The sequence below is a fragment of the Cupressus sempervirens genome, chromosome 4, assembly GCF_028749045.1.
Source record: "Cupressus sempervirens isolate cs-2001-9-10 chromosome 4, ASM2874904v1, whole genome shotgun sequence".
Classification (NCBI taxonomy): Eukaryota; Viridiplantae; Streptophyta; class Pinopsida; order Cupressales; family Cupressaceae; genus Cupressus; species Cupressus sempervirens.
The window spans coordinates 88,762,680-88,834,768 of NC_143121.1; the positions used below are offsets into that span (position 1 = coordinate 88,762,680).

The window sequence follows — 72,089 nt, forward strand, 5'->3', positions numbered from 1 at the left end:
CATTCCTTAGAGTGTGTAACCATTGGATTTACTTGTGGTGGAGTAGGTTTTGATATTTGAAAGCTGAGTTTAACTTGTGGTTATTCATCTAGGTCATTGTGTACTGACAAACCAACAGTTACACTTGATTTTTTTCTACCAAGTCATCATTTTGAACTTTTATACTTGTTACTATAGTTTATTGTTTATCTTTTTCTTCTTCTAATTTAACTAATGCATCAATTATTTGTAGCTCATCTTGGTCGACCTCTTTTTCATTAATTTCACCAAAAACTAACTATTTTGAATGTACAAAATCTGTTATCCACTTGTTGAAAAGTGTGTCATCTAGCCAATTAAAACTCAATATTTCATGTTGCTTCTTTAAAACATGTTCTCCTAATTTATTTATTTCAACAAATATTCAATTCTTGGGGCCACTCCTCTTTATTCTTCAATTTATCTATTTTCTTGACCACATGAGGGAATAGTTCAAAATCGTCATCTAGATACTTGGAAAAAAAAATTATGATCCTTTTTTGTAGAGTGACTCTTTTGTCATCAAAATCAGAGAGGTCACTAGTTATGTCAAATGTTTTCTCTATTTTCTTGTAAGAAAAACTTATAACTGAGAAGCATAAAAGAGTGAGATCCTCATTTCTATTATTCCATTTATTCACAATTATCTTCAAAGAGGCCTTACTAGTTTTTAACTCATTCCAATTATTCATAAAATGTAGGCCAACCAATCTTGTTTACCAAATACATAATTGTTTTTTTTATTTTGTCCTCATATTGATATCCAATTCTATATGTAGTGCCCATAGTTTTCTCTTCTCCTCTTCAAAATCCTTGGTTGTATAAAATTGATGTATCTATAGAGTATCTGGTAGCTCTATGAGGGGTATTGACTTGAAAGGCTCAATTGGAGGATGAGGAGGATAAGTGATCTTGGGTTGGCTAGATTCTCTCACTATTCTTTTCCCAAATTGCTTGTCCATTTGAGCCATCTAAGCCTCCAATTGATGTATTCTATTTCCTCTTCCCTCATATGCCTTTAGAATCTCTTCAAATCTAGCATTGAGCTCTAAGAATTTATTCTAGTCCTTTGCAACAACAATAGCTCTAAAATCCTCCATTTCTTTAGTCATTTGGGACACCTTTTCATTACCTACCTCCTCTACCCTATAGACCATGAGGTTACCTATATTTTCAACATCTAAGGCTTCTTGCATCCTAATTTTATCCTTTTTTTGAATAGACCATATCACCAATTCGTGATGATCATTACTATATTTCAATCCCTTATGGGCCTGCAAGACCTCTTCTTTAGTTTTGAACTAAGTATCTTTCACTTTTCTCATAGTGTCAAAAACCATGGCATTTGCAATATCCCATTTGGGCAATATCACAATTCTTGAATCCTTTAACAACTATCATCCCCCTTTAGGGTTTATGTGTGCAAACTCCTCTATTAAACTAAATTTAGCTTCTGCTTCAATTTTAAAGTCATTTTTGCCAAGTTGCTCTGCTTTGATCATCTTACACTTGGCCTCAAATTTGTCAATATTTCTTCTCCACAAAAATTGAGAAAATGATCTTGAATTGACAAAACTATTATCATCAACAAATTTCTTAAAGGCTTGTGCTATTACATGATCTATTTCCTTACCTCTGTAATCTCCCACAATGAGATCTAGTGTTGGCATAGGAGGTTCCTTAGGAACTGCTTCTTCTATATCTATTGTTGTAACTACAATATCCCTCTCCCCTCCCATTTGTCTCAACTACTCTCTCATGGATACTTCATCATTTATTTAGAGTGGGATCTAGGTAGGGGAGTATTCGTCAACCTTAGAAGATGATCCCTACTCCAATTTCTATTTCTTAGGTACAAGTGCAGCAGGTGGGCTTTCAGAGCATGGTGTTTTGTATTGAGGAACAAGTTGTAGACTCTTGGCAACTATATACCTGACTTTTTTCTACAATGTGTACTTGCCAATCTCTTCTCTACCTCAATGACCTTATCAGGGTATGCTCGAGTTAGAATTTCCTTCTTCTTATTCATAGTTTGCATAAACCTAGCAAATTTATCCATCAATATATCTATTTTCATACCCCAATATTTACTATCAGCAAGGGGATAATAGTCTGGCTCAAAAGCATTTATAAAATCCAAGACCTTGCTATATACTTTCCATTTCTCTTTCCTAAGTTCCCACTCTTGTAATGAGAACTTATTCCAAACTATATCCTCTTGAACATACACCATTTATTTATGAGCTTTGGCTTTAGTTCTTTCTCTAAATAAGTCATAAAATCCCTCTAGGTCCATAAAGCGAGCATGGGATTGAGCCATTTGATATTTATTTAAAAAATTCTCCAATTACCTCCATCCCTTTTTGACAAAAAATTTTGTGTGTATAATAGTAACCTAGGGAATGAAAGTACCTTTGGATTTTCCCAACAATTCTCTTTCTTCTACTAATCCTATCTACCAAAGGAGCTCAATAATTCCTACTTTTAAAGGCACTTGATAGGGTAGCACATGTGGTTTTCCAAGAAAACCATAAACTTTGAATTCAATAGACAACACATATGGGATGATGTCTTCCCAATTGTGACATACCATCAACCATTTGGCATGATCTTTCAGTCTAATTAGTTCTAGTAGAGGTTGAGATATCCTAGGGCTATCCCCCACTAACAACATTCTAAACTTGAAGGAAAAATACCTATCAAATCTAATGAAGCTTGCATCAGTTACCTCCCATGTCATATCTGCACTTCATAGTAGGACAAGGAGTTTTTCTCCATATTTTTCTAATTCCAATTTCATTTCTTTAGAGAAAAAGGTAACTCCCTTATACAAGCATATGTACATTAACATGGAATACAACAAAAAGGCTTACCAACTTTATCCTTCTCAATACCCATTAACCCAGTATGTATCTCTTCTACCAAGAGGGTAGCAAAGTCAAAAATAGAAGTCATACCATACTAAAGGGTTTGAGAAATAATGAAAACAATAGAACCAAGGATGTGGTCTTGTTTTTCCATGCCAAAGATCTTGCAGAGAGATAAATACAATGCATGTGGTCTAGGGTTGAAATATTTTTTCAACAATAGTTTTGGAGTATTTGGTGTAACCAAGGGTAATGCTCCTATCCTAACAAAATGTTCTTGTAGTGGTCCTCCCCTTCAATATACCCTCTATGTATCATACCTAGCTTATAGGTCTTCTGTATCTATCTTCTCATGAATTGCATGGTTAGGGTTTAATTTGAAAACATCTCTGACGAATTCTAGTGAAACCCTAAAAAGATTGTCACTGGCATGATTCTTCACTATCCTGGTTATTGGGTCATATTTATTTGACATTATTGCAAGAAAATAATCATCAAATAAAAATCCTGGGATAATTAATTTTTCAACGTCGAATTCCCATACATTATTCAAAGGGGTATCAAGTCTTCTTTTTGCAAACCATTTATGAAAAAGATGTAAACCCCCGATAGATACTTCAACATCTCTCAACTAGTTTGCTTTGTCATAAAAACCCTCATTGACCAATAACCTAGGGTTCTTTGGTATGAATTATTTTCCCTTAGCAAGCTCATTCATGGATTGTGGCATTTTCTCTAAAAAATCATCATGCACAACCCTTTCTAAGTAATCTATTTTCTTGAGAAATCCCTTTGTGGAGGCATGTTTAATAATTAGATTACTATGAATATACTTACACAATTTCTCAGAAATCCAAAATACTCACCTGATTTTCCTATTTTTCTCCTTGAAAATTGTTAATAGCAACTCCAAACCTTCGGAAAAGTGTTCCTCTAGCTCTAAAAATCTTTGCTTTGTGAGAATTCTACAACTTTAGTGTTCAATAATGGAAAATTAGCACCCTTATTGCAAAATTGATCTCGTATGGAGCATCATTAATAAAAATTAATACCCCAATACTTATATTTTATGTCAAGTCACAAAATTTGGAATGCAACCATTAATTTTTTAAAATTGGATGATTTAGCTTAAAAACCAAATGAGACATTACCCTTTAGTGAAACTAGCCACATGTCAACAAGGTGCTTCCCTGCATTTGCTATAGTTTGAGCAATTTCAAATTGTGGGAAAGCATTGATCATCAATCTTTGCAAGATCAAAAAATCATGAAAATTATTTGGAATTACTACATTTTCCTTTTATACTTCAAGACCACTTACACAATCACCATCTAACTCATTAAATACGTAGGCTTCTCAACAAATTAGCATAATACTTTTGGCATGTGTCCCACCTCGGCATTACCTAAAATTTTTTTGAATGACTGACCTGACCTAACCACTTGTCATTACGGTGCTTCCCTACTTTCTTTAAACATTGACCAACTTCATAATGTGGGGAAGTGCTCTCCATCGATCTCCAAATGATCGACGGTTCCATTAGATTTACTTTGTTTGAAACCTAGTCAACAATAGTAGCCAATGAAAATGAGTTAAGTTGTAATGTGTTCATACATTTTCCAACTATTTTGATACTTTTCCATCCTGGTGACACATTTTAAAAATGACCATCATCAAATAAATGTGTCATTTAGGTACTTTCTTGCATTTCATAAAGTTTGCACATCTTCAAATTGTAGGAAAGCATTGATCATTGATCTTTAGATGATCTACGATGCAACATTACATTGTTTAAAATAACCCCAATCACCCAGTTTATCCAATGAAATGGCTTAAGCTTTCTAGCATATCCTGACAATAGTCTAACAACCCTAAACTGATTTGACAAGTCCAACTTTTCTAGCTCATTAAGGAATTGACTTCATCAGGGGCTACATGTCATAAAGGGGCTTCCCTGCATTTCATAAAACTTGAATGTTTTCATATTGTGAGAAAGAACTCATCATTGATTTTTCTTTGATCAATGGTTTCTAGTAGTAGACCATATCACAATTAAAACACTTTCAAAGAACCTAGTGAGTTAACATGAGGTAAAAAAAAATGGTTAAAACAAAGTTTAAGGGCAAGATTTTTTGGAAAGCATTTTAGAAGTAAACACAGAGAAGAATAAAAATAATTTCTAAAGTGAAAAGCTTCCTGCGTATTTTTCAAAATAAACCAATACTCTCCTATTTTTTGAAAACTAGGGCATAACAATAAGGGTTTCATGAAACTTAAGGTTTTCATCTAGGACTTTTATCATATGCTACTTCTAAAATCATGAATCCACTGGATTTTCATGTGAAATGAAACAAATTTATTAAAAGTGAAAGATCAGGCCAACACTTTCCTCACAACCCCACAAGCTATGAAATAAAACAAGGAAAAGCCTTGAAAGGTGGGGATAAGCATTGAATGTAAAATAAAACATTAGTAATGTTTAAAGAAAAATTGCACTTAGCATTTTAGGAAAGTATGTTACATTTCTTTTGTCTTGTTGCAAATGTTTCAAGTTGGCCAAAGTTTCATAACATGTTAGAGAAATTGGGAGTAGAAGTTAAGTATACACTATGTATGTACAATAATGTGTATCATGGACACTTTATGTTATCAAATAATACTATATATTGAATCATTAGTACACATGGTAAGAACAAGGGCTAGAGATAAGGACTAAGGTACAAGGTTGTGCTAACATGGGGCTAACGGTCAAGTGAAAATGGGCATAGAGGCAAAACAAAAGTGGTATAGGAAGACATGCTTTCCTCCATATGGATATAAGAACATGACCATAATTGTGCATACATATAATGGGAGATTGCATTTATATCTTGTTGTGTGAGAATGAGATACCACCAAGTAGAATGAGATACCACCAAGTATAAATTCATGTGAAATCATGTGTAGGAAGCCATAATGTAATGAAATATCTATGGTGAGGAAATAGTGAGCCTAAATATAAAATTTATGAATATGAAGGGTTGTGTGTGTGTGTGTGTGTGTGTGTGTGTGTGTGTGTGTGTGTGTGTGTGTGTGTGTACATACATATATACATATATACATATATATATATGTATATGTATATGTATATATATGTATATATGTATATGTATACATATACATATACATATATGTATACATATATATGTACATATATGTATATATATATGTACATATATATATATATATATATATATGTACATATATATATATATGTACATATATATATATATGTACATATATATATATATATGTACATATATATGTACATATATATATATATGTACATATATATATATATATGTACATATATATATATATATGTACATATATATATATATGTACATATATATATATATATGTATATATATATATATATGTATACATATATATGTACATATATACATATATATACTTATATATGTATATGTATATATGTATATGTATACATATATATATACATATATACATATACATACATATATACATATATATATATACATATATATGTATATCTACATATATATGTACATATATGTAGATATACATATATATGTAGATATACATATATATGTATATATATATATACATATATATATATATATATAGATATATATATATGTATATGTATATATATATACATATACATATATGTATATGTATATATATATATGTATATACATATACATATATGTATACATATATGTATACATATATGTATATATATATATATATATATAGTTAAGGTAGGATTATCTTGATTAATGTATGTTAATTTGGGCATATTTTGGTAGGAACTAAGAAATTGGCCTTCATATATATCATAAAAAAATTAAATGTCCTTTGTAATCATACAACAATGAACTATCTAATAATGGCCCCACAACTAAATTAAAATTAACATTTGTATTGCTGGCTCCACCATTATTTAACTTTTATTTAAGTGAGCCATTGCCAAATTAATAATTTTTTGCTATATATGTGTGTGTGTGTGTGTGTGTGTGTGTGTGTGTGTACATATATACATATATAGATACATGTACACACACACACACATATATGTATATGTATATGTATGTATAAACATGTATGTATGTATGTATATATATATATATGTCAAGTTGATAAATGTTAATTATAAATAATTGTGTAATAGATAAATTATTTTTACAAAACTAACTTGTCTACTATATGTATATATACATGTATATATATGTATATATACATGTATATATATGTATATGTGTGTGTGTCAAGTTGACAAATTTTAATTATAAATAGTTTTCTAATATATAATTTATTATTACAAAACTTGTGTCGTTGACAATATATATATTTTTTAAGCCCACAAATTTTCATTCCAAGTTGTGTCAAGTAACTATTTACAAGTCATGCTCCTCTATTTGATAAATCATGATTTTAAATATATATGTGTAGTTGACAGTATCTAATTACAAGTACTTGTCCACTTGAATATTTTTTATTACAATATTTTGTCATTATATACAATTATAAATATTTTTCTAGTGGATGATTTAAAATTGCAAATGCCCTCTCATTCATATTTTAAATTATTTTAAAGTATTTTTCATTAGATTTTTGGATGATGACAATTTAGATATTTGTTTAAAGGTTGCATGTTATAATGGTGGTCACTCAAGTTTTTTACTATTAATCATGTAGATAATATCAAAATATAAATATATTCAAATAACACTTTAAATTATGGCATTAGGTTTCTCAATGCCTCATTAAAGAAAACACATTGTAATGGTCATCCTTGGTGAGAGGGTCACATGAACAAATGGAGGGTTTGATGTGATGGATATTTTCCTTTTAATTTACTCAAATGTTATAGAAATTGGGTGTGGAAGATAGAAATGTTTAAATGGTTGTTATTTTTTGGATTGTTGGTCGATCTTGTTTTGTAGATCTCTTTTAAGTTTAATAAGTTCTTATCCATTTTTTTAAATTCCTTTCTAGTCCCTCTATGAAGATATCATTGATTTAATATTGATAGAAAAATATTTAATATAACAATTTACAAGAACTGTATGCTCTATGAAATAACATTTTATCAACTATTTTTCAAATAATTCTTTAAAAAGGATATCTTATTAGAGTACAAGTTTTAAACAAGTGTCATGTACAGATGTTTTTCCTTAGATTTTCCTTAGATTACATTATGATATAAATAATCTTTAAGTTAAAATTTTAAAAACTAATTAAAAAATAATTATATTATAAATGTTAATCAAATATATATAATATAGATTAAAATTAGAATTTTTGATATAATACAATTAGAATTAATAAATATAAATTAATTCTAATATAAGAAATTCTTATTTTGAAGATTATCTATTTTTTTAATTTAACCTATTTTAATGGGGGTAACCTGACCCAAAGATTTAACATTTTATAATAACTTTTGGAATCATTTGGTTTTTATTTTATTTCCTTTTAAAATAAAAGGATTTTTATAATTTTATCTATTATTTTTATTTCTTTTAATCTATAAATTTTTTTATAATTTTTAACTTTGTAGTTTAGATGTTCTATAAGAGTTTTAAAATTAAATAGAATGTATGTCACTAGAATAAATATATTTATATTAAAGGTCTTTAGTTCAAGTATTTTTCATTACTACAAAAATATTATTATTCTTGTAAGACCAAATCAATCCAACTAATTGCAATATTTGAATGAGAAAAAAATAATTACATGAAAAATTATTAACAATTTTTTATAATATAATAATAATATTGGATAGATTTCAATTAAATACATAGAGAGGATAACTGATAATTATAAATTTAAAAAGATTTTTCTAACGAAAAAAATTGAATAAGATCAAAAGATACAAAAAGTACAAACCTTGAGTATACTAGTAATCTGATTTTTTTCTTACTCTATTAAAGATTTAGTCATTGGGACATGCATAATTTTTTATATTTATGAATTTTGATCAACTCATTTATGCATCATTTATACTAATCATTTAATATTGATCAATTTTAGAGTAGCAGACTTGTCATCACATAGATTTTGAAATAACATGCTTCAATCCTCTATATATCAATTTCTAGAAGGTTAGAATGATATTTAATGGTAATAACAACTTAACACTTTATTTCATTTTATGTTTGGTATATTACAATGTGATTTTATTAAAATATATTTATTGATTTTGTAAATATTTTAAAATTACATGTGTAAGAAGTCAAAGGTAAGTTTAATAATAATAAGAGTTTACTAAATTTTCCATAGCTATAAAATGGTAGAGTGATAGGAAGGTCCTTCACCTTGAGCCAACTAGGCTCCCAAATAGATCTCTTCCTAGACCTTCTAGAGTTACTTTTACTCAACCCTTATCCCTTGGAGAACCCACCTTTCTATTCCACATTTGACTTGAGCCTCTCTACCAATATAAACTCAACTTCTTCCATTGAACTCACTAGGGTAATCTCAATACTAGACACTCATGTAACCTACATGATATTGCAAGATTCTAGGGCTCTCAAACTTACTAGTTCAACCATTTTGGTTGTCATCTTACTTCAACTTGTAACACTTTTCCTATTGATTCCACAATTCACAAGTTTAAGGGTTAGTAGCCCTATTATGTTTAATTAAGTCATGAATATAGGTTTTTTTCTTAATAAATCAAAAACTTCACAAAGATATTGAAGATTAAATCCAATTCAAGATACCTTTTTCATAGGGCTTTACAATTTTTAGGTTTTGGGAGCCTAGAATTGTCAGTACAACCCTATTCCAAAAATGTGCTCAAATACAAAGGAATTTTTTGATTACACTACTTTCAACGCGATTACTTATTCAAATGGATTTACCCAAACCCACCATGACTCATATGCATTATTTAGGTTTCATTAAGCTCCTCCAACCTCTTGGATTACTTCTACCTATCCACATCTACAAGATCAAATGTTCTATACCCTCTTTTCTCCTAGTCGAGTAACCATAGTACCTACTAAGGCACAAGTTCAAAAATAGAAAAAAATGTGTTTTGGGAATGAAGAAAAGGGACATATAGTACATTCACTCTTTAATTAAGCATCCAAAGCTCATTGAAAACCTAATATAGAATTTCAAGAAAGAGACATTTTCTTACAAAATCCTAGAAATAGCACTAAATGGGCCAGGGGGTTTGTAATTTATTTAGCTTTAAAAAATTAAAATAATACTCAAACCAAAGAAAATAGAGATAGATAATAAATTATTTTAACTATTTACAATGAAAAGATGAAAATTCAATCAATTAATATGCTGGTAAAAATGAAATCGCTTAGACTGTTTAAGATTTCAAAGTGCACAGTTTTATTTGGGCATTCAATTTTGTCATCCACATTATCCAACTTCCATACAATAACCTAGGAGGCCTTAAATATGTTCCTACAATATGTTTCAAAAACCATTTAGGACCCATAAATGAATTTGTATGAGATTCTCATTTTGCACAAATATTGTTGTGCAACATTGCAAAAGTTACAATATTGTCATTGACAACTTTTCACCCATTGAGAAAACTTTAATTTGTCAATCTCCTAGGACTTGAAAATGGTTCATACTAACTTTATAGTCAAAATGAAACACCTATATAATCATGTATACCCTTCCCAAGTACTATGGGTCCATTTGGCACATTATGTGCAATTTGGCCAATCTTACACCTATTGGACACATTTGGAAACTATTGCAATCTTATCCCCAAAATCATCATGTTTCAAAATTAGATCATCACACCTAATTAGACACACCTATTAGACCTATATAGATTCCTTATTTTCCTCATGAACTGGTTGGGGTCATTACAAGAAAAAGATACATTATGCTTTTAACCAAATCTTAGGTGTTACTACACTATTCCCCCCTCCCCCTATAAAACAAAAGTGAAGTACTAGGTGGTAAACATTTTTTATTTTCTCTTCCAGCTGTGTATTGACCTACATGTGGTTTTTTGGTCATAACTTTCTCATCTAGACTACATTTTTGGCAACAAGATATCGCTGCAAAGATAGTTTCGAGCCTATCATGATGAAATAGTTTATTTACAATTTTGGTTCTTTTTTTATTTCTATTTATGCACTCAAATTAAAAGGTTCTATTTTTCACTCTAAGAGACATATCTTGAGACATTTTATTTTCCCAATTCTGCTCTAGGCACATCCCATTCAATTAGTTTTTTTTTTTTTTTCATTCTACTGGATATCTTGGTTGTTTCAGGTTTGGAGATTGATTTTGTTTCTTCACATGATTTTCGCAGGTTGTACTATCTCTTGTATCAGCCTTAAGTCTCTTTCAATCTCTGTTGACATCCTTTTGTATTATTTTTGCAAACACATTGATAAAAAGTGTCACTCTATTGTATTTTGGGATCTTGCATATCTTTGTGTTTTTCTGTACTTGCACTAAATTATTAAGTGCCTTGGGGGGTTTCATGTTGTTCATATTTTCTATCTTCCTTTGTCACTTTGATTGTTCCTTTGATGACATTAGCCTCAAGATGTGTTAATGACATGTACCATTATATGTGTTTGTATATCTTTTGCACTCTTGATGTTCCTAGTTCTTATTTTTGTAGGAGATATTGTATTTAGTTTCAATGTTTATGTCTTACCTCTCCACATTATAGGGGTGTTATGTTGGTTGTATTACTTTCTTGGTTTGGTAGAGTGAGCTATGTATTCAATATTTTATCCCATGTACTAGACAATTGTAGTGGCTTGATACCTATGCATTTTGGCAAGATGGATCATTTACCATATAGACATTATTTCATTCCTATTTTTGGAGTCTAAGAAGATACCTTCCATCTTTGATTGATTGGCTCTTTAGACTTAGACTTCTCTACATGATCATGTTCTATAGAGTGGGGGTTCTTTAGATCAGCAATTTGGTAGTGTTTGCAACTTTATGGTTCAATGGTGTTCTTCACAATCATCCTTTTGTTTCTATCTTCTAGAATATTTTATTTCCATCTCTTTTTGGATTAGGGTTTCTCCCATGTGGTTTTCTCTATTTCTCCTCTTTTCTCCTAGTCGAGTAACCATAGTACTCACTAAGGCACAACTTTAAAAATAGAAAGATTTGTGTTTTTGGAATGAAAAAAAGGGACATATAGTACATTAACTCTTTAATTAATCATCCAAAGCTCATTGAAAACCTAATATAGAATTTAAAGAAAGAGACATTTTCTTACAAAATACTAGAAATTGCATTGAATGGGCTAGGGGGTTTGTAATTTATTTAGCTTTAAAAAATTCAAATAATAATCAAACCAAAGCAAATAGAGATAGATAATAAAGTATTTTAACTATTTACAATGGAAAGATGAAAATTCAATCCATTAATATGCTGATAAAAATGAAGTCACTCAAACTGTTTAAGATTTCAAAGTGCACAATTTTATTTGGGCATTAAATTTTTTCATCCACATTATCCAACCTCCATACAATAACCTAGGAGGCCTTAAATATGCTCCTACAATATGGTTCACCAACTATTTGGGAGCAATAAATGAATTTTTATGAGATTCTCATTTTGCAAAGATGTTTTTGATAAGATAAACATGATTTGAAGGGACCCTGAAACCCTTTACAATTCAAGAATTTTCAATGAAGCCCAAACCAAAAAAAACTATAGACCTAAGGAAGAATAGGTCACCAAATAGAACATAGTGACCAGAGTGGCATCGCAAATTACATAGTACTCATCAGCCACACAAGTAGGTTTTGAAGGGTGCCTGAAACCCTATATGATTCAACAACGGTGAAACATGTCACCAAACAAAAGGTGACCAAAATGGCAACACATAAAAAAATAAAACATTTTCCACAAAAATAGGTTTTTACCAGGCTCTTGAAACCCCATAGTGAAGCACACTACCTAGAACAAAAGGCCAAAAGAGCTAGAGAAGAACTGGCCAAAAGCCAGGAGAGTCAGACTTTCCCTTTTGAATCCTTCTTGTTAGACCTCAATGCCATATCAAAAGAGGGAATGGATGGCTTTACCTTTTTTCTTTTTACTATAGTCCATCGATCCTCCACCAAACTAGTAGCCTTCTCCACTAAAAATCAGCACCATCATAGCCAGAACTTGAAACCCCAGAAGCCAAGGAAAAGGTCATAGAAGAGGATGTGATAGCAGATACCCGAGATGAAACAATGGCACCCAACAAAGGTACCATAGGAGGAAATGCCTTGGAAACACCTGAAGATAGACCAACAACCACAACAGAAGGAGCCAAAGGTGGATCCATCAACAAGAAGTCAGGAGTGGGTGAACCAACAGAGATAGGAGTAGAGTCCAAACCAGAAACCAAGATAGTGATATCTAGAGACAAACCTGTTGACACCACTAAAGAAGCCAGAGGAGGGGATAGAATAGAGATAGAAGTAGAATCCACCTCAGAAACAGGGATAGCAGTAGGAAAATCCACATCAAGAATAGGTACAAAATCTAGAGATGGACTTGAAGTCACCATGGAAGGGTTCAATGGAAGAACCTTCTTCAAGATGCTTGGAGAAGATAGATTCTGAAAAGAGACATTCTCAACAACCTTATCATACATATAGTGGTCATCCAAGACCCCCTTCCACCAAGAAGGGGACATTTTCAGTCTAGATTTTCCTAAAGAGCACCTAGCAGCCAGGTGGCCTGACAAGTGGCAATTCTTGTAGCAAAAGGGGATACCCTCATAGTCTAGATGAATATTCCAAGAACCGAGAGGAGAATCCACCAAAATCATATCTAAGAGTCCTTTAAAAATGTTGATCTCAACTAGCATGCAAGGAAATGTCATTCGATAAATGTTAGAAGCAGTTGAATCAGATTTGACAAAGTCTCCAAGAACATTCCCCACCTCTTCCAGGAAAGGTTCCACCCAAAGATGAAGGGGGAGATACAGTAGCCTTACCCACAGAGGGATCTTATTAAAAGTTTCCATCAACAAGTTGAAATCCTTATGCCAAATTTTTGCCATCAAGGGAAACTTCCCAACCTTAGAGAAATTATTGCTGAGAATGGCATTTCTTTCATATGCAATATCAAATATCACAACAAAAAAACCCCTTGCCAAAGGATAAATCTGGGCACTCTTCAATATGAATGGCTTCCAAACATGGGAAATCCATGCATGCAGATGCGAAAGAGAAGGCCAAAACCCCTTAAAGCTAAAGATAGTAGTAGAGTCCAAGAGATCATCTAAATTAATAGAAATCTCATCAACTATAGAAGAATTTAAATGAAGCCTTTTCAGATTACATACCACAACTGGCACAGTGTCACAAAACCCCAAACAAATGGTATCACAAAACCCTAGCCACATAGAATGACCACCAATACCTACCTCAAATGTAGCCACATCAGCATAGGAGATGGCCAAACCACCCACAGTACTTGGTGAACAAAAACTCCTACCAAGATCAAGAGAAACCCTAGCCCAATCAACAAAAGTTGAAGCAACTACCATAGAGTCAAACACAAGAGAAGAAGTCGAAGTGGCCATCAAAAAGAGGGACAAGAGAAGTCAAATCCAGACATAGGAGATAGAATAGGACTCAGGCCCAAAGCTAAAGCTAGGCACAAAAGCTAAGTCCAAAGCTGAAGCTAGCCATAGGAAGCTAGTCAGGAAGCTAGATAGAAGCCAAATCCATATGTAGGGGATAGAATAGGACTCAGGCCCAAGCTGAAGCCAAGCATAGAAGCCAAGTCCAGAGCTGAAGCTAGGCACAAGGAGCTACGTGGGAAGCCAAATTCAAAACAATCGTTACTCAATAATTTTTTATTAAACCCTTGGTTGTATATACTACAGCCAAGAAGCCCCACTATTTCACCAAGGGTCAATGGAAAAACATTCTTAATTAAGATCCACAGTAGAGAATGGCCCCATGGGGACTTGAACCTTGGTTATAGGCTCTACAAGAAAGAAGCCCCACCATTTCACCAAAGGGACAAGACCCTTAAAATTTATTAACCCTTGGTTGTAAGCACTACAAGCAAGAAGCCCTACATTTCACCAAGGGTCAATGGAAAAACATTCTCAATTAAGATCCATAGTAGAGAATGGTCCTGTGGGAACTTGAAACTTGGTTGTAGGCTCTACAGGAAAGAAACCCCACCATTTCACCAAAGGGACAAGCCTCATTTTGCATAGATGTTGTTATGCAACATTGCAAAAGTTACAAAGTTGTCATTGCCAACTTTTTACCCATTAAGAAAACTTTAATTTGTTAGTCTCCTAGGTCTTGAAAATGGTTCATAATGACTTTCTAGTCAAAATGAAACACATATATAATCATCTATACCCTTCCCGAGCACTATGGTTCAATTTGGCACATTATATGCAATTTGGCCAATCTTGGCACCTATTGGAAACATTTTGAAACTATTGGAATCCTATGCCCAAAATCATCATGTTTCAAAATTAGATCATCACAACTAATTAGACATACCTATTAGACCTATATAGAGTCCTTATTTGCCTCATGACTTGACTAGGGTCATTACAAGACAAAAAATACATTATGGTTTTAACCAAACCTTAAGTGCTCCTACACTATTCCCCCTCCTCCCCCCCAACTCTCTTCCCCTATACAAGAAAAGTGAAGGAATAGTCAATAAACATTTTTTATTTTTCTCTTCCACCATTGTTTTGACCTACATGTGGTTTTTTGGTCATAACTTTCTCATCTAGACTCCATTTTTTGCAAACAAGATATTGCTAGAAAGATGGTTTCAAGCCCGTCATGATGTAATAGTTTATTTGAAATTTTGATTCTATTTTTATTTCTACTTCATTCAAAGTCAAAGGTTCTATTTTGCACTTTGAGAGACATATCTTGACACATTCTATTTTCTAATTCTGCTCCAGGCACATCCCATTCAATTTTTTTTTTTTCATTTTGGTGGATATCTTGGTTGTTTCAATTTTGGAGGTTGATTTTGTTTCTTTAGATGATTTTCATGGGTTTTAGTACCTCTTGTATCAGCCTTAAGTCACTTTTGATCTTTGTTGACAACCTTTTATATTATTTTTGCAAACAGATTGATATAAAGTGTCACTCTATTGCATTTTGGGATCTTCCACATCTTTATGTTTTGTTATACTCACACTAATTTATTAAGTGCCTTGGGGGGTTTCATCTTGTCCATATTTTCTATCTTCCTTTGTCACTTTTACTATTCCTTCGATGATGTTAGCCTCAAGACGTGTTGATGACATGTACCATTATATGTGTTTGTATGTCTTTTGCACTTTCGATGTTCTTGGTTCTTATTTCTATAGGAGATATTGTATTCAGTTTCAGTGTTCATGTCTTACCTCTCCACATTATAGGGGCATTATGTTGGTTCTATTATTTTCTTGGTTTGACAAAGTGAGCTATGTATTCAATATTTTATCCTATGTACTAGATGATTGCAGTGGCTTGATACCTATGCATTTCGGTGAGATGGATCATTTACCATATAGACATTATTTCATTCCTATTTTTCGAGGCCATGAAGATACCTTCCATCTTTGATTTTTAAGAACCCTTCCCCAGTACCCTATTTAAAATCCTAATAACACGAATATGAGTAGATATAGGAAGAGTTGGAAGATGAAATGTCATGTTTCTATGTCTTATGTATAGAATGTGAATATTATACTATAATCATACACCTTATGATAGAATAATGGTAAGTAGGTTTCAGGATTTGAGTATGCCATGACTAGCATTTCCCTTACCAATATGAACCTAAGATCTTATTAGTACTGATATACATTTTAGTCTCTATTGTGTTAAGTATCATATTTAGATTACATTAGATTGATAAGCTAAGACCTATGGAATAAAGGCTCAAGATGTCATAACCTAGAAACTATGTTGATGGTTTCATGATATAGTATGGGCTATTAGGAAAATTGAATTTTGGAAAGATAAATCAACATGCACTCTTGTGAACATTTATAATAATCACAGATGAAAATTGTTATCAAAATTAGATAAGGGTCTACATGGTAGAACTTAGTATGATGTAATGCAATAATCCAATTATTGTGGAAGTAGTATTAGGTGGATATGTTGATATTCATAAGGATAGATTTTACGGCCCAATAAATTGTAATGGATTTATTCTATGATAGATTTTGAAATTTGTATGACTAAGCAAGCATCCTATTTACCTGACAAAATTAATACACTTTATAATGTACTATCTCATAATGATAACGAGATTCTACTAGCAAATATATTTAACTAAATCAAAGGATATTAGTTGTGATGCTTACATTTTGATGATTTTGACCAAAATATGTGTTTGGAACCAATTTTCATGTTGAATGGCTTAACAGTATAGATTCAACATTTCATCATTTTAATAGGAAATGGATTATGATGTGGTTCAAAATATTAGTTGATCATTTGATTAGATATTAATGTCAATATGTAGATTCTAATATTTTAATGTTTTAAATGCTTTATATGAAAATGATTAGAAAATGAAAATTGATTATGATGTTAAGGTAAATTATTTAATATAAAATTGTCACGCACTTATATACATGCATTTTATATGGTTTTTTTTATCATTGGGCTACTGATGTTTGAGTTAGTGTGCATGCAATTGAACCATGGAATTACTTGGGGGGACAAGGTCCAAACTTATGTGAACAAGGTTTAGCCAAGGCAAATCTTGGAAGATTCAAAAAGCCTCATTGTGATGAGTTTTATTTTGTAAATGTATGCTTGTGTGTATGGTGAATTTAAATTCATGAGTAAGTAGGGACATACCATTGTGATGTGTAATTTATTTTAATGTGTCACTTGACACTTCTAGTTGTTTATGTGTTGATGACATGTCACCTAGGGTTCTAGTCATGGTTATACTTAACCTTAAACTAATTACCTTTCATATGATTAAGTAAATCCACTTGGAGAAAGGATAGGATGCGTCACCATCAAGGAAAATTCGAATTCAAACTTGACAAAAATTTTAGAGGGTCAATAGGTTGGCCCAAAGTGTCATTTTGATGAAAATAAGCTACCCATATGTTAGCATAACATGTTAGGGGCCTAAATTTGACCATTGTATTGCTTAGCTAGCCTAGGGGACCCCTTAACCAATGCATTCTTCCACCAATTCGAAAATTGAGTTGTCCCATTAGTTTAATCCCTTCTTTTCTCTTAGTCAAAAGTAAAAAATTTGGTAAGGACAAAGTTGTAAGAGATAGTGGCTTGATGTTTTGCCAAAAGGAGGTAGTGGGAGAATTTTTTTAGTGGTCTTGGATAAACTAGTGGGGTGTTCACCCACTCTCTAAGTTTAGAGATAATTAGGGTTTTGGAGGGAGGCTAAGGGAGCTCTTCATCAACTATCATTGCCTTTTGCTTGGACCAAGGTTGGTGCTCAAACTATGACCACTTTTTTATAGCATTGCATAATGAATCTGCAAGCATGGAGTGTTGTTATGGGATCGTGTATTGTTATTGTAAATCTTTGTATTTTATTGTGATGCTATGATTGTGCATTGCACTTCATGTATTTTCTTTATTTTATTTCTTGATCTCCTTGTTTTGTTTTGAATGTTGAATTTTAATGGCTTTGAAGGCTTCACTCACCCTTGGGAGGGAAGAGAAGCATTGGGTGAAGGGGTTAGTTAGGCTCAACATTGTAGTAGAGAAAATAATACCTCATGATGAGGAGTCGTTCTTTCTTTCATGGAGTATGGGATCCATTGAAGCCATATGCCTTTGATGTTTTGGGAGGCATAATGGATTTGTGTAAGAAAAATGAGATTTTATGATAGCCTTGAGAGGAAAAAATGCAATTACAACATGATATTTTTATTATGGATATGGCATTCTCCTCTTTGAAGTCCAACTTCATCCAATGTATTCATAATTCCAATGGTGAATAAATGCGCAAGCCATGGAAGAGTTTGTTATGTGTTGTGTTGTGTGATTGTATGCATTAGCAAATATTGTGTGTGTGTATCCTATTTGGGCTTTGTTTCCCCTACTCCGTGGGTGGCTTCTTAAAAGCCTAGGATGGGAGCCAGTAAGCCTCCATGGTTCCTTATTTTGTGTTCTTGCTGCAAGTTTGTTCTTTTGGACCCATAAGAAAAAGGAAGCTTGGATTGCTCATGGGTAGATGTTGTTGATCTTAGATTGGTTTTGATAAGTGATTGTCAACACACTTAAGTTATTTACTTAGTTCATGCCAAACTAATAGTACATGCCGAGCACAACATGTAAATATTAAACCATGCCAAGTCATAGTTGCACTCAAGTGCCGAGTAGATAGACCATGCTGAGTGATTCAAAAGCTAAGTAAATGTGAATGCCAAGCAGTGTAGGTCCCAAGTCACAACAAAGAAATTAGTGCATGCCAAGCATCAAAGACATCAGATGCCGAGTGACACAATTTTCACATATTTATTTGTGATGGCACAAACAACTATGTAAACTATTTTTGAGCTAACTTAAAGGTAAATTATGATATTTTGGAGATAAGAATGAATCTCTAGTTGGATTCCCTATGCAATTACATGTAGCCAATTAGAAAAAAGGGAAGGATTAAGCAACAAAATAGATGAATCTTAGCTATAGACTCATACCTAACCCTAAGCCACAAAAGTCTTCTTAAGGAGGATGAAAACCCTAAAGTATCTATTGATTAAGGAGAGTTGAAGGAGCTAAGAGGATAGTTTAGCATGCAAACACAAAGCATTCAAGGTGACTTGGAAGTTATGAAGAGAGAGTGAATTGTAGAATTAGTTAGAGCAGAATAGAGGATAGAGAAGAGTATACAACATTGAGACATCCAATCAAGAAGGACCAAGAAGACATTGTGTAGAGGTGATATGTTATCAAGCAAGCAAGTGCCAACTGCAAATCTATGCGGAGACATTCTAATAGATGAGTTTAGTCAAATCTCTTAACATAATAGTCTTAACAAGATGTATGAAATCCTTTAACAAGGTGCTTACTTAGTTATAAGTTAAAGTCCTCTAACAAGACACACTTCTAACAGAGTGTTGAAATCCTCTAACAAGGTGAGACCTAATAGTCTTTGTAAGTCTTTAACATGGTAGACCTTTCATAGGATAGATCATTTTTCATGGTCAAAACATTGTAACCCTCATTGGATACACTTTATTGCTATAGTAGTAAAGATATGTGGGTGTCACCCTCACCCTAGTTTTATCATCTCACTTGGAGGGTTTCTAGGTAATCATATATAGTGTTATGTGTGTGAATGTTTACATGTTCATATGACATAGATGTAAATGCTTTACATGTTATTTTAGTTTACTCATTGAATGCGTGAGATGGATGTGTGGTGAAAATTTTATGGGTCCAATTTTAAACTACTAATTCACCCCCGAGAAGTTTACCTTTCCTATTGTATTTCCAACAATTGGTATCAGAGCCTAGTTCTCTAAAAGAAAGCTTTGCAACTTTGAGGAAAGATCTTGAAATGGAAGTCTACAAGTTGGAAAAGACTATTGAGAACCAAGAGGTTGAAATACATCTCATACTACATCAACTAAATGCAGCAAGAGAGGAACTAAAGAAATCCTTGAAGAGAAGGAAAAAAAATTGTGATTGTAGAGAATGACACACAATACAAAGAGATAGATACGACTAAGCTATTTGTAGATGGAGACTCCAATAAATTTGATGTAGCACTTGTAGATCTAATGGAAAGGAATAGAGTCCAAGCTAAGGAAATCAAAAATCTCAAATTAGAGAAAGAATCACAAGCCATAATACTATGTGAAGTGGTTTAACAAAAGAAGAAAGCCATGGAGGACAAAGCCATGATTGAAGAAGACAAAAGAATTCTGGTCAACAGATTGGAAGAGAAGTCAATAGAGTTAACCAAGATTTCCAACATACAATTGGATACTCTAAGTCAAATGATAAATGCCAACTATGAACTGAATGTTAAGGACATTGAGATAACTACATTAAAGTTGTAAAATGAACAATTGAAAAATGATCTAAAGAGAGAAAATAAATTTGTTGAAAGTTTCAACTAGCCAAATGAATCTATTAATAACTTTGAGAAATTATTGAGATCCCCTAGATCTAATAATGATACATATGGACTAGGATATACAAGCACTAAAGAAGGAGAATCATCCAAAAATGCTAAAGAAAGGATCAACAAAGGTAAGAACTCTAAACCTACTTGTCATCATTGTGATAAGAAATGACATATTGCTAATGTGTGTAGGGGCAAGACTGCAAATCAGAATGTCAAGCCTAAGAACATGGTTCATACCAAAGTGCAACAACCAATGTCATCAAGAACATGAATGTAGAACTAGGATCATGCATACACAAATATTTGAAGGATATCACTACAACTATCAAAAGTATGGACATAAAGCTTTTAAATGCATATCCAAACCCATGTGGTCATCAAACAAGGAAACAAAGGTAAGAAACAATGACAACTCTTATAATTGGGATTACAATACAATATATAGTTGTCATTATTGTCAAGAATATGGACATGTTCCTGAGAATTGTATTAGGACACACTTCAAAGGCAATTACCAAAGGTGGTTGAGCCAAACTACATGTTTCAGCTATTTGAAGATTGGTCACATCAGTAGGTATTGCCCAACAAAGTCAAAGGCACCAAGTTGTGAATTTGATAAAAGAAAAGGCAAGGTAGATGTTGAACACTTTAGAGATTAGATGAATAAGATAGTTGATTGTAGTACATCAAATGGAGAAGGGATCACTTAACCTAATGGTTCAGGTGATCACACTTCATCAAACTAGAAAATCAAGAGGTATGAGGGATTAATATTTAAAAGCTATATGATACATTAGTTCCAAAAGGAGATAGTACTAAGAAATTACATTAGTATGAATAAAGATGCAAAATGATGATAGGAATTCAAGATAAAACTTTATGTTTTTCATGATTGTTGGTTTAAATTAGTATTCACCATTTACACTTACTTAAGTTTACTTAGGTTAATGCATTTTATTAGCCACCTAGGAGTATGTGCACTCTTGTGAGTTGTCATGTTGACAACAGAGGAGTCTGCACCTCTTTTACGCACATGGTGTCTACAACACAGGAGTTAGCACACTAATTAAGCACATGGTGTCTACAACATTTTCATTCTTATCCACTCATCTAGAATGATGGATAAGGCATGTGCTTAGTTGTCATGATGCTTATCTTATCTCTTGGTTCTTTCTAGAGACATTCTAGGTGTTTCCTCAGAGGCTTTTATATATAGGCACTCCTAGTGTGTACATTCATCATATACTGAATAGAGCAATGTATTAGGACATACTATTAATTGATCATATCCATTTTTGGTCTACAATTGTGCTTGTGTTTGAATTCTTAGTTCTTGGGTGAATTTTTCCCTAAGGAAAATTCTTACATGGCGTCAGAGCTCTTGGAAATTTTCTCATCACATATTCATTTGAGACCATTGTTGCTTTAGCACCTCAGCCCAAATCTAGAGTATTGCAAAAATTGGGAGTGTCTAGAGCTAGATCTGACCTTGCCAATGCATTCAAAATGTTGATTCAATGAAAATTGGCTATAAAGTTGCCTACCCTAGGTCAAAGTTGATTGTGAGGCACAATTTTTTTACAAACTGGCACTCGAAGGACCAATTTGTAGAATTGGCATGATCATTTCAGATCTATACATTTAATTTTTAGATCTGCATTTTTTTTTTTCATCTACATCTCTGCTGTTTTTTTCAGATCTGCATTATTTTTCAAAAAAAAAATTGGCCATCGAGCCATAGGAGAGATCTTTTGCAGGTGAAGATTGAAGCTTGGTAGTGCAAATCAAATATTTGCATCACATTTAGAAGGTCCAAAAACCCCCAAATTAGATTTTTTTTTATCAAATTGGACATTTGAGGCAAAATCTAGAACCATTTGATTTTTGGAGGCACGACAGCAATTTAGAAAAAATAACAGCAGCAACGATTTTCAAACAGTGATATCTCCCTCATACAGACTCCTTTTTGGGAGCAATTTTTTTTTGTTTTGGGGTAGAATTTCATGATCTACACATTGGTGTAAGTGGTTTGAGATCTCTATTCCTAAATTTTTATGCAACTTACAAATCCTAATTTTTGCCACTTAAAATGCTTAGTATGAGCTCATCTGGACTCCAAATCAGGTTCCATTTTTTTTGAAAGTGCATTTTTTTGTCTACTTTCTAGATTTGCAATCATATTATAGGTTCTGTAAACATAAATACTACTTTCAAAAATAGGCTCTAAATTGGCAAGTGGCTACCAAGTGCCTAAATCATACATTAGGGGGGGTTCTTTGATTCATTATTCTTTGATTCTTTGGGGGTTCATTGATTGATCTCATGGAGGAGTATTGTTTCACATGTCAGCATGGCATTCGACCCAAGTTGACAAAAAGAAACTATCACAAATGGAGTGATACACTCCTTGATCATCTTAGAAGAGAGCATAAGAAAGTATTTCCTTATTTATGTTCCAACAGCTTGATCACTGATGAATCAAAGGAACCTGTTGGTAGACTAATTTGTATCATTCTTACTAGTCTCTCTTCTTTTGATTATCGTAAGTTAGTTACCAAGTTATGGCCTCCACATGATTATTGGATGTATCTTTGGGAGAATTATGGAGATCCATCCATTCCTCCATTCTCAAAAGATCTTTTACCTCTAGTTATAGTTGACTCCTCTTTAGATGAGATCACACCTCTAGTTCCTATTGCTCCTACTGATCCTGTTCCAGCCATAGATGCTTTGGATTCAATGCAGCAGGACCCTCTATGTCTTCCTACTCTACCTTCATGCGACAACTTCTTTTCTGCCCTAGCAGGCCTATTCATGGAGTCTCACATTGAAGATGTGTGAGACACCATTGATGATATTCGTCTTCTCTTTGAGGTGAATACTTCATCCTTTGTTGCAGTGACAAATTCATGTACTTCAGCACAATAGGGTACACTTTGTCTTCCAGGTGATGACTTCTTATCAAACATTTCAGCTCTATTTGTGGAGTCACACACAACAGATTTAGAAGACTTCTTTGATGATCTTTCACTTCTCTTTGCTAAGGACAATCCTTGTACAGTTGTTGCAAGAGCCCACTTTGACCCTTATATCCATTCTCTACATGATCAATCTTTTTGGGCTGATATGATTATGGATACTTATGTACATCATTTTCAAGAGGTCTCTTTATCAATTGAGAAGACTGTTGGTTCCTTGAAATAGTTTCTACATTACTCTTTGTTCGATCTGCACTTCTTCTTAGTAGTTTTGGAGGAAGCCACCATCAGTATCAACATAGGGACACTTGAATAGGTTTCAAAGATACTTTTCATCATAGAGATTCCTTCTCTATATAGGGGATGCATCTCCTTTGTACCCTTGCATTTGTTTCTTCCAAAGGGGAGGAACATCATTTAGCTGCCATGGATTAGCTTGTACATTGGAGCATTTCTCACTAATTGGCACACTACCTTTCAGAGGGGGGGGCAGACTACCTTGTCTCCTTCTTCTTCTTTTTGTGGGGGACTTTTTCCTCTTGGGGGGTTTTGTCCTTCTCCATTTTTCTCTTGTATATACTTGTTGTATGTTGTAATGGGGGGTTCTTGATTACTCCATCCATCAATGCATCCCTTTTCATCTCTCTTTTTGGGGGAGGGTTTTTCCCATGAGGTTTTCCCTCTTTCTCTACTTTATGTGAGATTGCATTTTCATCATGTACATGGGTACCTAACTTGGCCTAGTAGCTGGGACCCATTCTACATTTCAGCTTAGTTTTTGTGAGCTTAAGTGCATTCCCCTAAGTTGCACTTAAGCGGGGGTGTTGGTGTAAATTACTATTCACTATTTACACTTATTTAAGTTTACTTAGGTTAATGCATATTTTTTATTATTTGTTTATTAGCCACCTAGGAGTATGTGCACTCTTGTGAGTTGTCATGTTGACAACATAGGAGTCTGCACCTCTTTTATGCACATGGTGTCTACAACATAAGAGTTAGTGCACTAATTAAGCACATGGTGTTTACAACATTTTCATTCTTATCCACTCATCTAGAATGATGGATAAGGCATGTGCTTAGTTGTCATGATGCTTATCTTATCTCCTGGTTCTTTCTAGAGACATTCTAGGTGCTTCCTCAAAGGCTTTTATATATAGGCACTCCTAGTGTGTACATTCATCATATACTAAACAAAGCAATGTATTAGGACATACTCTAATTAATTGATCATATCCATTTTTGGTCTACAATTGTGCTTGTGTTTGAGTTCTTAGTTCTTGGGTGAATTTTGCCCGAAGGCAAATTCTTACATGATATCAAAGCTATACCAAATTCTTACAATGATGTTATCGAGCATGAAATATTTCCTATATATGCTAAGTAGAATGCTAGAAGATGTTGAGCTAGCAATCTGGCTAGTTGATGTCAAACTTGTAGTGGTTTTCGAGTGGTGGAAATGCTAATGGATGTCGAGTGAGCCTAAAATTGGTTGATACTGAGCTTGCAGCTATGTAAGCACTCAACATTAAATGCAAGGGTTTTTTAAGTGTATTTGATCAATTTTAGCTAATATTTCATCATTTCAAATTTGAGAAAAGAGTGAACAAAGTAGAAGGTGATCTAGAAATTCCTCCAAGCATTTGCAAGAGATTCGAACAATGACCTCACACTAGTTTATCCAATTTCCAAAGGTATTTGTCAAGAGCTAACCTATGTAGTTTTAATTTTCATAAACCCTAGTTTCACACAATGGCATCAAGTTCAAAGAATGTTGAAGGGAAGGAAGTTTAAATGTTTAGTTAGTGAGTAATGAAGTTAACAACCCATTTTCAAAGCCATCCCTAACATTTCTTGTAAGCAAGACCCTTCTGGTGCATTATCAATCATTCTACTAAATGTAATAATGTTTCAAGATGTGAGAAAATGCTATAACTATGCAAGATTGGTAGCATTGGTGACATGGAGATTATGAAGGCATATAACAAGTTGTGTGATAATGGTGTTTTGAAATAAGAATTCAAAATCATTGAAAGAAAGGGATTAACACGAGCCCTAGATTTTCCAAATGTATTTAAGATAGATTGGATATGAATAGTGCTAAGCCAAATTCGTGATGGTTCCTTATGGATAGAAAGCAAACCTATCAAAATTACCAAGAGAATAATTCATAGAGTTACTAGCTACCCAACCCTAGATTGGCCTAAGACACTAAGAAGTGATTCTAAGGAAGTGATTAAGAGGAATATTGGAGCTGTCTGGAATAAAAGAGGTATGACACTAAACACAATCACTAATCCTCTTATTAACTTTGTTGGAAGGGTCATATCACATAAGTTCTATCAATCTAATAGATTGAATAGTGTACTCTGTATAGTTGTGGATGTTGGATACAAAATTGTTAAGAAAGATCATACATATGATCTAACAGAGCTACAATTGCAACAACTGATAGAGAACCTTAGAGCAATCAGGAAAATAAAAAGTGCATAATGCAAATTTGGCACCATATTGATTTGTATATTCTTTTATGTATGAAACACATTCCCCTCATTTGGTACTATGGGATGGAAGACAAATAGATCAATTACAATATAGATTGGTGAGTACATTGAGCAACTAGGAGAAAAAATTGAATTCTTAATGACTAGTTACTTTGAAGATTTCAAAAGGCCAATGAAGGAGAGACTGAGGATACTAGTATCTTTGGTTGAAAAACATTATAATGATGTATGTTTTCTTGTGGATGCTGATTATACATTTGTACAAGCTGCCACACCAAGGGAAAGATGGTTGAGACCCTTAGGCTATGAAATCAATGTGGATTCAAAGTTTAATTGCAAGTCAATTAAATAGGTCTAGGGTTACTAGTTTGACTCTATGTAACAATGGATAAGGCAATTGTCATAAATTTATGATGCAAATTGATATAGTCATGTGGTTGCACAATACACATAAATAAAAATCAATTTTCCATTTCTATAATAAAGAACTAAATTGTTGGTCATTTCCTTATTGTGACAACTTACTGTGATTTTATAGCAAGCTTCTATAAATCAACAAGTTGATTACATGTCAAAAAGTTTTCTGACCATTTTTTTGCTATAAGGGATAAATCTAAGAAGAAGAATATTATTGAATAAACATTGAAGAAGAAAATCATAGAAGAAGCCAATAAATCCCTAGGTGCATGTATCTTGGCCTTGCAGAGCCTAAAGGGTAGAAAGTCCATGTGCACTTTGTTGAAGTTGGTCCAAATCTGAGATAATTTCTTTTGAATATGGGAACTAGCTAATTCTTAGGTGTTTAACTTTTCTCTACATCCTAGTGTTGGTTGTTGGAACCTATAGTTTATTTTTTGAAACATCAACAGATCTAATTGAATTTGATATGCAATCAAGTATAAGTGTAATAGCCTTGACTCAAAGAAACAAAAGGAAGCCATGGAAGTAAAAAATTTGTGAATGGGAATATATATGATATGTCATGATGAAGAGTGAAAGTTATATGATTTGGATAATGAATCTCATCCTTAAAAGCCAAACTCCATTACCACCTTGAAGGAAGAAGCTTGACGCAAGAAGGAAATGTTTGGTCTTGATGAATACTTGAAAATGGTTGTTTGAAGTCTCATAAATATGTGTACACTTTCTCGTGGTAGCTTTTAGGATTATGTTTAGCCTTATGGATGAAAAAGAGAATCCCAAGCCACCTTACGTGCTAGTTTAAGGATTGAAAATAAAGTACACTAGACTAGGAGTAAGATTAAACAATCTAGAGACACAAGGCACTTTGGGCCTTGAAACTTAAAATCCAAGTAGGGAAGAGTTTGAATTGATTCATCCTATTTTGCAAGAGGTCAACCTAAGTCAACCTATTCCTAAGGAGGTCCAAGAATAGAGGTCCTTGAGGTCTCAAAGGAAGTCTAGAAAGATTTGGAAAATACTAAAACCCCCTAAAGAAATGTGCAAAAGGTGATTAAATAGTACTAAGAGGACCATTCCAAAAAAAAGACATATAAATGTGTGAAAGGTTTGGAGAGAGAAAGAGAGAGAGAGAGAGCAAACAAATAATAAGAAGAGCTAATAGGTCACAAAATAAAGTGCTTCCATTTTAAAATGGTATATTTAGTCCCCACTTTAGTGAGAGTGAGAAAAGTTGTGCTCATGGTAAAGGAAGAAGAAGAAGAGACAAGAAGAGAATGTTACAAAGAGATAAAACATCACCAACTTCAAGGACATAAGGCCTCAAAACTGATGATCCTATCTCCATTACCATGCATAAGAGGATGAAAATAAAGAAAAATAAAGAAAAATGAAAAAATAAAAGATTCAAACGGGTTTAGTACTAAAACCCAATCAAGAAGTGAAAGAGACTCTAGCTGAAGAAATGTCTCACCCACTAATATCATATTTGGAAGGCTATTACAAAGTATAAGAGATTATATAGGAAAGGCAAGAGCATTACAAAGGGTCATTTCCCTAATGATTCTATTCTATTGATGTGTGTGTGTGTGTGTGTGTGTGTGTGTGTGTGTGAGAGAGAGAGAGAGAGAGAGAGAGAGAGAGAGAGAGAGAGAGAGAGAGAGAGAGAGAGAGAGTATCATTATTGTACCCATTAAGGTTTATGTGTCTTATTATCAATCAATCTTGTGTACCCATCAATAGCTTTTATGTGCATGCATATATTGTGTCCACAAATGGATCAATTCATTGGTATCATTGCAAGAGTGTAAATATGTTTTTGTTCCTTGTGGATGAACAAGTGCCTTTTATCTATAGAGAAATATGTGTGTGTGTTTCCTTAGGATGGATAAGTATCACTATCCATTAGTGAGTGACATATTAAAGTAAACTGTAAATGTGTTTCCCTAGAATGGATAAATTTCATTAATACCTATTAAGGAGTAACATGTATGTAAATATGAAAGTGCATAAAAAGTGTACTATAGTATAAGGAGGGAATATGTATGTCGCTCTCCTTATGATGTGGCTAAAATAAATATGTTATAACCATTCTTTACTAGTTTATTTTTGTAGTTTTAAGTTCATATCTACAAACCCATATGATTAGCACTACAAATACAATATAAACAAGAGTTTTGTTAGAGCTAGAGTCCCTGCCTTTTGGTTAGAAAACAGAGGAGTGTATTGGAACATAAAATAGAGACATGCACTACTCAAAAGACAAAACATAGAAGAGATTTAAATTTTACTAAATTGTATACAAATAAATTGAACAGTAATCATCAAAGTTTTGGTTCTATTAATTTTCAAAAACATATATTATTGGCAATATGCAAAATTTGAGTTGTTAAGGATTGTAGAAGTTTTAATTGTTATCAAAGCATAGAGGAAAGATAGAAATTTTAAAACTACTTAGATATGATGGTCGAGAGCATAAATGTTTTAATGTAGTAGTGTGATGAATGAAGATGGGGACAAGAAGAATCTTATTAAAAAATAGTTGAAAATGCAAACTTTTTTTTTAATAAAAGAAAATCGTTTAAATGAAGGTAGAATATATCTGTCTTAGTGTACTAAAATTCATCCCTTTCCTTGTTAGTTAGATGGTAAGAACTATGAAGATGCTCTGACTATCCCATTCGAAGCCATGTTCATTTGAGGGACATAATAAAATTAAAATAAATAAGTCAAATATCAAAATCATTTGCAGTAAGCTTACAAAACTTTGCCTCTTCCTTCATAGATTTCCTTAACTACTAATTCACACAAGGCTCCTTGACAAAACATAATTAACCCATGCCTCTTTAACACAAATTTAAGTTTGGACATTTTTGAAAATCTAGTACTATGTGATTAAGTATTCATTACTTAAAAATCTAGTTTGTATATCAAATGCAAAAAAATCTCGAAAGGAGAGAAGATTTATTCATTATATTTTTTTAAGTCCTATTAAGTGTTCATTATTTAAATGAGTTATTCCAAAAGCCCTTAATCTTCAATTTTACTTTGATAATCTCAAATGGGGATATACGTTTATGGTATTAAACACTCTTAGGAATGTTATTTCTAGTTTTCTCAAGCATCAAAAGAAATGATGTCATATATATCTATCTTTAGAATTGATACAAAATTGCAAAATAAAAACTTTACCACAAATACCTGTCTAATTATAAGGACGTTGAAATGTTTCTTTGCCTTTCTAGATTTTTTTGGTACCTGATACAAATGCTTATTTCGTACAACAAGATACAATAGTATGAGCTAGACAAATTAATAATAAGAAAACATCTTATTAACATTTTCAAATAATTAGAAATGGAAAGGAATTCTAAAATTATTCTGTTCTTGTGGACGTCATTAAAAAGCATTCATTCATTCAAATAACATAACACATAGTATTAATGAGGAATGCCAAAATGCAACCACTAAGTCCAAATTAAAAAACATGTTCTCCTTCATTTAAGCCACTCTCCCCTCAATAAAATGAGGAAGTCACTTTACTTTCAATAAAATGTGGAAACAACCACGATGAAAGTATTTAATGGATTTTAAAAAAAAAATTAAAACCACTACCAAAGATAATATAACCAATGAAAAAAATATTTATTTTTAAAATAATATTAACATACATTTAACATTCTCTAATGTTATTAGATTTTTGAAAAAAAAAAGTAATAGCATAAATGTGATAAAAACTATAGTCTCCTATCAATAAGGTGGGGACTAATAAACACAAAGTACTATTGTTATATTTGAAATCTAATTAAAAATCCCATTAAATTTTTTAACAAATTATGCTAACTCTTTACTGAAATGAATTGAAAAATCATTATAATTTAATCAAACATTTATGTAAATGTGATTTATTCCTTAGAATTAATGCTATGTCAACTGTGGAAAAGGGGAACAAATCTGTAAGTTTTCCCAAGTAAAGAGTCCTTCCACCTGAAGCAAAAAGGCACGATCACATTTACATTGCACTTGATAAATGCATCAAAAGACCACTTTGATAATGCATCAAAAGACCCCACTAGCGGGAAACCATACAGGGTGAAATGCAGCTTCTGAAGATCTGTTTACCCTATATTCTCCGGCAGCTGCAAATCTTTGAATGGGACATATTAGTGGACAGCTGGCCTCATGGTAGGAATATGTGTACACACTAAGACATTTACAATTAAAAACATTCAGACGTGTCTGCCACGGACATCAAGAATTGATGCCGACTGCTGAAACATCTATAAAAACAATTGAATCTTTCAACTTGAGTCGGGACGTATAAAAAATTCTCTCAGCTTGGAATATATGTGAGCGAGTACCAAGATTCTACATTTGTTAATTTGCACAAAGCAAAAGGGCGAGTTTATCTGAGATGACTGTCTACATATCACACACAAATGGATATTGCCACTTGGGTAAGGACTGGAGAATGTTTCCCTACAGCAATAGTAGGCCTTATAATTACAATGTATAGGACCAGTAGCCCTTTGCTATGCAATCCATGGTAAGGGGGAGTTAACAAGATATTTTGATTGAAGAAGAGACCAAAGTTTTGGGTTTGCGCTAGGTAGGACAGAAAAGCTGGAAAATCGCATATGTTGTAGTTCTTGTGATTGGCAGATAGCACTTAAAGGTCAGAAGGCACACACTTTTGATATAGGCAGACATTATTTGCTTTTGCTGTTAAATTAGATATTATATCTGCAACATGTGTAGTTTTATATGTGGACTTAATGCGGTGAGCAAGAAAATCTATGGGCTCTGCAAAGGCATAGTTTTATATAAGCAATTGCAGGCCTGCGGGCCTATGAGAATATGCAGTGTTTGCCTATTTAAGCGTGGTATGTTTGTCAATGCATACTCAACTGCCTGCCCATGGGTATATAAGTTTTCAGAAGGCGCTAGTTAGATTCTCATATACATTCTTAAGGCCTTCTGGATATTTACATATATTCAGCAGTTCTTCATTTGAGTTTCTTGGTTTTAGACATTGAATTCCTTATTAATAGTAGTTTTGTTCAACATGGCATCGTCCTCTAGACCTACTGATTCTGTTAGACCACAGCACATAACTAGAATCATGGCCCAAACAACGATAGATGCAAAGCTTCATGCGGATTTTGAAGAATGCGGGGAGGAATTTGATTACTCTCAATCTACAGCTGTGAGAAGGGTTTCAAGCATTGGTCCTTCAAATGGAGTCACTGCCTACCTGAAGCAGATACAAAAAGCAAAGCTGCTTCAGTCATTTGGATGCATGCTTGCAATTGATGAAAAGACTTTTGCAGTGATTGCTTACAGCGAAAATGCCCCAGATATGCTTACATCGTCGCCTCATGTTGTTCCTAGTGTTGAGAAGCAGGCGAGTGTAGGAATTGGTATTGATGCGAGGACAATATTCACACCTCCTGGTGCCGCTGCATTGGAGAAGTCTGCAGCACTTGGAGACGTGAACCTTCTGAATCCTGTTCTGGTCCACTGCAAAAACTCCGGCAAGCCCTTTTATGCCATACTTCATAGAGTTGATATGGGTTTGGTAATAGATTTTGAGCCCGTTAAGGCTTCACATGTTCCCATGAACGCTGCTGGAGCACTTCAATCTTATAAACTCGCTGCAAACGCAATATCACGGTTGCAAAATATGGCCAGTGGAGATATTGGTAAACTGTGCGACATGGTTGTGCAGGAGATACACGAACTCACCGGTTATGACCGAGTTATGGCATATAAGTTTCATGATGATGATCATGGGGAGGTGATATCTGAGATTAGGAGAGCCGATTTAGAACCATATTTGGGTTTGCATTATCCTGCAACAGATGTTCCCCAGGCTTCAAGATTTTTGTTTATGAAGAACAAAGTTAGAATGATATGTGATTGTTATGCAAATCCTGTAGAAGTGGTCGAGGACAAGAGATTGCCCCGGGAATTAATACTGTGTGGATCTAGTTTGAGAGCTCCTCATGGCTGCCATGCAGAGTACATGTCCAACATGGGTTCCATAGCATCTCTAGTAATTGCTGTGACAATCAATGCAAAGGAAGAAGATGTAGATACTGATGCACAGCAACAGCAGCAGAAAGGAAGGAGGCTTTGGGGCCTTGTAGTTTGTCATCACACTAGCCCCCGTTTTGTTCCATTTCCTTTGAGGTATGCTTGCGAATTCCTGATGCAAGTGTTTGCGATTCAGCTGAATAAGGAAGTTGACCTGGCAGATCAGCTGAGAGAGAAGCACATTTTGCGCACCCAAACATTGCTCTGTGATATGCTGCTCCGTGATGCACCTATGGGGATTATCAGAGAGAAGCCCAACATCATGGATCTTGTCAGGTGTGATGGTGCTGCCTTCTACTATTGTAAAAACATTTGGCTTCTTGGGACAACCCCTAGTGATGATCAGTTACGTGACATCATTGAATGGATTTCTGAACATCACATTGATTCCACAGGTTTGTGCACGGATAGTCTTGCCGAGGCAGGGTATCCTGGAGCTACAATGTTTGCTGATGCGGTCTGTGGAATGGCTGCGGTCAGAATCAATTCTGAAGACTTGTTGTTTTGGTTCAGATCCCATACCGCAAGAGAAATAAAATGGGGCGGTGCCATACACTGTGCCAGCGATAGAGATGATGGAAAGAAAATGCATCCACGAAATTCGTTCAAGGCATTCATTGATGTCGTCCAAAACAGGAGCTTACCTTGGGAAGATGTTGAGATGGATGCAATTCATTCTTTGCAGCTGATACTGAGAGGTTCTTTCAAAAACAATAACGACAGTGTTACCATGGCCACAATACAGGGACGATTTAATAATTTGAAAATGCAGGGAATAGATGAACTATATGCAGTCACGAATGAGATGGTGAGGCTGATTGAAACAGCAACGGTACCAATCTTGGCCGTCGATGCTACTGGGCTAGTAAATGGATGGAATACAAAAGCTGCTACAGTCACAGGGTTGTCAATGGAGGATGCTTTGGGGCAGCCTTTAATCCGTCTTGTTGAGGACAACTCGGTTGAGACTGTTGAAAGGATGCTTTACTTGGCTTTGCAAGGTAATCAAATCATTTCAATTATCATTTACATTATAATGTTTATTTTAAGATGCTTAAATGCTATTGGTTTAAAGAAGTAAATTAGCTCTCGAATGTTGATGGGTACAAAAACCTTTATGGCATAAGCATTACACTGGGGTAAAGATTTTCTCTTCACTCTACCCATTCAGTTTCTATTAGCTCGCATTATTCTTACAGAGTAGACTGATTACTACAGGACAAGAAGAGGAAAATGTTGAAATTGAGCTGAAACGGCATGGCTCACTGGAGGAAAATGGTCCAGTAAGATTGATTGTTAATGCTTGCTCAAGCAAGGATCTAAATAACAGTGTTTTGGGAGTGTGCTTTGTTGCTCAGGATGTGACTGGAGAGAAGATTGTGATGGACAAGTTTACTCGCATTCAAGGTGATTACAGGGCGATAGTTCAGAATCCAAGTCCCTTGATACCTCCCATGTTTGGAACTGATGAATTGGGGTGGTGTTCTGAATGGAATTTGGCTATGGAAAAGTTATCTGGTTGGTCAAGGGAAGAGATAATTGATAAAAAGCTTCTGGGAGAGGTTTTCGGTAGTCACACGTCTTGTTGCCATCTTAAAGGTCAGAAAGCAATAACAGAGTTCAGGATTGTGTTGAAAAGTGCAATAACCGGACAAGAGACGGAGAAATTTCCTTTTGGATTTTTCAGTCGTCATGGTAAATATGTAGAAGCCTTACTTTCTACTCACAAGAAAACAGATGCTGAGGGAAGAATCACAGGAGTTTTCTGTTTTCTGCATATTGCCAGTGCAGAGCTTCAACAGGCATTGCATATGCAGTGTGTGCTAGAAAAAGAAGCCACCAAAAGACTCAAGGCATTGGCATATCTTCGAATGGAAATCAAACGTCCACTTTCTGGAATCACATTTACAAGGAAACTGCTGGAAGGTACCGATTTGAATGAAAAACAGAAACAAGTTGTTGAAAGAAGCCTACATTGTGAAAAGCAGCTTTTAAAGATCCTGGATGACATGGACCTAGCAAGCATCGAAGATGGGTATGTTTTCTTAACACTAAATGCATTTCTGAGCATTTTTAAAAAGAAGTAGTTAAAACTGCAAAAAGAATTGATCTTTCATAGAAAATTCAACCTACCAAATTACCTTGTCAAAATTGTTGGCATGGCTTCTTTCGACAATGGCAACATGATTTAATATGACATGTAATTTTCTTTGAGGACGTGTCAAAATGTTTCAGCTGTATCAATTTAGGGGACATTGAAGGGAACAATCTTTTACACCCAAAACCATCTATACATATTTTTAGGATGAGAAGCTATCTTCTGATACTTTATTCTTGCTCTCTACTGAGAAATGTCCCAAAAGAAATACTCCATCTAAATGAAAAAATATGATATAATAGTAAGCCATGTAAGTTAGCAATCAAACCCGAAGGTAGTAGGCCAGAAAAAGACCATTATAAGACTATGTTAAGAAAAGCTTACTGATTTTAGGGCTCAAACCAACATCGGTCTTTTCCATATTGTTCATATACAACTGATATAATGATCTGACATGAATTGACATTAATGAGTGTGTCTCTATCCACAAGCTTTCTCAGTTGAGGATTTTAAATCAATGATCAAGGAGTTAACCCCTAGTTCCAACAAAACCTTACATTAATCATTGGGGATCTAAGCTAATTTATCCCTATAATCAATTTAAAAGGAAAATTGTTTAACTGAAATCCAAAACCAATCATCGGAGATGTGTAACTTTAACTAAACTTGACAATTATTTATCAGTACATGATGCCTCAACTAAATCCCACCATCATATATTGAAGACGAGCTGTGTGAATTGAGCTGCCATTTTACTCATCAGGCATGTATGTAATTTTTGATAAAAAAAGAGAACTTTATTTTCTTAGGTTTAAAAAAGGGTATTTTTGCTCAAGCTTTGTTCTGAATTGGACAGAAGATTGTTGACATTGTCACTGTAACAGTATGTGTACATTGATATCCCCGCTGACCTTTAAGGACCAAACAAAGATAAGAGCTGTAACTAGACAGTATCTGACCTACAATTGAAAAGAAAATGACTAATAAATTTCCCTAAATAAGTTCCTATCAGTGTTGCCCGGGGAAGCATTCACAGTATTTTTTCCACCCGTCCCCATACTGGAAATGTCCTGGGAACAGGGAATGCTTAGGGAACTTTGACTTTGACTTCTAGATGAAATTTGACTTTTTTTTCTCAATGTAACACAAATTTGGCATATGAATTCTGCTAATTCTTATATTTTAAGGTTCTGTAATGTGTAAGTGCACGCTTTATCCATGTTTTCATATGAATATTTTATATTTCTCTACATATTTTAAATTTTCATATTGTCATGTAGCTGCCCCCTTGACCACTAGCCATCCCCAATATTGGCAGAAGAAATTTTCATCCCAAAAACTCGTACCCCCATCCCCTTCCGTACTCATCCCAAAAACTTGGGGTAACACTGGTTCCTATCAATTTCTTGCTAATGTCCATACAATAGAAGTTGCATGCATTTCTTTTAGATTGCATATGACTGTAGAATGAGCAACTGTATGTGTTCAGCGAGTCGTGGGATGAAAACATAAATTTGTGAAATGGAAGTATACAAGTGTGCAACTATATGGTAGTAGAATGAAAGAGAACTGATATGGGAGGATATAGATGAAAAATGAGAAGAAGTGTGATTACAACTGTACTATGAGCACATATAGATGTACAATGAGTATGTGACTACACATAATTGTAGAATGACAGTGGGCGCATAATTTAGTGGACTAATATATTTATTATTGCAAAGTGTATAGGCTCTCGTAAAAGCTTGTTTTGTATTTGGCCTTTAGATAAGTAAGTATAGATGATTTATACCATAGTTTAAAGACTCGGATCCATCACGGACTCAGCAAACCAAAAAATTAGAATTGGACTTGGACTCTCGAAAGGACTCTGCAAAAGGAAAAACTGTAGTTTTATATAAAAACAAAAAGAAATTAATGCATTCAAAGAGCATAAGAGCCATAATTGATACATTACACATGTCATATGAATCTCAAACACTCAATATGAAATATCATAATAGTCATAAACTTTAAAATGTATAACAACAGCATAAGTTTATAAATGTTCACAAAATTAGATATAATGATATGTCCAAATGTGAAAAACAAGAAACTAAAAACTGCAGTCTCCTCTTTCCTCTCCTAATATAACTCAATTTTTCATGCTTTGAACTAGATGGTGTTGAGGTATTTAAATGAGGAGTTGATTCTTCTTCTTCAACATCAAAGTCCTCATCCTCCTCATCCTCCATTTCATTAGAGTCTCCCTAATAAGAAAGCACAAAGCACAAAGATCAAATGACCCAGAAAGTGAAAAAAATTGTCAAATTATGAGTTGCTGGGTGTCTAGGAAGCAGCAAGAGTCCATCACAAGGACTTGCGGGATTCTATGCCTTGGACTTGTGAGTCCTTGTGATGGACTTGCCTGGTCTTGACTCGCAAATCCATGGCAAGTCGACTTGGCTTGCCATTGGACTGGCAAGTCCACGGCAAGTTCTGTGATTTTGTGAACTATGGATTAGGTAAAAAGACACAGATAAAGGAAATGGGCAAGTCTCGTAGTGATGATGGTATCTTGAGACTCCACTGACCACAAATAATAGGTGATTAGTATAGCAGTTAATGAGTTCTATATTGTGTCCCTTCACTCCTAAACATGAAGTCTCCAATATGACCATGTATTTTGAAACAAAATACCATTGACATTAATCTATGACCTTGGATTGACTAGGAGGTAACAAGCTAGAGTCTTGGCATGAACATTTGCTCATTAAAAATTATCATTATTGTGGGAAATGAAACTTCCCTTAGTGACCGTGATTTGCATTTTTTGGCAGAGAGAATAATTGTGATTTGTAACTTCTACTTTAGCAATCCATTCAGCTGTGACATTATATTCTTCTATGTTGGATTTGATCTCTTATAAAACTGCCCAATGACCTCTGAATATGGCTTGTAATAAGTTACACTTTCCCGTTGCTATAAAGCATGTGCTGAGTTATGCTTTCAATTTGTGTTGTTGATTTTGATCTCTGCTAACAAGTTCAAAACAGATTGATACAAGACTATGTTAGAAATAGATAATACTGTGGGGGTGGGTGGGTGGTGAATTAGTATTTTACAAACTTTTGCCCACAACCGAATATTGTTAATTACTTTATAACTTGCATTTGAAAGTAAACCAACAATGTTGAACAACAAATATAACCATACACAAAGAGAACACATAACACCATTATTTGTTAACTAGGGAAACCTTAGACAAGGGAAAACCCCGGTGGGGATGATACCCACTAGATGATTTGCTGAACAAAAGAATCTTGTTAAGGATATTGACCCTGTTAGGAGTCTATGAAGTACGTATAGTGGCTCAAGTACTTGTTAGAGGACTAGGCCCTGTTAAAAGCCTCAACCCTATTAGGAGTTGGTAGATCGAATACACTGTATGCAAGAAGAGTCCACTGCCCTAACATGCAATAAGCAATAAAGTTCTTCACAAGTATAGATATGCATATGATACTTTCTCTTTGCTGAAACTCGCACTTGATCTGATCATACATCAGATTTTGTATCACATAAGGCTCGCATATCTTTCAAGCTATCTTCACAATAGTTCACATGTCACACATCTTTCACATTATTTGTGCAAGATAAGATCTTTATTTATATCTCACAAATTCACAAATCTCTGCTCAGTCGGCCTTCATGCCTTCGCATGCTTGACTTGATATAAAATCACTTATGGATTAATATCTATAATGTTGGCCCATCATGATTTAGTAATTATTTTGTCACCAAAATAATTCCTTAAGTCGTACAACTCATATTTCTGATATGCTATGTTCTATCCTGTTAAATACCTAAGCTAATAAATCAACTGTAACTTGTGTCATACTCTTCGTACACATCTGTGCACTAAATTACGTCGTCATGACATGGTAATATAGCTATCCTCAACTACGCATGAGCTAACTCAAAATGTGTCATCCGTGACATCACATCTCTCTCTACTGCTGCAAACTGTCTAACACTTAAACAATTTTCTAATTCTAAATACATAAATGAAATACTGAATATATGTTGCCATAAATGACAACACCTTGGACATCTAACTGACCATATTGCCAACAATCTCCCCCTTTGCCATTGATGGCAACATTTGGGAAAATTGGCTAAGTCTCAAAATAATGTCATACAAAACATAAGTAAATACAAAAAGTAATTACAAAAATTGCCTTCAAAACAAAAAATATTTTATTCATGTTTTGATGGATCATTACATTCCTTATCACTCCTTACAATGGTATATAGGTATACTCCCCCTTACATATACATATATAATTTCCTTACATATGCTTCTCTCTTGAACATCATAAACATATACAATTTTCCTTACATACTTCTCCCTTTTTGACGCCAATAGCAAAGGTGTCAAAAACTGTATACAAAAACTGTGTGGCCTTTTGCTGATCAACTTGTTATTCTGAAAAAAAGTCTACATAAACAAGTTTTAGTCTCTCAACTTCTTTCTTCTAGTTCCCCTTAACTGTGTCAAAGATACTGATGAGTGTGCAAAGTGCATAGGATGCCACTTCTACCACGCTCAAATCAGTATAAGAGAATTTGTCATAGGAGGCCTTTGCTGCAAGACACTCCTCCAATTGCCTCTGCAAAATGCTGATCTTAGGTGACAAAGTTTCTCTAAGGGTAGAGAACCTTTTGATTACCTTTTCTTTATCAGTCTCTATGCCTCTGATTGCATTGTGAATCTTCTCTACTTCAATTCCAAAATCTTCAATGCTGACCTCTAGAAACTGCAACTTGGTGGTGAGTGTATGAATCTCACTCTTTTGACCATTGATTAGATTCTCAAAATCTGAAGGGTAATTGTATTTGTGTGCGCACTGTCCATACAACTTCTTACCTTCATTAATGTTCTTTCTCAATCCCTTAATGCATACATCCAATAACTTTATGTCATTTCTCACATTTGTGCATACTGTATGAAACAGTGATGCATCATGCTTGACTTGTGCTTGTGTTGAAGCACATTTCAGACAAGGTTGTGAATTCTTTATCAAAAGACTTCACAAATTCTTTAGCCTTAGTTTGCAAGTCTCGATTTGTGGCAACTTGACGTAGTGCAAGGCAGGAGAATCCCCAAAGGAGATGTCCTAGCCCCCAGCAAATAACCACACAATGGAAACACAATAACAATGCAACACAAATGCAAGATCTGATACTAAATTACAACTCTTTATTTATAAAATAACTGTTTACATGCAATATGCCTGGCTATAAGGCCTTTCGGGTTAGGGCCAAATACAACAACAATTACAATAATAGTTCTGCAAGATCCAACAAGATCCAACTCACAACACTAATCCCAACTAGTCTAGATCTGCACTCTGGAAGAAAACCACCGAGGAAATCTCAACCTGTGCTCGCAAGCCCACCAAGCAATCTCCTAGCTTTCTAAGCTATAGCCACTAGCTCTTCTCACAAACTTGCAACTCTACCACAATCTTGCTATAAATTGCCTCATATTCGGGGCTCTATCCACAAACTCAAGGAAACTCGCCCTTCAGCTAGTCCACGCTGAACTTAGTATCCACTCCCTCTGAATGAATGATTCACTTCCTCAATGAATGAATAAAGACTCCACAAGACCCCTTACTTATACCCAACTAAGCCACAAGTCCGCTTAGCAATTGCAAAATTAAATAAACTCCTTGCATTAAATGCATATTTAAGCCACAAGTTGGCTCACAACAAACACTAAATACAAAATGTTAACTCTTGCGTTAACCCGTGATAACCACACAAAAAAACTTAGGACAAGCCCCAAGTTTACTACCATGATTAAATGCACATCGGAGAGATAACTAAGACCACACGTAGGTCCACACAAACTCCTAGATCAATCCACATCACGTTCACATGCTACATGCATTAAATGCACCAAGAACTCCAGTCGGCACCAACATACTACCGAGTGTCAGCAAACTCCCAAGCATTGTTGAACAACCAATACATGCTAAGCACAACAAACCATGCTGAGCTCCAAGATCATGCCGAGCTCCCTTCAAAGACCGAGCTACTCGGCCAACACTAAACCCAAAAACGACCGAGCACCACTCCTTCAACCGAGTACCAGTCCAAACACCCTCCAAAGCAACTACTGAACCTCCTCCAATGAACTCCAAAGTAGTCACTGAACAAACTCAAGATGCTTTTATCAGACTCCCTAGGTAAATAGAAAAGTGTGTCCCATACTTTGATGCCCAAAGAAAGATCAATAACCATCTTCATCTTCACCAAAGGCTTCCACTCCAACAAGGACAAGAAAGCCAATCCACAAATCATCCACATCTGCATCATTCTATCAAACATCAAAATTTCAACCATCTAGTAAACATGCTCACTCCTAGGAACAAACTGAACATAATGCTTCATCAACAAATCCACATCCATAGTAGCAACTAGTAAATCCACACCAACAACAACAAACTCCACATCAGCAGCAACATGTAGATCTCCATCAACACATGCCAAACTCACAACACTAGCCATCTCATTGCTCACAACAAGATGCTCTGCAACATACACCTCACCACCAACAACAACCAGATCATCCATGACCAAGTGCTTTGCAATCCCCATGTCAGACACAACTGACCGATCATGAAAACCAATCTTCATCCCAACATCAACAAGGTTAGGAATATCCTTAGCAACAACCTCTAGTTGCTTTGCAGGTTCTATATTAGACTCCACAAATTGATCAACAAAACCAACCTCTTCCACCTCGACCTTGCTATGCCATCTTCTCTCTCGAATAAGTCTTCTAACCGGCTAGACAACTCTCTTCCAGATCGATAGACTCCACTCTAATAGCATAGAACTTTCTTTTTTGGTTCCTCAACTCTTTTAGAAAAAACAAAATCCACAATAGCATCAACCCGAGCTATTGTCTCATTAATCCTCCTCTCCACTATATCACGGAGATTCACAATCATCCCAGGTCCAATCCTCTTGGAGCCATCTTCCAAGATCTTCACAAACCCTCTACAACAAATCACCAACAAATTAATCTTCCCGAACAAGATCAACCTTCCATCTTTGCAACCAAAGATCCATTTGCATGTCCTCCCAAGGTTCTAGTGTAAATTGCCTCAACTTCGGTGATCTATCTACACGCTCAGGAACAACCTTCACTCTGATACCGCGTGATGCAATGCAAGGTAGCAGAATCCCCAAAGGAGATGTGCTAGCCCCCAGAAAATAACCACACAACGGGAACACAACACAAGATACACACTTTGATACCAAATGCAACTCTTTATTCATAAAATAACTGTCTACATGCAATATGTCCAGCTGTAAGGCCTTTCGGGTTAGGGCCAAATACAACAACAATTACAATAACAGTTCTGCAAGATCCCACAAGATCCAACTCACAACACTAATCCCAGCTAGTCTAGATATGCACTTTGGAAGAAAACCACCAAGGAAATCTCAACTTGTGCTCGCAAGCCCACCAAGCAATCTCCTAGCTTTCTAAGCCGCAACCACTAGCTCTTCTCACAAACTTGCAACTCTACCACAATCCTACTGTAAATTGCCTCACATTTGGCGCTTTGTCGACAGACTCAGGAAAACTCGCCCTTCAACTAGTCCACGTTGAACTTCCCTCTGAATGAATGATTCACTCCCTCAATGAATGAATAAAGACTCCACAAGACCCCTTACTTATACCCAACTAAGACACAAGTCAGCCTAACAAATGCAAAATTAAATAAACCCCTTGCATTAAATGCATATTTAAGCCACAAGTCAGCTCACAACAAACATTAAATACAAAATGTTAACCCTCACATTAATCCGCAATTAACACGCGATAACCACACAAAAATACTTAGGACAAGCCTCAAGTTTACAACCATGATAAAATGCACATAGGAGAGATAACCAAGACCACACATAGGTCCACACAAACTCCCAGATTGATTCATGTTCCAATCACATCCTACATGCATTAAATGCACCAAGAACTCCAATTGGCACCAACATACTGCTGAGTGTCAGCAAACTCCCAAGCATTGTTGAACAACCAATACATGCCAAGCTCCAAGACCATATTGAGCTCCCTTCAAAGATCGAGCTACTCGACCAACACTAAACCCAAAAACGACTGAGCACCACTCCTTCAACCGAGTACTAGTCCAAGCACCCTCCAAAGCAACTACTAAGTCTCCTCCAATGAACTCCAAAGTAGTCACTAAGCAAACCCAAGATGCTCCTGCATCACAATTGTGTGAACTGTCTTTTGCATTCTCTCCAAGACTTTTGATAGTGTCTTCTCCAAAGACTTAACTTATTTATTCTTTTGGAGCAATTTGCTCAAAGAACTCATTAGTCCTTTCTAATCATCATCATCATCATCATCAAATAATATTGTTGCTGCTACTACTACTGGAGTTGCTGTGGGCATGAGTGTAACTACTTTTAGTTCAATACTCTTTTTCTCTTCCTCAGCCTTCTTCCTCTTTTCTTCTATTCTTTCTTTCTCAGCTTTTTCTTTTGTTTCTCCTCTTCTGCTTTCTTTTTCTTTTCTTCATCTTTTCTCTTTTCTTCTTCTTCTTGTTTCTTCTTTTCCTCTTCTTTCCTCTTCTCTTTTTTTCTCCTTTCCTCTTCTCTTCTTCTATCTGTTTCTTCATTTCTTCTTCTTCCAATCTTTTCTTCTCTGCAGTTTTCTTTCTTTCATCTTCTTCATTAGAGCTGGTATAGGCAATAATATTGCCAACAATTGATGTTCCATAACCTGCAAAAAGGTTTTCTTTTGCATCTACTGTTAGATCCGTACTATCCACTCGCATGGATTCAGTACCCATAACTATTTGAGGAGGTTATGGTGCTTCTTGTGTCTCTTCAACTTCTTCTTTGTCATCAGTGGGAGTACTGGCTTCCACATATGCTAGACTATCTGGTTGTGGCTGCGCACTCTCCTTCATGACCGGAGGTACTGAAGTCATGTGTTTCACAATGGCTTCCTCTATTTCTTTCCTTACTTCCTCATAGTTTCCTCCCATAAGAAGAATAAATCTTCTTTTATTACTTAGTAGGGGTTCAATGCCTTTCAAGATTCTTCCCAAGTCTTCCTTGGTGTTTATTTCACACAATTTGCTAACCATGCTCTCTCTTAGCTTGGTGTCTTCTTCTACTACTCTCCTTTTTCTATTTAGTAATTTGTTATAGAGATCTTCCGAGATCTTTCCTTATATACTGTCAAATCTTTTGTTCCTCAAGATCATATTCCTTACTATGGCATTCTCTAATTTCCTTCAATCCATAGTATAATACTTATTTAATTGTACAAAATTATCATCATTAACAATCTACATGTTCAAATTTTCTACCTTTGATTTCCGTGCCTTTTTGCCCGCTGGAGTTCTTCCTTCTTCTACTGCTTGTTCCACCGGTCTCTCAGTTTCATCATTAGATTCCTCAGAATCACTAATTTGCAATGTCCTCTTTTTCTCAGGTCCACTTGTGGTTTGCTTGACCCTTTTCTTTGAGGATGGTGTAGGTTCCTGCTTTGTCTTCACCAATCTTTCAAATTTCCTCTATGCAATAGGTGTGTCATCCTTTGATTGCCTTCTTGGTTGATCACATTGAACTCTAATTGGTTGCACTTGCACAACTATTGCATAGGGGACAGGTGTTTGTGCACTGGGTTTTACAATTGTTACCCCTTTAGATGATGCTGCAATAGTGATTGGTGTTGCTTCTATCACCTCAGTTTGTCCACTGGTCTTCATTTCAACGCAATACCTTTTATCTCATTAAAATCCTTTGGAGTCATACCAGATTCCTTGAGGATGTAATCTATCTTCTTCTCCACTTTCTTCTTAATATCCTTGCTGTGAAGTTTAGAATGAACTTCCCTTACCTTCTCCTCATAGGTAGCCCATCTAGGGTATTCAGTGTCTTCTAACTGTGGTATGATACACGCATACCCTTCTATGAGTTCTTCACTCATCTCATATCCAATAGGCTCCATGAATTTTACCCTTGGTTCTACTACTTCCATACAAGTATTATCGGTTTCCACCCTGAAGCATATCTCATCCTTGTACTTCTCCACCATGGAGGGAGGGATTCTAAATCTCTGTTTCATCTCAGACTGAAATTTCTTCATCATTCTGTCAATGTCACTATCTTTGACATTTTCCAATCTTGCCCCGTAACATTGTATTACCATATCCATAATACATTCATCATTTTTCCAATTTGTCGTTCCAGGGAATTGCTTTGTTGCATAGAAGAATAGATGTGTCAACAAAGACTCAAATTTGAAGACTAAATTCTTGGTCTTCATCTTTGCAATGTTGTCCAAAAGCTGTGTTCTAACAATCTTGCACATGTTTACCTTTCTTTTCTCTACAACCATCACATATGTTGCATGCATAAATCCTACTCGCATTGAGTTCACTCTCAAACTGTGATTCAGTTTATATCCAAGAATTTTGCTCAATACTTTAACTCCTCTATCCTAAATCATGTCAACTTTCATGTTTCTTCCATCAAATCTAGTATACAAGATAGTCTCAACTGTCTTCTTCATGCTTCTAACATTCATAGGGTTGCATCCTTCATTGCTCAAACCTGTGACCTTGTGAATTAGGTCATTGTCAATTGTGACTAGTACATCACCTATCCAAAACATCTCATCATGAACTCTACTCAGAATGATTTTGGTCTACTCATGATTGTCAAACTCTGTGTAGAACATATACTTGATCAAGTTCAACTCACTTAGGTGTGCATACTCGGATTTAAGGGTTGGGTCATTATTATACATGACTCCTAAGTCCTTATGTATGTCCTCATCTCCAATTCTTTCAAACTTACAATGAATATAACTCCAAACATCTTCTACATGAATTACATTCGATGGGATTTGTGAAAATGCTCCTAACGGATCATCCACTAAAGAAACAAATGGCTGTTTCTTGAACTTACGCCTTGGCCTATTGCTTACATCATCTACTGTTTGACTTATCATAATTCTTAACTGTATGCACTAGAATTTTAATCCAAGCGTCATAAAATACCTTAATATATCGTGTTTAGAGCTTCTACAACTTCACACTTCAAACGCCTTTCTTCGCACTTGAAATCGTTGTCAAATTGTTCTAAACTCTTCGCATGATCAAATGGTACTCACAATCTTGTTCGTAATCTTTAAATCACTTCAAATTGGACTCTACATTAAATGTGCATCTACCACAAATTCAAAAAAACTATCACTAATCACCAGTAAACTTGTTTTCTATCTTAAATCTTCCTGCGATCATATCTAAGCTTGCGCACTCGACCACAACTTCCTTTCTATGTCTTCTACCTCTTGTTAACTACACAACTTCTAATTCACATTTTAACCTTAGTTCTGATTAACTGACGCTTTGCCTCTACTGCAAACACTTAATTCAAATATTATGAGTCAAAAACAATTTTTGATTTCAATCTCTCATCAGGTGCATCAAAATACTGTTCCTCCAAAACTGTATAAGAACTTTCTGGATCTTTAGCTCTTACAAATCCTTCTTTGAATTCATCAACATGTTCCTTGATTGCTTCCTTCTAACTGTTATCATTGTTGTTATCATTCCTTTTGTCATTCCTGTTATTGTACCTTCTATGATTGGGATTCCTAGTTGAAGTTTCTTCTGTCCATTCTGCAAAATCTTTCTGTGTGTCCAAAGTTATTGCATAACTGACATAGAGGTGCATTTCTTCTTTGATTGGCTCCATTCTGACTATCAGGTGCTCTGCAATTCCTTGCAATATGTCTAAGATTGTTACGCTTGAAACATACAAACTGTTACCTTTCTCCATCATTAGATCTGCTTTGTGATCTTCCTTTTTCATTGCTTGTAGGGCTAGTATTCCTAAAGATTCTACTATTTGCATTAGTACTACGAAACTTAGGTTCTTACAATCTACTACTTTATATCCATAACCTCGACAATTATAACAATAGAAATTAGTAATAGGTTTGAAAGAATTACCTGTGCAATCTCTTTTCATATGACCAACTTCATTGCATTTAAAACATCTACCTTTGAATTCATGTCTAACTTCCTTGGGTGGTTCATCTTGCTTAGGTTTATCAACTTGCTCTGTTTTCTTGTGCTCATCATGTTTCATAGACATATCAACTAGTTCAATCTCTTTAGATACTCCAGTAGAAATGCTTGATTCAATCTTACTCAGATCAAATTCTTTAGGGTATTCAACAATTGGATCCGGTTCTTTTCTAATTTCAACTTTCTTGGCAAATTTTTCTCCAGTAAGGTAACCAGGGGCTGTCTTATCATAAGGTCTCTGGTGAAATATATGTTCATCAATTTTCTCACTACTGGAATAAAGTATCTCTAACTGTTGCTTAGCTTGTGTCAATTCTCCTTTCACTATGGTATTGTACTTTTCTAATTCTGCATGCTCAATCTTAATAGAATCTAATTCAGATGTTACTTGACTTAATTGGGATCTAAGGTCTGTATTCTCAGATTTCAGATCAAGTTCATTCTTACTATCATTTTTCTTAAGGCTCAACTTAAGTTCAACAATTTTCAATTCATGCTTCAAGATCTCATTTTCTTTCTTGAGGTTTCCTACATCATTGTCACTAGTCTGCACATTTGATTCCTTACCATATTTCAGATTCTTTTAGTTTACCAATGTAGACTTTTGCATCTTCATATCTATCTTTCAGGTTGTCTCTTTCTTTTGTAAGAAGATCAATTTGTTCAAGACCTTCTTCAAGATTTTTCTTTAACTGTTCCATATCCATAGGGATCTTAACCAAGTTGTTAAGCCTCTTTAGAGTAATTGCTCTTTGATACCAATTGTTAGAAATAGATAATACTCAGAGGGGGGGGGGGGTGAATCAGTATTCTACAAACTGTTGCCCGCAACTTAATATTGCTAATAACTTTATAACTTGCATATGAAAGTAAACCGACAATGTTGAACAGTAAATATAATTATACACAAAAAGAACTCATAACACCATTATTTGTTAACTAGAAAAACCTTGGCCGAGGGAAAACCTTGGTGGGGATGATACCCACTAGATGATTCACTAAACAAAAGAATATTGTTAAGGATATTGACCATGTTAGGAGTCTATGAAGTACATATAGTGTCTCGAGTCCTTGTTAGAGGACTAGGCCCTGTTAATAGCTTCAACCCTGTGAGGAGTTGGTAGACCAAATACAATGTATGCAAGAAGAGCCCACTGCTCTAACATGCAATAAGAAATAAAGTTCTTCACAAGTATAGATATACATACAATATTTTCTCACTACTGAGACTCGCACTTGATTTGATCATACATCAGATTTCGTGTCACATAAGACTCACATATCTTTCAAGCTATCTTTACAATAGTTCGCATGTCATACATACACATTATTTGTGCAAGATAAGATCTTTGCTCAGTCGGCCTTCATGTCTTCACATGCTTGACTTGATATAAAATCACTTATGGATTAATATCTATAATGTTAGCCCATCATGATTTAGTAATTATTTTGTCACCAAATTAATTCTTGAAGTCATACAACTCATATTTCTAATATGCCCTGTTCTGTCCTGTTAAATACTTGAGCTGGTAAATCAACTGTAACTTGGGCCGTATTGTCCGTATACATCTGCGCATTGACTTACGTCATCATGACATGGTAATATAGCTATCCTCAATTGCACATGAGCTAACTCAAAGTGTGTCATCTGTACACATCACATCTGTCTCTATAATATTGCAAATTGTCTAACACAAAGACAATTTTCTAACTCTAAATACATAAATGAAATACTGAATATATGTTGCCATAAGTGACAACACTCTGGACATCTAACTGACCATATTGCCAACAAACTAAGTGTCGGATTCTTTTTGAGTAATATTTGTAGTTCTTTCCTCTCACTAGGAGTTTGACCTCAATTAGTTTCGTGACCATATATTGTTAATATGATATCAAGTGTTTGCTTATCAATTCTATAAGAATCAGACATGTCCTGACAATTCCTTGATTTATTTTGGCTGCACCATTGAGATTTGACTTAGTCCAACCTTTATGTGGTGAACTTGAGTGATTTTTTCACTAATTTAGATTTTCATTAAATCTCCACTTTTATATAATCCTTTGGAGCTTGAACATGCTAAGAAAATTATCATTTGTTGTGGCTTCCCTCTCATTCAATGTCTGCCCCCTTTACAAGGTTGGTGGTGCTAGTTACCAAAAGAGAGGATTCCTTTTATGGTTAGCATGCTAAGTTTTCTTGGCTTTGGATTACCCCAGTTGATTGATTGCTACGATTGCCTCAACTTTGAATGATCACCCCCTTTGAATGATTAACTCTACTCTAGATGCTCCACTCAACTCTTGATGCCTAAACATGCCCAACCGTACCTTTTACAACATTCTTATGCTTCTGGGGAATCCCACAGCCATTTAATATTTATGGTGTATGTCTAGATACTTATTTCAACTTTCTATGTTCCTTTAGACACTTTCTCAGGTACATGGAGACATGATAGATTGCATTTAATTCTTACAGAAAATACCAAGCTTAAGCGATGCAAATAAATATTTTTTGTCAATGCAAGATTTCTCCTACACCCATGGATGCCCCTGCATCACTTAGACAGAAAGCTAGGCTTCTTTGGAGGTTGATCACACACTTTAAAATTATATATGTGGGTATCTGCAACTATGTTGCCTCCATTCTAGCAGCTGTAGCCCTTTCCCAGTCTCAGTTGTTCATCTTGGGAAGCCGGCAAAGTATAGTTTTCTTTAGCATATACTCTGAAGCAACTATTCTCATAAACATATAGCAATTTACGCTAGTTGTGAATGCCGACATCCATCATGTTTGCAGATGTATGCCTATATAATTTTCTTTTAAAATTCATTAATACCATACTTGATTTGGTTGGCAGCACTATGAATCAATGTGGTGATATCTCAACATGTTGCTCGCTAAGATTCTTTGATTGTACTCGTTATAGGTGTTCAATATAATTATGTCAATAGTTAGCTGATGCATAATAACATAGCATCTAGGTTTTCTTTCATATTAGTCCAACCCTTTAGTGTGTACAGTGTACACCAAGTAATGATCCTTTGCAGGACCACAATAAAATATTCTTACCAATGAGTTCCATATACTAGCATATGAGCATTATAGATTAAGGCCTAGAGGATATCCTTGATATAGTGCTTGAAATGTTTTCAACTATTCTATTTACTAATGTATCCAGCGTTGAAATTTGGTTGAATAGAGGAGTCCTTGAATTATAATGTGTCACTGGAACAACTGGTGGTCTTTCAAAATCATCTATGGCCGGGAGAAATTTCATCTTATAAGCAATTGCTTTTGAGATTATCTTATAAACTATTCACAAAGGCAAATTTATTTATGTTGATCTATCAAATTTGTTTTGGCAACCTTTATGATTAAAACTATTTGAGTTAAGATCTATTTATTTTTTCTCAATTTAACCATCATCACTAGTGGATATGATTTTGTGATACACTAAAGTGAAAATAAAACATAGCGGAAAGTCCATCTTACTATTCATTCTATGATTCTATGAAATCCTATGTCTCTAACAGTGTTAGTAGATCTGGTTCTATGATATCTAGTTGTGTTTAGCTAGCACTTTATGAGAGATACCGGGATTTGTGTTCACTTTGGGTTAGCTACATTGTGATTCCTTATTTATAAAATTACAAAATTCATATAGTATGTTTTGGAGTGCACCCCAATCATATTCTCTTAAGTTTTTTGATAAAGAAACTTCAGACAAACAATTTAGTAAGGTCCTAAAACCTGGTGTCATCACTATTCTTCTGGTGCTAATGGGATGTGTCAACTTGTGACTTCAATTAGTTACAATCTCTTTGCTAGCTCAAGAATAATTATCACTCATCAAGAATTGAATGTTGGACTCTCTTGATTTTAGACCTTTGAATTTGGTTCATCCACATGATTTCCATAAGTTGTGACATACCAAATCATGCTTTCTCATTTTCCTCTTTCAAGCTCTTTTTATCTGGCTGCCTACTGTGAAAAACTCGCTTAACCCCAATAGGGGAGCAACAGAACAATAGTGTTTTCTGGGACCGATATGCCCTGAAAAGACCTTCATGTTCAACTGCTACCTAATTCAAACTGCATCCTTGATTTCCTGAAGGCACTTCCTTTCTCATTTTGTATTTAAATTTTCTTCTTCTCATATGGTTCATTCTGGAATCGGTGTGTAAACAGACACTAATTGATATTGGTAGTTTGTTACGGAGTATTTGTTCCCTTGGCCAAAGCTCTTACAGTTATCAGGGTTAATGTTATATTGGAGTAAATAGTGATAATTTAACTGATTAGACTTTAGAGTCTCTCTTCTAGAATGGTGTTAGAGAATGTGATGTTCAAATATTTGAAGAGTACGTGAGATTTCTAGGGTTTGAACATCTTAATCCACTTTCCTTCAGCTTCTGCTTCTTCTTTGTTTCTTTCTGAGTTGAAAAATGGAAACAGCTCCCATTACTCTTCTACAACTATATGTTATGTGGTTTTTTGTTTCTCTTCAAACATTATAGCAACATTTTCCTCTTTAAGGCTTTTTATTAAGCTTTGTTACTCTGATCTCTAGGACTCTTATAGCTTTTATCTGCTTCAGAGTCAAAGGTGGGTCCAGTTCTCATTTCTTTTCTAAAATTAAACAGTCCACAACTTCTGGAGGCTCTTCTTCAAACGTTTTATTGACATTTTCCTTGTGCTTAAGGCTCTTTATCACGGTTTGCAACTCAGTCTCTAGGATCTGCGGCTTTTTTTGTCCAATGTTTTGTTTTATCTGCACCAATGAGCAATTATTTCCAGTATTGCACTTATTTGGCCGTTTAGGCAAGTTTGGAATTAACTCACAAAAATTGTAACTCGTTCTAATATCCTTATAGGCTTGAGTTGTATCTTCTTTTGATAGTCTCACTTGTTTCAAAATTCCTGCTTGATTATAGTAATTCTCTTTGACTTCTTAAGGTTTGATATGGGGATAAACTCTATTGGCAGTTTAGTTGACTTGCTTCCAAAATATATTTATAAGTGAAATTATGCAAAAGCATAAGAAAGTTAGGCATCTTGCATTTGAGCACTGGGGTGCATCTATGCTTCAGAGATGTAATTCAGTAAAGGCTTCTCTAAAATACGAAAAACGTAGCTGAATATATGTCATTTCTATTGAAGAACACATTTGACTCAAAATCATGTTCTTAGGGGCAAAACTCGTATTAAGGAGAAAAGCATACATGAAGTCCCTGTGATCATTCAGTTAAATTTGATCTTTAATTGATAGGTAAAAATTAAAATTAAGTATTTTGTATATTAAGGCTTTGTGAGATACAAGTTGCCTTTTCTGCAATGCTGCCTGGGACTATGAGCTAACATTAAAACATTACAAGTTAATAACAGAATAGCTTATCACATTACATAGAATATATGTCTTGTCTAAGTAGACATATTACAGACACAAAAGAAGCACGATAAAAACCTACTATGTTATTCTGCTTCAGGGAAATGATGGTCCTATCAACCTTAATGTGATTACAGATGGAGTTTGAGGATGACATTTGGAATAGTCCCATCAAGCTTTGTATTAAAACAGCATTTAAAGGTGTCACTGGAAGGCCACTTGGACAGAGATATTAGCAGAGCAATCATTTGAGAAACGTTCTTGTGAAACTAGGTGTTAGCTTGGAGACGTTATTGTGAAAAGAGGACAATGCTGTTGAATTTATTCTCATGAGAGATGGATTCATGTTGAATCACTACTCATGAAACATGGGGTCAATGAGTTTGACTCAAAAATCACACAGTTAAATCCTGATAGCAATATCACTAGAGGACAATGCTTTCAAACATTGAAGCTTCCTTGGCAAAAGTAAAAAGCTAGTAATGTTTCACCAGTCAAGAGCTCTTGACCAGATATGTTAGGAGTAAATGTTCCCCATGCTATCAACCAGATCAAACAATGTAGGAAGATTCTGAAATGGTATTGATCTGGAACATGGTCTACTTGGTCTTACACTCTTTGTACCAGAGAAGCATCCTGTAACATCTGTCATACATATCCTGCTCAATCTTTGGTATTCCCATCTTGTTGATGCCTGTTTGTCAGTTGTTTTCAATGCTATTTTGATGATTCTGTGACTAGCATGGTTATGTTTAGAACTAAGACTATACATTATTATAGTGACAAATTATGGATCCTTGCAGATTTGATGTTGCTACATCCATCATGAAATAGCCTTTTAAGAATAGCAAATAGTCCACTTTAAGTAGCTTTTGATAGATACACTGATGAAAATTTATGGCGAATGATGAAATTACAAATAGAACGTTTCATTATAGTGTTGGCATATTCACAATATTTAATATTTTCATATCTACAACATATTTATGGATCTATTTCAAATCAAAAGCTGGGCTACTGTTTTTGTCTTTTGTTCTTCTTCTTTTTTGACAATTCACTTTACATTGAATTCTTAGATTTTTCTCACATATATACTTCTGTGTTTCGGATCATTAATTTTCTGGAGTGTAAACTTCTCTTAAGAGCATCCTTAAATGCTGATATTCCTATCACTAGATACCTTCATTAGTTTTCTGCTGCTTTTTGTCTCTTTCCTTCTCAGAAACTCTGACATCTCTCTAAGCTTTTCCTTGTAAAATGTTTTGTTATTATATAAATTTTGCTGCATTTTCTTGTATTATATTCTTACACTAATCTTAGGAATAGTCTTGTCTCTTTGTTACTTCCATATTCCCATTCGCTTAAAGCAAAAGAATTTTAACAAGTCAATAACAGGTAATGGCCGGTGAGTGATCTATGATGATGTGTTGTATAGGTCTTGTACCACATAATTACAGCCAGTGGCCAACTAGCCGACCGAATGGTGTTTATTATTATTTTTTATTAAATAAAAAATCAGAAACAGTTGTATAATAATATTGAAAAATAATTTAACTCACCGAATTTAGTGGGCAGCATAGACGCTGCCTTATATTACATAGGTTTAAGTGGCCTTTCTATGCAAGACAAAAGGTAAGGAATAAGAAAGACATCATCATGATGTCTACGTTGAGAAACAGTAAACAATGTTTTGTATCAAGAATATCCTCTATCAAACAGCATCTCTTCCCTAGATATTGTTAAAAAAGTTACAGTGATGTCCATGAAATGATTGTCTGCGAGATAAAAACTACAATTTTATCATTATTAAATGGTACAAGCCAGTCCTAGTATTGATTATTTAGTATCAATTCTGAGGCATATTGTTTATACCTTGCATCAGGTCTCATGTTTGGCCCATTATGTCTGATTATAAATTCCCGCAATGCCTAACCTCAGTTGCTTCCATAGCTACTTTTTTGCTGACATCTTCTCTAAAAATATAAAGACGAAGCAGTGAATCTGAAAGGATTATGATTTTGTGAATTTGGATGATCAACAGGTATATGGAACTAGACTCTGTCGAATTTACATTGGGAGCATTGCTTGATGCTATTGTAAGTCAGGTGATGATAGAGTCCCAAGAAAAGGGACTGGAGATTGTTCATTATTTACCGAAAGAAATATGTACTATCCGCCTCTGTGGAGATCAGATGAGACTTCAGCAAATTTTGGCCAACTTCCTAGGCCTTGTGATACAGTTCACTCCATCAAATGGATGGGTTGCAATTAAAGTGAGTTCAAGCAAAACACATGTGGGTGATGGTGTACATGTAATGAAGCTAGAATTCAGGTATGCAATTTTGACAGATTTACTGTAGATGTTGTCGATATTAAGTACCACATTGTCACAATGATATCAAGCAAGTTTAATAAGTAGTCCCCCTGAACTATTCAATTTCTACAATTTTTATATATAAGAACCTGTTCTATGGAGCGTTCTGTAAGTTTGATTATTTTTAAGTCAAACATTTATGGGTTTCACTAGAACATCGACAATCTGATTCAAAACGAGATGTGTTCTTATCTTTTGCTCATTGGATACGAATAAAAAACAAAGTTATATTGGTTTGAATTTCAGAAGCAATTTCTTAAAAAGGTGATGAATAATATATAATGATGTTTCAATATTCCAAGGCATATGATGAATACAAAGCAAATAAAACTCTGTAGCACAATATGCATTGTTAATTTGTTACAGTGACAAGCAAAGGGCTTTTGCATAAATCATTTTAATAGGTCATACTGAAGATTTTGTTTATGTGCAGGTTTACTCATCCAGGCCAGGGATTGCCAGAGAAAATGGTGGAACAGATCCTCAACCCTACTCAGGAAATCACTCAAGAAGGTTTTGGATTGGAGATTTGTGGAAAGCTTTTGAAACTTATGAATGGCGCTGTGCAGTATCTTCCAGAAGAGGGGACACCAACGTTAATTATTATTGTCGAACTCGCTTCAGGTCAAAATGGCGAATCATAGACTGTAAACATTTTCGTGTTGATCTTGACATGAGAGCTTGGCCAAGCACTCGATTTTACAAGTGAAAGATCAAAGAACACAATTTTACACCATTGAGGTCAATGGGTATATTGGCCAAGGGTGCAACGTGGTTGATTTATCGATTTTAAGTGTGCAGCATTTGGGCTTCAAGTTTCTAATTCATTTGTTTAAATGAATACATTTGGCTAACAAGTTTCTTATTCATTTGATACACACAATGAATAAACAGGATTCCTGCCCTATGATTACAGATCGATTTGATTCATTGATTTCATATTCTGAAGTAGTGCCCTGGTACCTATTTGTATTGCAATTATAGGTATCCTTTTCGGGAAGTGGCCATTTCATACAGAATCTGAATTTTACCTCTATGCTATTTAAACAAATGACGCAGAGTGCCCATGTTGCCATAAATCACGTAGAAATCTGAATTCCAAAAAGTTTTTTATTATTTTTTCACTAAAATACATTTTTATAGGGACTGATTGCCATCTAATAATTATTATATCATTTGTCAGTTTAATGTTCAATAGTTTTTTAACAATAGCTTTGTCTTTAGATTTTTTTAGTGTTGATCATAACTACTCAGATAAAAATTGACTCATTAGATATTTCCACATAATATTTTAAGAAGCATGAAGTTTGGGTGTTCAACTCCTAGATATTTCCCCCGTCTTTTAGACATATTTCTATACATGTAAGTTCCGGTGTTGAACTCCTAGATCTTTTCCCTTGTCTTTTAGACATATTTATATATATATATATGTAAGTTTGGGTGTTCAACTCCTAGATCTTTCCCCCTCTCTTTTAGACATATTTATATACATAGATATATGTAATTTTTCTGTACACATAGTTTTTATGACTTTTTTCTTATTTTTTATGCATGCAAACATACTTATTTACATAGATATGTGTAATTCCTTCTTGATTTCCTACCTTTGTGTTTTTCATCTTATTTCTTCTCCTGATTATTGCACCATCTTGATATAAGTACATTTTGTTTGTTAGTCGCCCACATAAATAAGTTCACTTATTAATATAGATTAAACTTGTTCATTTAAACTTTCATATTTATTTTTGTTTCTTTATTTGTTTTTGATTAAGAAAAACAAGTTTTGAAGTGTGCCTGAAACCCTTTACAAATCAAAAGATATTCGATGAAGCCCATACCTGATAAAACTACAGCCCAAGGTGAAATAGGTCACCAACCAAGACAAGATGACTCGGGAGGCATCATAGATAACACAATACACTATAGCCACAAAAACAAGTTTTGATTGGGCACCTGGAACCCCATGATGAAAAGGGGAAAAGACAATAAGTCCCTAACCATGTAAGACTACAAAGAACTACAAGCCAAAAGAGTTAGGAGATCCAAAAATAAGATAGTTGCATCAGGGTTTCCCTTTTGGTCCCATCTTTTGAGAACATAATGCCATATCAAAAGAGAGGGTGGAGGGCTTGATCTTTTTTCCTTTTACTGTGGTCCATCCATCCTCCACCAAGCCAACAACCTTCTGCTATGCAAAGTCAACAATACCACAACCAGCCCCCAAAACCCTCGAAGCCAAGGAAAAGACCGTAGCAGCCTAAGAAGGAGCCACAGGAGGAGCCGTTGTTGGATCACCAGTAACAGGGATAACAATATCTAGAGACAGACCAACAATAGCCTGAGAAGGAGCCACAAGAGTTGCTGTCAAATCACTAGTAATAGAATCCGGAAGAGGGTGAACAAATGAGGTCACTAACGTTGGGGCAACAAACGGGCTATCAGAGACAACAGTCGAATCCACCACCAACGTATCCTGAGAAGAGTCACCATCCCTCGTAGAGGGGACCTTCTAGACTATCTAATGATCATCTAAAACCACCTTCCACCAAGAAGGGGACTTTTTCAGTCTAGATTTATCAAAGGAGCAGCTGGCAGCAAGGTGGCATGTCTTGTGGCATTTCCTGCAGCGGAAGGGGATACCCTCATTATCAAGAAGTTGAACCCAAGATCCAAGAGAGGCCAACTCAATCATTTCTAAGAGTACCTTGGAAATGTTGATCTCAACTAGAATGTGAGCATATGTCATCCAAAACACATTGGATGAAGCCGTATCAACCACTAAGAAGTCTCCAAGGGCTTCCCCCCATTGCTTTCAGGATAGAATCTACCCAAAGGTGAAGGGAGAGATTCGACAGCCTAACCCACAAAGGGATCTTATTAAAAGATTCTGTCAATGGGTCAAAATCCTTATACCAAGGTTTAGCCATCAAGGGAAACTTCTCTCCCCATGAGAAACCATGGCGCAAGATTGCATTTATATCTTCAACAGTTTCAAATTTCACAATGAAAAAACCCCTAGCCATAGGGAATATTTGGGTTGTCTCCGAAATGATGGGCTCCCAAACACGGGTAATGTAGGCATGCAGATCTAACAAAGAGGGCCAAAAACCCTTAAAACAAAAGATAGTAGCAGTGGACGAGAAATCATCCAAATAGGTAGAGATCTCATCAACTATATCAGGTTCTAAATCAATCATTATAAGGTTACATACCATGACCAACACAGTATCACGAAAACTCGAACACACAGTTTGACCTCCAAGGTTGGCCTCATAAGCAGCAACATTAGCGTAAGAGATGGCGGAGCTGTCCGCAACATGAGTCAGAACATGAGTTGCCCCACTAGGAACAAACACAGATGGGCCGCCAAAACTAGTACCAAAAGTAGAAGAAAGAAGCCCATCTAGGGCATCGTTGCAACAAAAGGAATCAGGGGTGGAAGAAGCAATCGCAAAAGGTATCGCAGCAGCAACCACACCCTTGGAGGAGGCCCACACAGAGGCCTGGATAGAGACAGAAGCGGCCGCCTACATAGGAGCAGACTTAGTCGCATCTACAGGCAATGCGGGCTTCGTCATCGCGGTTCTTATGTTCCCTTTTATGTTATTCTTCTTAAAAATATTGACTCTTGGTTGTAAGCACTATAGGCAAGAAGCTCCACTATTTCACCAAAGGTCAAAGTAAACAACTCTCAATTAAGAACCATAGTAGAGAGCGACCCTGTGGAGACTTGAACCCTGGTACCTTGGTTGTAGGCCCTACAGGCAAGAATCCCCACCATTTCACCAAAGGCACAAGCCTTTGTTTCTTTATTTGTTAAGAAGTTCTTTTTCTTTATTTTTGTGTATTGTATGAATGATTGAATAAAGAAATTTTAATGACATTTATAAGACTCAATGGTTCAAAAGATCAAGACATACTGATGCAGAGCCACACCTTGGAAAACTCAGGAGGAATCAGTCACTCAACTGAGTTGCTTCAAGGGGCATCTACAACCTTCAGGAACACACACTAAAATCAGATTCAATAAACAAAACTTTGAAAATAAAATCCCCCAAAATATCTTCTTGCTGCCTTCGGATAGACCCGCACTTAGACATGAATAACTTTTGAACCAGAAAAGATTTACTCAATCCAACCGTTAATATTTTGCGTAACTAGGTTTCAAACAACATATAAAAATTTGAGAGAAATCCAACGGTTCAAACTTGAGATATTGACCCCGCATTAGAGTACATTTTTTTGCAAAACATTGCTTTTTGTTGTCTCTAGATAGACCTGTGAACAGACATGTATAACTTTTGAACCAGATCAAAACTCTTCAATTGCTCTGGTGAAGATGGGCGTAATTAGGCCTATAATAACATATCCAAAGCTCATGAAAATCCAACGGTGCATTTTGGAGATATTACCCACGCACTGAGACTAATTTTCTGCAAACATACCAAATTCGACCCAAAACTAAAACTTTTTAAACTATCAACTTGTTTCCAGTGAGAAGATAAGAAAAATCCATTCAAAACTCAGACCATCGAAAACTTGCACAAAGACAAAATGAAAAAAACATTCCATATCTCTCCAAATTCGATTCCTCTCTTACATAGCCGACTGGCTCACTCTTAAAACTGACTTTCTTTTTCCTATTAAAGGATGTGAAACGTTTTCTTCTTATTTTAGAAAAGAAGAATGTCTTCTATCCAAAAAAAGGATAAGAATCTAAAACATTTTTTCTACCAATATTAGACAGTCGTTTTCTAAATCAGGAATATTCCAAAAACTGCCTACTACCTATTATTGGATTCTAAAAATCATTAAACACTCCACCTACGAACTAAAAAAAAACTATTCTAATTTAAGATCCACACACTTGGTCCTAGGTGGCTATATCTGGAGAGCTTATCGAACTACTACTCTAGGTATGCCACCACATGTAGGACGTTATTACAAACTTCAAAAACTAAAAGCATTTAAAACATAACATTAAATTCCCTATTACATTTTCAACAATGTTGCCTCCTATAGCGTTTCTCTTCTCTGCCACTGCAACACATACCAAATTAACTCATTTTTAAAGTTCTCTCATATTGATCCTTCAATTATGAATTATGAGTAAGAAACTCACTTTGTGAAGCCTTGAAAGTTCATTCAAGTCATCCATGTTTAAGTCTTTTTATACTAGTTACGTAAATATCTTCATATGTTGCACACTCAGTGATGAAATTTCATTTCATTTCCATCATCACCTTGTTGTAAAAGAATGTAGGTTCTTTCTTTGTGGGCACCTTACATCTACCAATTTTACATCCTAGATGATGGGAGCTAGTCATCAATTGTTTAATCAAAAATTCATTTCTTTTCTCTTAATCTTATATCTCAATTAAACATTTTCTTCATTCATCCTTTGTTTCTTACCTTCTTTTTTGGTTTTCATGTTACCCATTTTTCTCCCTGTATTTATTCAAGTTGATTTGTAACTTTTATTTCTATTAATATTTTCTTATTATTTGTTTCTTGAGGAAAGATCACAAAGTATGACCTAGAACTTCTAAAGTGGTTAGAAAATTTCTTACAATCAAATTTAAAACCACCATTTTACAATTCATCAATTGTGGAAATCTAATAGCTTCAATATTTGATGCTACTAAATGCTTTTGTGACATTACTTGAAAATGTAAATAAGAGCATTTATTTGTCCCAATACTAGCATATTTAAGTAATTTCATATTGGTTGCAAATATCTTAATATGTTGCACACTTAGTGATGAAATTTCATTTCATTTCCATCATCCCCTTGTTGTAAAAGAATGTAGGTTATTTCTTTGTGGGCACCTTACATCTAACAATTATACATCTTAGATGACGAGAGCTAGTCATCAATTGTTTAATCAAAAAATAATTATTTTCTCTTGATCTTATATCTCAATTAAAGGTTTTCATCATCTGTTCTTGGTTTCCTACCTTCTATTTTGGTTTTCATGTTACTCATTTTTCTCCCTCTATTTAGTCAAGTTGATTTGCAACTTTTATTTTTGTTAATATTTTCTTATTACTTGTTTCTCGAGGATGGATCACAAAGTATGATCTACAACTTCTAAAGTGGTTAGAAAATTTATTTTAATCAAATTTTCACAATTCATCAATTGTGGAAATCTAATAGCTTTAATATTTGATGCTAATAAACACTTTTCTGACATTACTTGAAAATATAAATAAGAGCATTTATTTGTCTCAATACTAGCATATTTTGGTTTCTATTCTATCTAGCTCCTCATCATACAAAAAAATCAACATCATTTATAATTCTTAATATTTATATATGTATTAGGATTCTATGGAACTTGATTCTCTTACTTATCAAATAGCTAGTAATCAATTGTTTAATCAAAAATTCATTATTTTCTCTTGATCTTATATCTCAATTAAAGGTTTTCATCATCCGTCCTTGGTTTCTTACCTTCTTTTTTGGTTTTCAAGTTACTCATTTTTCTCCCTCTATTTAGTCAAGTTGATTTGCAACTTTTATTTCTGTTAATATTTTCTTATTATTTGTTTCTCGAGGATGGATCACAAAGTATGATCTACAACTTCTAAAGTGGTAAGAAAATTTATTTTAATCAAATTTAAAAGCACCATTTCACAATTCATCAATTGTGGAAATCTAATAGCTTTAATATTTGATGCTACTAAACACTTTTGTGACATTACTTGAAAATATAAATAAGAGCATTTATACTAGCATATTTTGGTTTCTATTCTATCCAACAACTCATTATACAAAAAATTTAACATTATTTATTATTCTTAATATTTATATATGTATTAGGATTCTATGGAACTCAATTCTCTTATTTATCAAATCTGTGATTCATAATATTGCAACAAGTATTAAGATCTAATAGCTTTAATAATTGGTGATACTAAAAGCTTTTGTGGTCCATTACTTGACAATATAAGTAAGAGCATGTATTTGTCTCAATATTAACGTATTTTGGTTTCTATAATCAAACAAAAAAATTAACATAATTTATAATTCTTAAGATTCATACATGTATTAGAATTCCATGGAACCCCCTTCTCTAACTTATCAAATAACATAATTTGTGTTTCATAATAGTGCAAAAGTATTAAGATAATGTGACACTCCCTTCTCCAACATGTTATATAGTGCATTTATTTAAATCTTATAGACTATTTTTTTCCATGCTAGAAATCTATTTTTAGGTTTTTTAAAAAATCAAATGCCTTCACAATTTTTAGGCATTTTTTTAGGAGTTTGGAAATTTTCTTTGTTGGTCCTTAACTTTTTAAATATTCATTTTTTTTAATAAGGTAAAAATAGGTTTTGAGGGGACTCATACAAAAATTTCACATAAGATTTTTCATGAAATCTCATCAAAAGAAACGAAGCAAGACCAAGACAAGAGTTTTATCAATAAAAGAAAGATTAGTAATTTTTGATTTTGCTTCATCATAAGTTTGGATTAAAATAAATTTATTCCATTGAATCTCATGTTCCTTTCCAAGAACATATACTCAAATCTTTGGAAGTAACTTCTTTATCTTTTGATTATGGGCCCTCCAAGTATAATGCATTTGAAGAAGAAAACCCCTTTATTTTGCTAAAATTATTTTCTTTAATCTCAGCCCTATCATGGTTATTATGAAGACCTTAAATGGTGTCCAGGTGTTCATTATCTTCCTCCAACTTATGAACATCCTCATTACCAGCATGTATACCTTGGTAGGATATTGTGTGACTTTCTTTAACCATCTCACCATACAATGGATTTGAAAAAATCTGAAAATTATTTTCAGATCTACATTCTTCTCCTTGTTGGTCACAATATATGTCTTCATTATTTTTAAATGCTACCTCATCTATAAGCATTTCTTCTTCATGCACTATGTCATCACCTTGAGCAATAGTGTTGCAATTATTTTCATAAACATAGAGAAGATGCATGGACTCAACATTTTCATTGTTCTGATCAAAAGAAACATTCATATCAATCAAATCTCCATCATATTCTAAATCAGATTCATAAGAGCTAATGTGATCACCAAGATAACAAACATCTTGATTCACATCAAGAGATGAAGTCAATCTAATGAAACCACAAATATTGGAGTCATCATCATGCACATAATCATCAATAATGATTTCTTGTTTGTTTTCCAATAAATTTACTATCTTATCAGCATCCATATCTTTAGGTAATAATTTTCATCATCAAGTTACTCTTGGATTCCTATGAGTGTATTGTCAACATTATCTAATAATATTCTCGTCTCATTATCATCTAAGGCTTGAGAATGTATCATGAAATCATTAGCATCTGCAATTTGCTGAAGATGAATCCACGACTCAAATTGATCTGCATTGTTGAATAATGTTTGATTGAGAACAACAAGCTTACACTCGTATGCATAATGATTTTTAGAAATGTATATATCTTCTTGGTTGTAAGTTCCCAATCCCATACACCCATGTTCTAGTCTCTTGTTCGACATTAATATTATCTTATCTTTATCTTATCTTATCTTTTATGCTCATATGCATAATTTTGAGGGAGATATACTTCACTTATATATGCATTTCACTATATCTTGGCTCAACTTTTGTTTAATTGGAGCATATTCATCATTATAAAGTGAATCATAAATTAGGGCAATGAATTGATATTTGTTTGAGATACCACTACTAACTTTTGAACTGCTTTCTTTGCTTGCATAAGTGATTTTTTTTATTTTTATTTTTTCCTGGATTGAGCAGGGTATTGGGTGATCAGTTGTAGCATTGGTTGACCATCAGATAGGAGATTGTTATAGAGGGAAGGCCAACAATCCTATTTAATTTTCCCTCCAATTATGTGTCTCTTGGCTTTCGAGACTCTTCAATATATTATGTAATTGGAGTCTATATATGCTGCTCCTACATAATTTGTAACTCAACTTTTATATAATCAATTTGATACTCTGCTCAATGTGGATGTAGCCACAAGTTGTGGTGAACTACGATAAATCTGGCGTTGCATGTGATTTTGTTTTCTCTTTTCTAATTGTTTACAACTGTTGTCTTTCATTTTCGTATTTAAATACTTTCAATTGGTATCAGAGAACAAAGTGTGATAATTGGAAATTGTGTTGAATTTCTGGAAAGTTGGAGAATGTGAAAGTAAAGAAATCCATAGGGAAAATTTCAGCCTTTGGAAGGTGCAGATGGAATCATTTCTAATCAAGCAAGATCTTTTTCTTGCACGGGAAGGAAAGACAAATAAACTAGCATCTATGACAGAGTAAATTTGGGAAACCTTAGATAAGAAGGAAAATGCATCAATTTTTTTTTGTGCTAACAAACAATGTTCTTTTTTATGTCATACATGTGCATGCATCTACTGCAAACAAAGTCTTCATCATGAAGAATTTATATGAACTCAAGATGGAGGAAGGAGGGATTATTTCCAATCACCTGAATGAGTTCAACACTCTTATCAAGCAAGAAAATTTGGTGGACATGACACAAGACAATGAGAACAAAGTTGCTTTCTTATTATGCTCACTTCCTAGCATCTAGGATGGAGTTGTAACAACCATTAGCACTTTAGTTTCAACCAAAAGAAAACTGGGTTTTGATGATGTAGCTTCCACTCTTTTGAGTGAAGATATAAGAAGAAGAAATCAAGAGACTTCTTTCGGTGATGCTCTTACCATGGTCAGCACTGAGACAAGGAAAAAAAGTCATCATAGAGGTAACAATCACAATTGAAGGAGAGCTAAATCAACCAATAGATCAAGGTCAAGAGCTAGAAATGGAGAGTGTTATTTTGTGATAAGCATGGCAACTCAAAGTGAAATTATCTGAAATTATCAGTTTTATAAGAAGGCACAAGATAAGGTGCAGAATAGTGAAGCAAATATAGCCTATGAAAATGATGAAAGTATTTTGATTCTTTCAACAAGTGACACCAAATCAAATTCTTGAGTAATAGATTCCGAAGCCTCTTTGCATGCCACCTCTTGTATGGATTGTTATCATGAAGGTCAATTTGGAGAAGCATTTCTTGGAGATAATAAGTCTTATGAGATGGTAAAGGTGACATTATGTTGCAGCTGGAAGGAGGAAGCCAATGGTTGCCAAAAGATGTTCGTCATGTTCCCAAATTGAGGCAAAATTTGACTTATTTTAGTTAAATTTTTGCACAAGGATATCATCAATTTTTTTAATTAGGATTCTTGGAGAGCCACTAAAGGTTCCATGATTATTGCCAAGGGCAATAAAATTGGTAGTTTATATCACTTTGGAAGACCTACTGAAATAGGTGCTACTATGACAGTTGTGGGCAGTGATGCGACACTTTGGCATCAAAGGCTAGGCCACATGAATAAGAAAGGATTTGAGGTAATGCTCAAAAGAGATCAACGACCAGCTCTTCAATCAACAAACTTGGAGTTTCATGAATATTATCTCTATGGAAACCAAATTTGGGTCAACTTATTGAAGGATGGGCATGGCATGAAAACTAGACCATTGGAACTTGTGCACTTGAATGTCTTTGGTCCTACTGAGGTAACTTCTTTAAGAGGTGTAAGTTATTTTGTTACATTCCTTGATGATTGTACTGAAAAAGTTTGGATATATATGATGGCTAGGAAATCTTAAGTATTTTCTAAATTCAAAGTTTCAAAGCACTTATTGAAAACTAACATGGTCACAAAATTAAATGTCTGAAAACAGATAATGGAGGTGAGTTTTGTTCGCTTGAGTTTGATAACTGTTGTGCAGATAATGGTATTCGAAGGGTGAAAGTTGTTCCCTTTACTCATCATGAAATGAGATAGAGGACCAATTTAGATTTAGAAATTGGGATCCAATGACAAAGAAGGTTATTTGAAGTAGAGACGTTGTTTCCAAATTCATATAGTCCCACCTCTGTTTTGTTTCCTCCATCTAATTCTACAACTGACACAGGATACAAAGAACAAAACGAACAATCTAAGGAAGCATACGAGAAGCTTTTTGTGTAGAATTGGGGATTGAAAATATGGATGCCTCTCTTCCCACACAAAATACTCCAAATAACATGGACAGTGATAGATAAGGTGTAGATAACCATAGTGGAATCCCCTGCCATGATGTCCTCGATAGCAGTCACTTTCCCCTTCTACAGCCGCAGGAAGATATAGAGTTTGGGCCCACGATAAAGTCTATGTTGCCAGTCGTTGCCAATCGTTGCCAAACCACGAACCTCCCAATACTCAGCGGCCAGTCCACAATCATCCAAATGAAACGCAGGACTACGTTCCTTTTACAGACCATGATATACCAAATTCACACGGGTCTGATGACATGCGGTTCTCAAAACATTTTGTTTGTGTTAGAAGAGCATAGCCGCCCGTATTGCGATGGTCAAATGGTATATAAAATTGACACAACACGTCAAGGAAAGAAGAATTCTTATAATCTCAGCCAAGCACCATGTTCAAAAGGCAGTCCATATGGATTGTATTGGTCAGCCAATAACATTAATTATACACATCAAAATATGCATCGCATAGTCAAGAAATAGGGCAATTGCAATTTTTTTTGATTACGAGCTTCTTTTTGCCAAAGTAGCAGAACCTTCATTACTAGTTTCGGAATTTTCAAAACCCTCAAATTACAGAGTTGCATTCAAGGATTCAAACAGTGGTCAATGGTAGGCTATGATGCATGAAGAAATGGATTCTTTAATCAAGAATCAAACTTGGGATTTGGTTACTCTTCTACGAAATGAAAGACCACTCAAAAACAACTGGGTATATCGGTTGAAAGAAGAAGAGGAAGACAAAAAACACTATGAGGCCAGTTTAGTGCCAAAGGGGTTTGATCAAGAAAAGGGGGTTGAATTCAATGGAATTTTCTCACCAGTTGTTAAGATGACAACTATTTGAACAGTTTTGGGATTAGTAGCTGTATGAAATCTTGAATTGGATCAACTTGATGTCAAGCCTGCATTCCTACATGGTGATGTATAAGAGGAGTTGTATATGGAGCAGCGTTAAGGATTTGTCAAGAAGGGACAAGAGCATCTTTATTGCAAACTAAATCAGAGCTTGTATGGGCTCAAGCAAGCCACAAGGCAATGGTATTTAAAATTTGGTCACTTCATGGCTGAACAAAAATTCACTAGGTGCAAATCAAAGCCATGTGTCTACTTCAAGAAACTTCCTAATAGTGAGCTCGTAATTCTTCTCCTTTATGTTGACGGCATGTTTTACTAAAAGAGGGGTAAAAATTTGATTGAATATCAAAGAGAGTTGAACAACACAAGAAACAAAGAGAACTACATAGCTTTATCCTGGTCCACACGTAAAATAATTGTTCATGAATTAAAGGAGAAATTGGCAAGATAGTTTGCAATGAAAGACTTAAGGCCAACTAAGAAGATTCTTGGCATGACAATCACAAGAGTTGGAAGAAAGAAGGAAATCACACTGTCTTGAATCCAATACATTGTTAAAATTGTTGAAAGGTTTGGCTTGACTAATGCAAAAAGGATGCAGCTATCCTCCCTACAAATTGCACCATTGACTTAATTTCGAAAAAAAATGAAAACACAATGAAATTTTCAACATTTGATCTTCATTGTACGTACATTTTGTGATCGAAAACAACAAAATTTTTGAGAAAATTCCACTGTGTTTTTGTGAATTTGAAAAAGAATAATGTTTGACTTTTTTTTTTCTTTGGTGCATTTCGTCTGGAGATTAGCCAGCGCCATGCAAAAATTGCTCCTACTCCACTTGCTGATCATTTCCATTTGAGCTTTGAATTGTGTAAAAAAAAAAAAGAATAAAAGGAATTTTTGGATAGAATTTCTTATAAATCTATAGTTGGTAGCACTATGTATGCCATGGTTTCTACTTGCCCTGACATTGCTCATATGGTGGGAGTTGTGAGCAGGTTCATGAGCAATCTTGCAAAGGCTCATTGGGAAGCAATTGAACAGATAATAAGATATCTAAAAGGCACTTCAGATTATGTGTTATGTTTTAGAGGTAATAATATTTAGTTGTAAGGCTTCACTGATTCTAATCTTGCTAGAGATTTAGATAAATGAAGGTGTACTACAAGCTATACCTTGATGTTTGTTGGAGTTGCTATTAGTTGGGCTTCAAGCTTGCAATATTCTATTTCTCTTTTTCTCAACTAAGGCTAAATATTTGGCTCTTTCCAAAGGTGATAGGGAAATGATTTGGCTTCAACGATTGCTTGACGATTTGAAGTTTCAACAAAGCGATTATACTTTGTTTTGTGATAGTCGTAGTGCCATTTTTATGGCTCACACTCATTCATCACAATGCCATTCTAAGCATGTTGACATGCATGCTCATTTTGTTTGTCATGCAATTGAAGAAGGCAAATTGAAAGTTGTAAAGATTGACACAAAGATCAATCCGACAAATATCTTAACAAAGGTTGTCGCCAAGGAGAAGTTCAAATGTGTCAGGACTTCTCTAGGGCTTGTGAAGTAAAGGTGAATCAACTATTAGGTATTGGGTGATCAGTTGCAACATTGGTTGACCTTCAGGTAGGAGATTATTATAGTGTGAAGGCCAACAGTCCTATTTAATTTTCCCTCCCATTATACATCCCTTTGTTTTCGAGATTCTCCGATATATTATGTAATTGGAGTCTTTATATATGCTGCTCCTACATCATTTGTAATTCAACTTTTGTATAATCAATTCAATATTCTTCTTAGTGTGGACGTAGCCACAAGTTGTGGTGAACCACAATAAATCTAATGTTGCATTTTATTGTGTTTTCTCTTGTATAATTGTTTACATCTTCTGTTTTTCATTTTTGCATTTAAGTCCTTTATATATATATATATACATATATATATATATATATATACACATATATATATATATATACATATATATATATATATATATACATATATACATATATATATACATATATACATATATATATACATATATGTATATAGATATACATATATGTATATATATATACATATATGTATATATATATACATATATGTATATATATATACATATATATACATATATATGTATATATATATCGTACACATACACTAGAAATGAACATCAAAATATTTAGCGGTAAATACCTCAAAAACTAGAGCTAGGGGATTAGACATTTGAGTTGAATCATAACATAGGGAAAATAAAAAAAGAATATGATTTAACATTATGAGGCCAAGTATATAGAATTACGAAATGAGTATATGAGTGTAATATTTATATTTAACTCATGTATATAAGTGTAATTGATTAGATAAGAGATTATGGGATCTGAGTTGTATCAACAGTAAGTGGCAATTTATACTTTTACAAGTAATTGCCAGATTATACCAAATTTGGATATCGCACAATAAACCCACAGAATATAAGTGCTAGGATATATTTCTAGAACCATTGGAACATCATTGGTGTAGAAACATTAAATAAAATTGGAGACAACAATGTTTGTACTTGACTGATATATCATATTAATAATACATATTAAGTAGTTCATTTACATATTTAGTGAAAGAGGTTTCTTATTAGACATTTAGGTTAATAATATTGTCTAAGAATAAGGCAGAGCCAAGATGATCCCCTTAATCTATCACATTTGAGTTAATAACAAGAAATTAAATGCTTGCAATCAATATACAGTTACTTTCCAAATCCATATATTATTTAAGTTTCTTAGAGAATAGTCTTGTAATAAGAAATTAGTCCCAAAATCCATAGGACCATATTAGGGGACATTACAAAAGTTTGGGATGCATTAATGGTAACAGTTAGAAATTCATTGAAGTTTGATTGCAGACACATATAGATCACCTATAAGCAAGGAGGTTTCCATAAACTTATGAACTAATAAAGAATATATCATATAATTGAACCCAAGGAGGAATCATTTGGACAACCACAATGATGAGTGTCAGTTTTGAGATTCAGAATAGCAAGAAAGGTGGTAATAAGCCTCCCTAAGAAAAGGATAAGAAATAGAAGGAAACAAGAGCCACAACAAAAGAAACAAAGGCATCTAGTAGAAGACATGACACTGAGGAAAACAATTGAGAAAAATGTGCCAGTTTTGCATCAACATCTAGTAAGAGCTCTAGCTACATCCTATTGAATCATGATGAGAAAAAGGTAGATACCCCCCTCCAACAAAACAAAGAACATAAAAATGAATAGAATGAAACTAAATTATAGATTTGGAGGCACTATTAGGAGATGGTGATACTCAACCACATGAAGCAGAATCAAATCAAGAAATCAATAAGGAAATTCACGAACAAAACCAAGAAAAAGAGAAAATGGGAGATGAACTAAGGGAGATCACAACACTGGCTTGCCTAATAAATCGAATGATGAAGAAACAGCTTATAGTTGAGCAACCAATTGATATTGTAGAAGAGATGGTGAGGAAAGATGATGATGAAAAAAATAAGTGTTTTCCAAGAGGTTCTATCAACTCATGATGGATTCTTTAGGTCCAAGTACTTACATTGCTCAGTTTGCAATCCTAAAGGTAGACAAGGTGATGGGATAGGTTTTCTTAAGAGATTATGACATAGAAGAATATGAATCACAACAAACTACCAAGAAATAAGTTGAAAAAGCTCAGAAATATATTTAGGCACTAGAGGATAGAATAAACAAGGAGGTTGGGAAGAAAAGAAAAAACAAATAGGGTTAGATAGTGAATCCACTTTAGCAAGCCGATCTAACTTTCGTTCCTCCTATGCCTAGTTCTAGTGCATCTATGGCAAGACTAGGAGTGGGACTTATAGGGAAAGAGGCAAAAAGATGGGTGGCATTGGTATTAGAAGAGGCAAACATCATTAAAAAGTTCATCTAAGACTTATGAATCTATGATAACAAGCTTTGTGGAAACATAAGAGGAGTAACTAAAAGGGGAGGGGTGAATCGGTTACTACAAAAATAAATCTTAGATCCCTTAGATGTCAATATAAATCAAAATTGAACTATGTTGTAACTTGGTAAACACACAAGAAAATTGCTGTAACTCGGTAAACACTGAAATAGCTCGACAAATGCTTAACATGAAAATATTACTTGATATTATCTGTGATTGATGGCTACTTTAACTTAGTTTCAAACACATAAAAGAAATAGCATGAACATAATTAACACCAAGATCTTAACATGGAAACCCAATTTGAGAAATATTACCAATTGCAACTAGTTACTAATTTTTGCTCTTTTGAAGTGAGCCATGTTAGGAGCCAACCCTATTAAAGGTTACAAAATACACTATTAGGTGTGATCCTGTTAGATGATTTAATCACCCTATTAGGAGTGGCCTTGTTAGAGGTCTTTAGACAATTCAATAGAAATGCCACCTTGTTAGAGGATATACAAATAACTGTTAAGCCAACTCTATTAAGAGTTTTAGATCACTGCTACAATGGTTAGAACAATGAGATGACATGATTTCTGATGCAAGCGAATTTTCGATTACAGATCTCAATTCTGGCTTGAATACTTGATCCTTCCTGATCAAATTTATCTTTGCATCTCAACAAGGATATTATGCTTATCCTTCTTTTTCACTTCCTCTAAGCATCATTAAATCTTCAATTCTATTCCACACATTCAATCCTCAACTTGACCTTATATTTATATCTTACACATTGTCAAGTCGCCTTGAATACAACTTAGATTAGTTAATATTCATCTTCTTAGTTAGCTAGAACCAACAAACAATTCAATTGAACTTAATATGCTAAAACAAGAAAATCCTTTGTTAGCTAACCCTACTCGGTAGATACTATCTCAAAGAAATTTTTCTGTGTTAACCAAGTGAACTCAGTTAACACTACATATTCACAAAGTTCCTTTGGTAACTGAGTGAGCTCAGTTAACACTAGTTCCATCCAACATTTCTTTCATTAACCAAGTGAGCTCTTGGTTAACACTCAGCTTCTGCAAACTTTCCTTTATCACCCGAGTGAACTCGATAGACACTATCTTCTGAACTAGGCATACTCTAGAATGCTCAGCAGACACAGGAAACTGTCTTCAATGCCTAAGTGAGTTCAACATATGCTGACTAGCAATGA

At 34.4% G+C, this 72,089-nt stretch overlaps 1 protein-coding gene across 1 annotated transcript; it reads left to right on the plus strand.

The window, feature by feature from the left end:
- The first annotated feature begins 31,202 nt into the window (after window positions 1-31,202).
- On the plus strand, window positions 31,203-56,091 carry LOC149560049 (phytochrome-like). Its single transcript, XM_089824434.1, has 4 exons — window positions 31,203-33,980; window positions 34,198-35,014; window positions 54,643-54,933; window positions 55,409-56,091. Exons 1-4 carry the CDS (start codon window positions 31,949-31,951, stop codon window positions 55,617-55,619), a joined length of 3,351 nt encoding a protein of 1,116 aa, XP_089680560.1. The 5' UTR covers window positions 31,203-31,948; the 3' UTR covers window positions 55,620-56,091.
- The last annotated feature ends 15,998 nt before the right edge of the window (window positions 56,092-72,089 follow it).

Excerpts from the sequence above, each read along its gene's own strand:
- LOC149560049 (XM_089824434.1), top strand. The coding sequence starts at position 31,949 with ATGGCATCGTCCTCTAGACCTACTGATTCTGTTAGACCACAGCACATA. Across the intron at positions 33,981-34,197 it reads GCTTTACTTGGCTTTGCAAG|GACAAGAAGAGGAAAATGTT; the intron begins GTAATCAAATCA and ends TGATTACTACAG. Across the intron at positions 54,934-55,408 it reads GTAATGAAGCTAGAATTCAG|GTTTACTCATCCAGGCCAGG; the intron begins GTATGCAATTTT and ends GTTTATGTGCAG.